Raw genomic sequence first — 72,089 nt, 5'->3', positions numbered from 1 at the left:
CCTCTGCACCGTTGCTCAGGGCAGGATGCGCATCTGAACCCAGCAGGGCGGTTAGCAGCTGGGAAGGGGCAGTGGGAGGGATGCTGCACAGGGGACTGCTGGCCTGCTGTCACTGACACCATCACAGTCACTATCCTCAGCAAATTGCTATTCATTTCCCATACTTTTTGCTCATTAACTTTATCCTCTGGCTCCTTTCAGCCCAGAGAAAATTCTTTGCAAGTTCCAGTCCTTAATCCTATAACTGCAGTTACTTTATCAGTGTTTCCAAACTGTAGAAAGGATCTGCTGAAAAGCGTACAGCCTGCAGATTACAATGTCGTGTCTCATTTGGAGAGGAAGATGATATTCTACTGAAGAAATCTCATCCAGGTACATTGTGGTGATAGGCATATGAAAAGAGAACCAACCAGATCCAATTCTCCCAATGAAATAATGATGCTTAATGATGCTAGAACTTACTAGGAACATTCCTAAACACAAGCTAAAAGTTCTCCACAAAATAACTGTGTTAGCTGGAGACTTTTTGTTAATGGAAATTTATTCTTTTATTTTGGATCCCAACTCTTTAAGACTGGATCATTTCTTCTTGGTATTCACTTAAACTTAACTATTATGTTGCTAGAAGAGCATTTCTAAAGGTGTTTGAAATTCAGATCAGGTGGCTTGTTTTTCATATTACAGCTTTTTAGAAAATATCTAAAAAAAGCCAAAGGCTATTCATGTATAGAGATGTTCTGACTTGCTGTAAAGAGGCTCTCAAAGTTTGTTGTTGAGTATTATTTCACTTTTTGATAAGAAAATGAGATTAGATGGCAGAGTCTGTGCTTCTTGGGACTTTTTCATCCTTCCAAGAGTGAAGCAGAACTGAGAAGTAAGTGTGCATTTGAAACAGTGATGCTGCTTAGGAGCCACAACTTTAACCCTTTCATCTCCTCTGGTAAAATAGTTTGAAATGCTAGACCTGCTCATGCACTTCTGCCATTTTCCTCCTACAACACAACAGTATATCTGTTCATCTAGCTTTGTAGGGTGTGTTCAGAGTTTTCAGTAGTGCTAAATGGCAATGAAGTGTACTGGATTGTGTAACAGTTGTCTGGTGTAAATGGATGTCCTGTATTAGCAAATCTGTAAGGGAGAAACCATGTTCAGTTGGCTGTTTCCATTAGTGAACCCTGCTGTCTGTCTAGGTTGAATATTACATTTGAAAGTAAGTGTAAATGCAGAGGGTGGTGTCTGCTTCATTATCAGCTGCACATTTACCTGTCCTACGTGTGACACATATATTGAAACATGAGAAATTCAGAGTGGTTAAAAATTACTCTCATTTGAAGCCTGTAACTTGATATATTTGTCCTTGGACATGTGCCATCATAGTCTGCTAAGCTGAAGGGCCATTGACAGTTTTAAGGCCCAGTGTCTCAAAACTCTAGGCTTAGAAATGGATGATTTATATCAACTAGAAAGTTAGAAATCTCAGCTTTCCAATAATAAGGTGGCATTTGTTTTGAACTGTGACAGTTTGAGCTACTGGGCTTTAAAATTATGCTCTGATTTACCAACATACACTTTCTCAGACTTAATTTCTGGTGTGAATTTAGCACACCTGTCTCGAAGACTGATCTCTGTTATCAAAACCAGTGGTTATAGACTACAGAAATCTGAAACTGCTGTAAAATGTAATAGTTACCGATAGTAGTTTTAAGGAAGTCATTGATGTAATATTACAGAAAAATCATTGTTACCGAAGTAGGAAGCTAAAGAAGATAGCAATCAGAGTGAATTAAGTTAATGAGTAAATATTTTGTCATCACCCAGACTCAGAAATAAGCAAATCTATTGCAAGCAATTGTAGGACTAGGAACTGGTAAGTTCTGGACAGGAAACATTGTAACTTGAGCTCAAGAGCTGAAAAATAAGGGATGTGTACATATCACTTAGGAGTTTATAAGACATAATTTAATTCATTAAACTGCTTGATATCGAAGTGGACTTGCTGTCCATGGTTTCTATTGGTTTTGTGTAGGAGTTTATTAGAAATTGATGGTGATCTTACTACTGTTACAGCATTTTACAGCCTTGTATTATTAGACAGACTGTATAGACATAATAAGTGATGCTCTCTGCCACAAAAAGCTTACAACTGCTGTTATTAGCTGTTCAAAAATGTTCTGTGGGTAGTAAAGAGAAAAAAGAAGGAAGAGGGCAATTATTTGAGGAACGGAACTGCCAGAAAGAAGGAAAATGAACAACCCCAAGAGACAATCCTGAGCGGTCTCAGTTTCCACAGAGCTCTGGGATTTATACAAGTGTGAAACTTCCCCTAACTCAGTGCTTACCGTCCACTGATGCATTTGACCCTCTGTCCAATCGGAGCTGAAGTTAAATGCCTTCCACATGTGGGAAAAGTTAAAAACCAGGCATTCTTCCAGTTAGTGAAGTCTCTCAACGTGTGATGTAACTAAACTGTGTGGAATGGGCAGACTGGGGAGGAGGAGTCAGAATGGGATTCTGCCTGACAAGGGTTGTCTCTTGATCCAGCAGAAAGTGTTCAGGCATTGAAAGAAGGAAGATAACAGGGATCCTTCAGCTAAAAGGACAAAGTTCTAATTACTTAGTGCCTCTTTTTAACGTTCGCTGGAATGATATACATGCCGTTATACCTAGATGTGGCCTTGATGTAATATTTTACTGGATTTCTATATGCGTCATTTATCTCTCTCTCTCTCTCTCTCTCCCCCCCCCCCCTTACACTGCCTACCCTATCACTGACAAAACAACAACAACAAAACCTTATAGCTTCAGTATATCTGGATGTGTACTTTAAAGAACACTAGGTAATATACATTACATCCCATAAAGTACGCCTCATAAACAAATGCGAAATTTTGCTACTCAGGTTGTGGAGTCAATGAGAATAACTTTCTATTTATGTTTTTCTGTGGCTTATGCATGAGTCAATCACCAAAGACAAATTCATCCTGAGTTGATCTTGCTGCAAGAAATTTCTCCAAATTCTCATCCCTAATTGTCTTGCCACTGTAGTTTCAATTAAACTAAGGTGGGATGTTGCCAAGTTTTCAGAACTTCCAGCTAGAGGGTCCCTGTGTACGAATAGCCTGTGGCATTTTGTATTCTTTGGGTAGCGAAGAACAACGTTGCCAAGTTTGCATTCAGTCATCCATCACATATTAGCCTACTGGAGGTCCATTCTTTCCTAGCAATAGGGGAGCTCTGCTTCCTACTTGGAAAGATTACTCACACAGAAAGCTCTTTCCCCATAACCAGAACCGCACAGGGAAGAGAAAGGAAGCTTTCTTCAATTCATATAAGTGCTTGGTTTCCAAACTCTTGACAAAAATGATATTGTTTCATGCTTAGAAAACATATTCTTTTTAGTAATTGAGTAGAAAGTACAGGGTGGTGGAACAGAAATCTTTAATACAGATTTTAAAAACAATTACTTGAATCATAAGCACAACAAAGGTCTTTTGTAGTAGTCTGCCTCTTCCCCATGCCAGGCTGTAGCATTGACTTATATGTGTGTAGATATTGGCCAAGATACTCAAAGGAGTCTGATATTGGGTGCCTGGGGAAATTCCACTGTAATGATTTTGCTTCAATTAAGTACTTGAACATTTGTCTGTGCCTTATCCCAAGATGGACCAGAACATGGTAAGTTCATAAACCTAAAATTACAAATGCTATTTTTATTATGGGGTTAGGATATTAACCATACTATTAATCTAAACTATCTTGATTCTTCTTTAAACTTATGCTGTTTTACACATTCTGTCAGCACAAAGCTAAAAGGGGATACAAATATCTTCTTCTGAGTATACGTGAAAATTAAACTGCGAGATTGTTTCCCTGTGTGCCCATCAGAACTGGCTAAACAGTTACTTCCACCATTAAGGAACTTCTGCTGGAAAGGGATTAAAAAAAAAAATAAATATTTCCCAGAAAAGAGTTTGCTTTTCATTTCCAAGAAATTAAAAGAGCTGGAAAGAGATAGATTTTGTCAATCAATTAGGCTTGTCTCAAAGACAGGATGCAGGATTAGCAGGTGAGAGAGCCAACTGTGAGCTGAACACTCTTGTGACTGTGGTTTTCTGCCTCTTTGGTTTGATGAAAAGCCTTTATTGGGACAGGAAAGGTTCACATTCAGTATGTGTTGTACACTTCAGTACAAGACCTTAGTGGTTATCTTCCTTCTTGCCCCAGCATGATCTCATTTTGTCACAAGTCAGTTTGTTAGGCTTTCAAAAGGAGCTCAGTGTCCACTTTGCACTGGTTCTTTGTTTTTACTGGTTCTTTTGGAAAGCCAGCCTCTTTTGGTTACGCTGAATCCTCCTAAATAGTTTCTCTGTGCTGTGTGACAAAGGTCTATGCCAAGAAAGATATAAAGGTAGCTTGTGATGTGTAGGCAATCCATTCCTCTTAGTGAGACACAGTGTAATGCATATTTTTCCCTTACTTGTGGCTTGTACTTCCCTTCTGCATTGCTTGTACTACAGTAATTCAAGTCTGACTCAGAATGAATGCTGCACACTGTAGACTACAAGTCAAATGAGAACAGGATGCATATTAAGGGGAAGGTCTCAGATCATTTTTCTTATTGAAGCATTTTGGCAATGTAAATATTTTCCAGGAAAAAATGCCAGCATTTCCCATGGTGAGCACTCCTTATGAATGTCCTATCTATTTTTCCAGTTTGGTGGCCACGTGAAGTGTTTATAGGAGGATATGCCATCTACAAGCCAGGGAATTTATATTTCCACTGCCAAGCATTAATTATGATGTAGACTTATACGCTTTACAGGTTAGCAAGTCAATTACAGTGATCCCGCACTTCAAGTGCTGCAGTTCCAGGTTTGATGGAAAGAATGCAGGACGTAGAGAGAGTGCCATTCTCAAATGCATTAACATTATTTGTACTTTATTTATCATTCTCAGGCTGTTATGTCATACACTGTTTATTTGCCTTAGTAGTGGTACACTGGGATTTGACAGGGTTGCTGGCAGGTGCAAGGAAGTATGGTTTACTGCCAGCCAGCCGCCTGTGCCTGTCCGTGCTTTCCCCACCACTGGACATGCTGCCCAGGCTCTTTCCTCTCTGGGAACTCGGTGTCACTGCCCCATCTGCGTTCTCAAAAGCCCTGTGCTTTTGGTATTGTAATGCCATGTCAATGCTGAGGAAGGTCATTTTGGACACCGAGTTCATTTGCTTTGGTTTAGTTGGGATTCCTCTAGATTTGGGGTGTGATTACATTCCCACTTTACTAATGGTCCCACTGGCACTATTCAAATGGGTGAAGTCTCATCTGTAAGAAAAGGGAACTGATCCTGAATTAATACAGTGCTTTCCACGTTGTGGCTTGACTCTATTTTGTACTATTTACGTTTCTATGTTTCTCAGAACATGTGCAGGAACCCTTAAACTCTGTTAGTTTCTGTGTATATACATAAAGCTCACACTTGATGTAAGAAAAGTGCAATTCCTATAAATAGAAATATGCACTATATATCCTATAAACCTGTATCCTAATATCCTATTAATAGGCACTACTACACTGACAGGAAGGGTGCCTTAGTGTAAATAGAATTTGAGTCTATACTGTCTAACTTCAGTGGTTTCACCTTGGGAGAGAGCTTTTTCTGCTAACACGAGCAATTATTATTTCATTTTGATACAGGGTGTTGAATATGCATATAGGAGATCTGCTTGACATTGTCTTAATTACATAGTAGAGAAATTCCTTTTTGCAGAGGATGCCTTGGCCTGATCTGATTCGGTTTGTGCTCATATAGGTCAAGAGTACAGAGAGGAAATTAGAATCCACTGAGCACTTTTCATGCATAGAGTGGCACTTCATTGTCTGCATTATTCCTTGTCCGCTTCACTTCAGCTTGCATTTCTGAGGGGATGGTTTTCCCCTATGCAGATTTTGGAGGCTGCCAGCCAAATTCTCATGTGACACAATTGCATTGATTTCACTGGAGATCTGTTGCTGGATAATTGAGCTCCACATCCCTTCTTTTATTCCACAGCTCAAATTGCAGTCAGCTAAGACTAGCACACACAGGTCTCAAGTCACTGTGGGTTAAGAGAATGAGGTCAGAGCATTATTGGTGGAGGTCTCTCATGTCTCCCGTTAGTGTAACACTGCCTAATTTGTTGACATCTGAAGGAGCAGCACAGATTTTTGTCCAGGTTCAGTCACCATTGTGACTAATCACTTGCTCAGGGCTGTGTATATGGCTGTATTTTCCATTAGATGACATAAGTGCTTCTGCTTTACATCAGAGCACTGAGAAACATCCTCAGACTGGACTTTTTAGAAACAGTCTCCTCTCTTTTTCCAAATGCCTTGCACTCAGTTTGTTTCATATTTTGTGAATCCCTTCTATATATTATTTTGTCTTGCCAAGCCATGATTGGTTTCACTCAATCTTTACTCTTCCTTATGTATTTTGTTCTACTAAGGTTTTGCTACCCTACCCTAGGTTGCCAAAGATGCAAATTCTTGATGCTACCACATCTGACAGAACTAGGCCAAGCAGTTATCTTGCCTGGGGGCTATTATTTCAAGGAACTCCTTCTGTGGTCTTACGAGTTAGAAAAATGTGCTCATTCCTGCACATTTCAGATGCTAGTACCAAGGACAGAGGAGCTCTGGCGGGGAGGAAAAGCCGCCCAAGTAAACTAATCATTGATTTAAAAGCCAAGACTTGTCTGGGGAGGGGTTACCCATATATTTCTACAGCTTCTTTTAAGACGACCAAAGTCTGCTAATGACAGGAGACAAGTAATAATATTTCTGGTCACCAAAAATAGTACAAGCTTTTATGTCTGAGTTGAGACATTTCTAAAAATGTCATTTTCAGTGCTTAAATAAATATAGGTTTAAATCAAATTAAAGTTACAAACTGTATGCAAATAACCACAATGAATTCTGAAAGTATCCTGCTAACTGTTATCATCTGTAGTAACTCATATCACTAAAACGCTTTTTGTTATTCCAGACCAATATACATGAAAATTAGTTGTGCTCTTAGTTACGGCAAAGTCATTAAAACGGAAGAATTCCACATTGCTTGCCTCTGTACGTGACATTCCTTCAGCTAAAATCACTTTAAATATGGAAAAGTGTGATGCTGGCTGTATGGAGTAGAATTTTGGCTAGCCTCTTCTGTCTGACCTCCAGGAAAAATTTAAAAAACAGCTCCATCAGAAATGCTGTACAAAGCAATGTTGTCTCAGTGTGCTTAGCCTATTCACATGTACACTATGTGAGTATTTGTTTAATATGTCATGCTCTTATAAATGCAAAGATCCTATTTTATACTGCATAATTTTCATCAATATTTTTGGTAAATTTATTAATTTGGCATCTGCTTTTTAGAGCAGATCACCTATTTATATTATATTTATCAAGAGTATTGATGATTCATTTCTTACCTCTCATTATCTGTAGAAAAGGTGATATATGATACCTCAGTTGTGAATTTTAGAGACAGACGAGACCGTCCAAACTCCTATCTCCAGAACTGGCTGCTGCTTTGTTCTCAGAAACTCTTGCTCATCGTGAAAGGAGCGGGAAGAAAATTCAGAAGTCCTCAATTTCTTCTCTTCCCATCTCATCACAAAACCATCTAGAACTTTGTGAAATGGGCTCTGGAAAACCTATAGGTGGTTTTGGAATAAACACTGTGGAGAAGGGTCTGGAAATGAAGCAGAGCTTTGTATGTGGAATGAACGTAAGTTGCTGTGATTCACACAAAAAAGCACACAAACCTCATAGTTTAAAACTGCATCAGCAAAGCCCTCAAAATAATTCAAAGTGAAGTCTCTAGTGTCTACCCAGAAAATAATGAGCTCCTGACAAAGTGTAACTTGGCAAAGAAAGTTTCCAAAGACAAGTTTAGAAAACCATAGATCTTTTCCAGCTCTGTGTCTTTGCTATAAGGAGGAAAAAGTCAAGAGACCAAGCGAATGCTTTTGCTATTAGGAAAGGCTTTATTAAAAGGTACAGTATATACTTAGGAGGCAAAAGTGATTCTGCTGTGAGATTATGCACAGAAGTTGCTTTTGCTGTGAAAGGGGTTTTTTATACTGGAAAAGGCACTAATCTAGGCTTCAGTGTCTGTGGCAACTCTGCCATGGACCTGATTCAATTCCACATTTAACAGTCTAGAGTTCTACATGAGCCTTCAAAGGCTAATGGGTAAAACTCACCTCTGTGCTGTAAATGCAAATGCAGTTTCAGTGGGAAACTAAGCAAAAGGAAGGTGCAAACGCATTCCTTCTGCTCTCCATGGAGTCATTTTGAGATGACCCATTTCTATAGTTCTGCTTCTGTTTTTAGAACAGTTGCAGGTTTTTTTGAATCTATTGTCTTTGTTGCTGTTGACATCACTGATGTGTCCTGCCGTTTCTAATCCACAGTTTTTGTCTAGGCTGTATCTGCTAGCGGCTTTTTTCTTCCAGCTCTGAAAGCTACAGTAAGAACAGAGATTGCTTTGCAGATGGGAGAAAAAAGACTATTTAGCAGATTCATAGTCCTTTCTTCCCCCCCCCCCCCACATTTGTAGCAAATTGGTCTACTTGGCTGATTGCTGTTGCACCCTGCCATGAGTCTGAATGCAGCTCAAAAGCACCCCACCGACCTGCTTGTTTTGTTTCCCCTTTCTGAGTTCCCATTTCCAGAAATCGATGCTCAAATGTCTAAGCTCATAACAAAAAAACAAGCTCCCAAGGATACACTAAATTCCCCGTTAACTTGTGCCTCATCTCAGTCACTGGGAGCTAGACCAGATGGGGTTGGTGTTAGTTCTCGCACAGTTACCCCTTCTAATTCTGTTTCTCTTTTAGTTTATATGCAATACATTTGAATAATCTGCCCCATAAAATAACTAGTTTGTTTCTTGTGGCTTGTATAAAAATCCTTCTGTGGTTTGAGCTGGATGTAGTATTCTTTACTTCCCGTCTGAAAGCATGAATCACTTCAGTTGTGTAATAGCAGAAGACGTTGCTGCACAACGGTGGATACAGCTCCTCATGGAGGAATGTTGTGTGTATGAATGATTCCTCTGATTTCATAAAACGTCTGGAGACTGTTATAGCTACAGAATGCCCTTTCATCTATAAGATAATTATCTGTACCCATGTATTTTGTTTCAGTTGCAGATTTTTCTCAAATTTTCTTCTGTGTTTCTCCGTGGGTTTTGTCAACCTTATCATTTATTTCCATGGATTCATCTTCTTATTCTGGTAATTGGCTTGGCACATCCTACGTTTTGGTTTCAGAATAACTCTTCAATTTTCTATTGTTACCCTAGAATTTCAAGCAGTCATGTAGCTATCTGCATATTTGCTACACATCTCTGGTCAGGCTTTCTTCTTCAGTGCAAAGGACGTTTCCCTATCTGTGATTTTTTTTCTCCCTTACATTGCAGGGGATAACACTCCAGTTCTTTGCTTTTTACTTATGTATTTGCTGGCAATTTATAGCACTCTTCAGGAAGATGTTTAATTATGGAAATGAGGATTTGACAATACCTTTCCTGTGAGGTCCTCGGAATGCTTAATTCACTGAGACATACATTCTCCCTGTGAGGTTTTACCAGTGGGTAAACGGAGACACAGCAGATGATTTATGAAATAATTTCAGTGAAGGATGCTTGAATTTCGGTCCTCAGTCCTAACCATGAGACCACACTATTAGCCCAAGGTAGCGAGCATTTTCTGGAGGGTCTGCTGAGAGCACATGGTTCTGTGGGAACTCCACATATCCAGTCCTAACAAACCAACTCTCTTTAGCTTCATCTCTCCTGTTAATGGCTCAGAAGACTCAGAGATGGCAGACCCTTGGCTGGGAAGCTTTTGTCTCAACTACTGTTGAGATGTTGTTTTTCTGGGCCTGGGGAATCGATTCAGTGGGAGACCTGTTCATTTCTCACTTTGCAATGATACTATAAGGTAACACTCTATGCCTCACCATTCCATTGAACTCCCAGATGAACATATTCTTTGGCTGCCCTGTATATTGATTCATCTCAAACTTTATTTCCATTTTGATTTTCCCATCAGTCAGCAGTAGACTCCCTAGTAAGTCCATCTGGCAGTTTGTATTCCCAATTTTCATAAAGGAGAGTCTCTACTCTCCAGAAGGACTCTGTGGCAGAGCAGAAGTGAGCTGCGGGCTCCCTTGCCTGCCATTGTCTTCCACACATCTCTGCAGGGCAAATCCAGAAGATACTTGCCCCTTTTTTTATGCTGCCTGAGTAGCAGGACCCAAATCACACAAACATAAAAGCAACTGTTGTAAATGTCAGCTGATATAGATTTAAAAAAATAATAATAAAAAAAATACTCTAAATGAACGTTTGGCTTTTTCAGCTCAGCATTCAGAGTTTCACCTCTTCACATAATAAAGGGAATAAACATAATTTGCAAAAAAACCTGTGCATTTTGTAGATGCAGCATCTTAATTTCCTGGGCTCTGCACCTCTAAGGCAGAAAGAAACAGCAACATAAACCCATGTAAGGCATTACTTCAGTCAACCTACTGCAGTTTGCATTATTCCCTTGAACTCATTCAGCGGCAGCCTTTTTACATGATCTTATCCTTATTTTGCCTCAAACAAAAACTGTATTTTAAAAAAAGTAATACAGAGACATTTTTAGCTGCTGTGAATCACTGGAGTGCCACAGGTCAAATTCACCAGCTGGCCTAACATGCTTTGAGGAAGAGAGAAAGTGGAGTTGGCTAATACATCAGAACAGTACAATGGAATTAGAAAACTGAGAAATCTTGGTGTTTGTTTCCTCTGCTCCCTCTCCCTGCCCCTTCCCAGCTCTCCTTTCTTCTGTTTTCCCAGTCTTTCAAGCCATTTGTTTCACATCTTGAGCCAAGGTGGTTTCCAGCCAAACATGCTGGGGGTGCAGGAGGAGTGTTATTTATCTGTAGTTACGATACCTTTTTGTATAATAAGCAGAACTTGCCTTGCAAACAGAAGAATCAGTGTCCTCAAAGATGGTAAGAAACAGGAAGGTGACTGGAAAATGAGTTGGCCATCAATAAAAATCTTTTTGTTTCTTGTAGTAATATTTTTGAAGTATTTTGCTACCTGAAAATTCAGTTTGGTGTCTAACAGTGCTTTAAAATGTGCTGATGTTTCTTACTTCCCCATGGGCACGTCTCTGCAGTTTTAGAGGTGTAAATGAACATTCTCTTTCTCCTCCTGTCCTGGGATGAAGGAGAGCATGAGCAATGTAGTTTCACGTTAATAATGCTTTTCACTTAGTAATTGAAGTCCTGCTCTGTGTTTTTTATTAGAAAAAGGAGGTTGAAGAAATGATTGGGGTGGTTATTCTTTCAAAAAGGCCATTTTGTTCAAAGCAAACCATAGCAGAAAAATTACTGGTTTCAAAGAAGATTTCCTCAGAAAGGTTTTTCAGGGTAGGATGGAATTTTTTCTTGAGAAAGGGAACTCCTGAAATGCTGCTGACTATATTTTAGTTTTCTTCTTGCTGAGTTTCCAGAATTGAATGAAAAATGGCATCTTCAATAGTAAAATGTGTTGTGAAAAAACTTTCAACCAGTTGTACCTGTTACTTTATCATAATTTGGTCACAGTTCTTTTATAGTGCTCTTCTTACAGAGCCAACTTATATAGATCTGTTTGATTTCTCAGACATCCAGTGGAGAGGACAGGGAAATACTGAGTGAAATAATCCAGAATGAGAGTAACTGAGTTAATTTTTTTTTCTAATATAGGGGATCACTGATGTCACCAAATAACTAATCTGAAATAATGTAATTCTAATAAGTGCAGGTATTTAACAGCAGATATCTTACCATTTATATGCATCTTTGAGTGCTTACAGATAAATCAGTGCAAAACAACTCAAGCTTTGCTCTTCTTAGGCTTCACAATCTAAGCAGACCTTGAGTGTGTGTCCTGCAAGGGACATTAGTAATGATTTAGTTATAACTCACTCTTTCCCTGCTGTGAGAGCTGAACTGGTGTTCGTGCTACATGCTAAATTCTGTAACGCTTTGTAGTACCCCTTGTCTGCACTGCAGGACGAAAAATATTCTCATCCAAAGGGCTAAGTCTTTTTTTCAAGTCAAACAAAAATCGGGGGCACATTTTAGTTTACATCCTCCATAATGGAACAAAAGCCCAGTGTTTGGTAAGTGATTTCACTACTACAGAATGTAGGCACTGTGTCACTCCAGCAGTGGGAGGCATAGGATGGCTTCTAGGAGGCTTGTGCTGTTTGGATAGTGCCCTGTGATCCTTCAAGGTGAAATTTGCCGCATGGATGTGTATAACTAGTATCTGCCACAGAGTTGGGCTCTGTAGAAAATTTGAAAATGGATTAAGACCTTTGTTCTGCCATCTGAGAACAGTGGATCCCTTTCTCGTGCCCCTTTCCATATTACTCCTCTGTCCTTTTCCTGTCAGATAAAATGAAAAGAAAAAAAACGCAACAATTTATTTATTCACTTCTCAATTCTGCCTGAGACTGTTTTTTAAAGACCCTTCTTTTGTGAGTTTAATCAGATGCTTGATAACAGAAAAAGGGTTGCTAACTAACCCGGGGTACAAAGAAGCCCCTTCAGAGGAACACATGACCTCATCGACAGGATTGCTCTATCACATGAATCCAGACTCCATTGCACACCCAAAATAAATGTTAGGCTCCATTTGCAGCAAGGTGCTTTATTCGTCTCCATTCAGCAGGGCATATGCTTTGCCAATGTCTTCCTCAGTCACTGGAATTAAACATGTATGGGAATTCAGCACAAGAGGCAGCTTTTCCTGGTCACAAATAGCCTGCCGTGCACCCAAAAGCTGCTGGCTGGACCGTGCCTTTGGGCCATTGCCCTCCTGGAAGCAGTGAGCTCTGGCACAGGTTTGCAGTCATGGAGCAAGTCTGGTTTTCGCTCACAGCTCCCGTTGTCTGTCTTGGTTTTGTTGGGTGCTCAGACAGAGCCTTGGCAGCCAGGAGCTGACTCTGGGAATGCTGGTGGGGTCACACACAGCGCTTCCAAAACTAACCCTTTGCCAGAAGGTGCCACGCATCCCTCCCTAATATATAAGAAGTGACGCCATTGCATTGCCTCAATGCTCTCAGGGTTTCTGACACCTAATACTGGACAGCATCAATAACCTTAGGATGTCCTTTTTATAGGCACTTCTCAAGAAGTATGTGGATTTCTAGCCAGGTGCTTTGAAATCTCAGTTTGGGTGTAAAGACATTGCTTGTATGGCCCCTGTGAACGAAAAGGAGGACACGGAGAGCAGTGCAGTCTCCCACCCTGACATGCTTTTGCTGGACAAAGCGTGTATAGCAGCAGAGACCTTAGGGTCTCCAAGAAAAGGCAGGAAAGGCTTCTGCAGTTGTTGAAGTACAATTAAATAAAAAGGCAAGATCCTGCCAAGTCACAAGCTGGGGGCATACACATTATCCATAGTCAGGAGCCCATGAGCATGCTGGAAGGCAGCACATCTGCAACTTGGAGTGAGATGTATAATTTATTTGTTTCTAATTATGGACACTTAACAGTAAGTTACATGAGAGATTAAACACCGAGTTATGAGCACGGTCTGATTAATTCTGCATTATGCACTTAAGTCACTCAACTATTATCTTCATTCATTTTGAACTCGGATAATTTTATTCATTCTGGTGGTACTGAAACAGAGTTACTAAGAGCTTTTGATTCCTGTGTATAGTATGGGTCTCTTCCTGAGTCTGGTTGGCTATATGTAACCATTATGTAATGCCACGTTGGATGCTTCTCATATAAACAACTGTGTTTAAATAGCCATAAGACTCCGACACAAGCCAAGAGAAGCTGGAATATTCCAGGGTTCAGTGGATACCATTTCCTTAGGGTCTGATCCTGTAAATGTGAACTCTGCATAGCACTCATGATACCTGTTGGTGGGACAACAGACGTTGCAAAACCTTGTTCCTGAGGTTTTCCAGTTGACATTCATGATTGGTTTGATTAAGTGAGGGCTCAAGCCGTTATGAGAGCATCATGTTACAATACATGCTGTGCCTCTACATTTCTTTAAGGGACAGCAGGCTGCTTTTTAGCATGACAGCCCAAACGTACAACTTTGAAATTATCTGCAGGAGGCAACGTTGAGGGGTAGTGGCCCCTCACGCACCCTGCAGGAGTTGTGCAAGGGCAGTGAGCAGAGCAGAAGGTGAGCAGGTTCTGTTGCGTTGTTGGCTGCCCTGCACTGCTGGCTGTGTGAGCTGCAGCAGGGGCCATTGCCGCTCACCACCCCCGCACACTTGACATGGAAATCTCCTTATTGTAATACAAAGCATTTCCATAAGACTAATCTTTTAATAATGTTAAGCACAGGTTTGTTATTTAATTTCCTCCAATGGTGGCTGGCCTCTGGAATGCCTCCAAAGGAAGCATTGAGTTTGTTCTATAAATAATTGCATAGGCATGGCCTTAACAAGAGTATCTTATACCCGGCAGCCCTAAACGACATGGTAGTTGTTTCAGAGCAGCCCTGCTCTAGACAGACTGTATAATTTCCAAAGGCATCTCATTTGCCCTTTTCACCATCAGTCTTGTCTACTGTCTATCTGTGGCCTATTTAGAAGGTGACTGTGATTAACCTTTATTAAGAACTGTAGCCACTTGGCTACTATTGTTTAACACACTTGGATTCCTCTGATGTAGGTAGTCTACAAATGCATTAAGAGACAACTTCTGGTATGAAGATCATAGAATTTAGGCAGAAAAACTGAGAGCAGGGAAGTCTTTTCATAGAGGGTAAACTGAAGATTGTCTGTAGAGGAACAATTGGAAACGTATAAAGAATTAATTTAGTTTAGTTATTTGCACTTTGTTTAGGGTACAAATCTGCCATAGGCTTATTAGAAATCAGGATGATAATTGACTTGGCTAAACTCATGCCAGAAATTAGGAATGACCTCAGATCTCACAAGTCCCAGCACGGTGCCATTTCCACACACCTGGCTCTCCTGAGTTCTTGCTCCTTTGCTCTTAATGGAGTAACAATAGCAGCAGTAGTACGTTCAGGCAGAATTTCTTTGCTTTTCTCATGATCAGCCAGGTAATTCTTAAGAAGCATAAATCAAAGAAGTCTTTAGAACTATGAAACTGGAAGGCACCTCTTGGTTGTTGAATTCAATATCCTGTTATTGCAGGCACCTCAGCACATAATCTGTTTTTCACTTCTCTTTAATTATTGCATATTTTCAGCAGTCATTTTCTCCCAGCTGCATCTCTGCAAGCTGATTTAATTTTTCATTTAATTAATGAGATTTGCTCATTATATTTAATACTTTATTGATCAAAGCTGTTACTGATAGTGGAAGAAGACCACCTCTGATCTCTGAACTTTTGCTCAGCTTTGAAAAACAGCCAAACTCATTGTTTAGTTTGGAAAGGTCTGTTGTCTCTCTGAGATCCTGAAAAAGGATAGACCTAGAGAGATTTTCCATGGCTAAGAGTACAAAACTTTTGAAACAAACTAGTTTATAATGGAATAATCATGCTAATTTAACTCAAAATAGTCACTGGACAACAGAAGGTTTAGTCTCTCATGGGGCTCCTTTTATGCTTATCATTCAGAATTTACCGTAGCTCTTTCACATTTTTATGGATGTTGGCTTCAGTGGGTTATTTTTCCTTCCTCTTTTGTGGCACTGTCACACTGACGGCTTTGAAATATGAGCCTTTGCTAAATTCTAAATTGTACACAAAGCAATTAATTAAAATTCCTTCTAAAACAGCCTTGGCAAAGCCCTGTCTATATTCTGCTTTTCAGCCAAGGTAGAACGGGCAGAGGCTAAAATGAATCCAAATGGTTTTATTTAAAGATGATGTACAGTATGATCTGTGGACCAGAAACTATACAGCTTCCCCAAAGTAGAAACGCCACCTAAGAGCTAAAGCCAAAGATGAAAAATTAACTGGAATGAAGAGTTCACGCTTAGCTGAGTGATGTTTAATGCAGGACCTCAAGGGTTGGGTGGGGCAAAAAAACCCTATGTACTCTTTTTAATTGCTGCTCTTTGAAGCATCCTGAGGCATAAATCTGATCGTAACTCTAGTGATCACCAGGATCTGCCGTAGTGTTCATTTATGGTAATCTAAAATTTGTTTTGTTTTTACTAGTAATTCCAGTAGCATGGGCAAGGTCCTCAGAATGTATGATGGATGCGTTCTGCACTTGAAAACATCTGTGAGAGCTCAGAAATCAATCATGAATTAACTGTGCAAATCATTTCCCACCTCTGCATTCGAAGGACCCATATTTGTAAGCGTTCTCCGTCCCATGAAGGGGACCACTCTTAAATGTGCCGTGCCAGTACTAGGTGAAACACAGGTGGCTTCAGAGTGTGTCCAGAGGTCTGTGTTGTGGATGGTTACCCACATCAAACACAAACTGCCAGTTTGCCCTTAAATAAAAAGGTTTTAAGTCCTAAAGGCAGACTGATGAAAAGGAAAGTATGGTATTAGGGTCTGGTGCTGTAAGGTGCTATAAATGCCTTCTGGGAGGTGCTTGTGTTTGAACTGCTGCAATGGGACTCGGCAAAGCTGGATCGGCTTGCAGTGGGTAAAATACTTGGGCCTAAATGCAGAGGCTTCTAGAAGCTTGGGGTTTCCATATTTAAACTGGAGGAGTGACGCTTTGTTTGTCCTCTATAATTGCGAAGCGTTTTAGAGAAAAGACTTTCTGCCTCACCTACAGCACACATGGATGCCGCGGAGCCCTTGTTCTGGGGCTATGGACATCACTGAATCACTTCTGTAACAGAAAGTGGATTTTAGTGCCTATGCCACCTTGTACCGTTAGACTTCATGCTTCTCTAGTTAAACAAATGTGTTTTAACACTTCCTTCCCAGTTGTTTCCTCTCTGCCTCTTTCTCCATGCAGTTGTTCCAGAGAGTGTTTTCTCTCTCTTCTTCACTGTTGCTGGAAATACACAGACAGCAAGATCTCTTTGGTTAATGCTTTTCTTTCCTTTTAACTTCCAGGAATAGGCTCAATCTGCAAATCTGGGGGGCGAAGGCTTTCAAATTGGTGCCTTTGAATTTTGCTGTTTATAAAAGGGGGAGTCGCTGAGTCTGGATCCATAGTTGTTTGCAGGTTTCCCAGCTGTGGGATTTCTTACACAGACAACTATAGAGTATACGCAGGACATTTTTTTTTCTCCATGAACTGGCCATGGAGGTTGACGTGAAGTTGTCTGAATATAGATTAGAGGTAAATCTTCACAGTGCAACTTGGAAACTGGATGGATTACAGTTTATCACACTGCATTTTATATGTTAGAACTCTTGAGAATGGGGGAATCGGCTTCTTTCTTCTTTGATAGTTATGATCCTCTTTCCTCTATTCAGGCAGCTGATTTAAGACTTTGAAGAAAAATTCTGAATTATGAGTATTTCCCTTTGGAGCTTCACATCCTAAGGACCTTTTAATATCTGTGGTGTCTAATTGGTCTTGAAACAATTGCAGAAATTCATTGCACACACGTTCCCTGTGAGCCTTGGGGAACACAATGGATTTTCTGAATTACTCTAGATTTGTCTGCCTTTAAATTCTTCTCCTTAGAATGAATACAATGTAAATAAAGAAGGGAGGCGAAAAAAAAAAAAGCAACAATTTGGCTTTGATTATTTCTGCTGGAAAGATTCATTACTGATGGTTTAGGACTGTTATGAATTTCTGCTCTCTGCTGTGATTTGATGTAGTTTGACCTACACTGAATATCCCTGCTGATTCCTTTGTCCTGGTGGAATTGGGAATGGAAAGAAAATTATTTTCTGTAGTTATGAATGTATGGAAACAGCAGTGAAAGATGATGAAGTCAGAACTGTTCGTGTTTTGGCCTGCCATGTAAAAGCTTTCAGGCCCCCCCTTCCCCAGTCTCTTCCTTTAAGAACATTTCAATTCACTTCAGACTTAATCCATTTGTGTTTGAGAAGATGCCTGGAGCCTCAAGAGTCACATGCTCTTGGCAAAGCTACATTAACACTTTTTCTTTAAAAGGTTACATCTTTTGAAGCCTTGCCTTGTAAAAATGCACTCTGCAGACAGTTTCAATTTATTAATCCTCTGTAATAGCACTCCTTGTATTCCTTGTACAAAATGCACAAGTTCCCCGTGTCTGCAAAGAGGGAGTATTCCAGGTCAGATCAAATTCCTAACCTGGCTCTTTTGTCTGTAAGGCAAAAAAAAAAAAAAAGAAGCTAGAGAAGAGCACCATGATATCATGATGCCAGTGCCTACACATGTGCACTGCTGGATACTCCAGCCTTGAGGGAACAGATGGCCAGATCATGCTGTGGTGGAAATTTTTGAAACATGAAGTTCCTTCAGTTAACAGATCACAGAAAACTATTTCGAGGTTAGTAATTAAGAAACCTCAAAGTGCGCCATTTTGTGTTTTCTGTAGAGGGCTATAGCTCTTCTCCAACTGAGTCTTCCTCTCTGTCAGAATCCAGCCCATTGTTACTTTTATGCAGATATTAACTAGATGTGCTTGAATCCAATATATGCTGACAATATTTGATCCCCTCCTGCTGTAATGTTGGAAGTATCTGTTTAGAGAGGAATTGTTTCCTTTTTTCCCTTTTTTCCCTGCCTTTTTAAAGTCTAATTTCCAAGTCATGACATGTAAAGGATGTCTGAGCAAATCTAATCAGCCTTCTTCTTCCTTTAAGGGCAGCTGAGATAGATCGTTTTTAGCACCTCCATTTCTTCATTGCTGTAATCTGTTTTGATTAAAATTGCACAGGGTTCTCATTTGCATATTTATCGTTCTACATACCCACAAATCATCTCACTTCTCTGCCACTCCTGAATTTGCAAGAGAGACCGGAGTGGTACACTAGAATTTTAAACTATGCAAACATTAATTTAGTTTCTCACACCTGCTGTTTTTCAGCAAATATGTCTTTGGGGAAGGAAAATATTCATACACTACCTTTGCTTAATATTCCCCAGGAGTCAGGATTCCTGGTTTCTTTTTCAAGATAGATTGAAAGTTTCCTGTTAAGATACAAATTTCTAATTAAATGGAAAGGTCCTGAAGAAGTTCTGATGTTGGGAGTGGGGTGGGGAATGTCTAAACAAAAAAATAACCCCAACACTTTTTTTAGCTTTTGACAGCCAGACTCTGTGCTTTCAGATCCTCAGATGAAAGGACTGCAGTGGAAATGAAAATTATTCCTTTCCTTTGTGCTATTGACAGTCCATCTTACTTCTACCACATATTATCAAGAGTATTACTAGCTAGTAATCAGGTTTTTAAGGAATGTTTTTCTAGGAATGGTCTTTTTTTTCTATTTGGATAACATGTAACTTTTACAGTTAGTGTTTATACAAGACAAGGAAAATTTCTAATCCTGTATCTCTTTCTGTATCAGCTGGTACTGCATAGATGCTATGATTAGCTTCTCAATTCATAGCCTCTATTTTTTTAATAGGCCAAAGAAACTCTAAAGTGAATAGTAACATGCTCTGAGCCAGCCAAGACCAAGGAGTAGAGAGGAGACAGCAAGTTTGGCCTATGGCCGGGATGAAAAAATATGTATTATCTTCATATTCTTCTGACTTGAACTGGAACCCAACTCTCCTTGAAGAGATTCCAAACTTTGAACACCACTCCTGCCTCGGTGGCTGAGCCGTTTCCAAATGCCCTCTTCCCAGTGTCACATTGGTACGGACAGCACATTTATCAGAGGGAGACTGACATCTCTATCCTGGACACCTAGACCAACAATTTCGGATATATCACTTGTTAAGTTTGTGCTCTACAGATCTTGCATGATTTAAAAACAAAATGCAACAAAGGTACTCTTATGATGATAGCTGGTGTACCTAGTGTTAGCGATCCAAGGTTTCATCGCTCAGCCTGTACCTGCACAAGATGCACTCAGGTGGGTAGGCTACCTAAGTGTTCTTGGAAGCAAAGATGTACGCAGCAGGCCTCAGATGACTCTGAGATACAGACTCTTGGATCTACTTTTTATCTGGTGCTGGTACACAACTCATGACATGACAGGACATGACTGCAAAATTCAGTCCTGTAGGAAGTCATTCCTGACCAAGGAAATTTAAGATATGTGTGAGAGGCCACAGCACCTCTTGTAATTATTTATATTGTGGCTGCGCCCAAGGGAACAGGAGAGAAGTAAAAGATAACTCTTGCCCAATAAGGGTGGTGGCTCTGGGAAGATGCCAGTGATCAGACTGGGAGAACACAAGCTCTAGACTTCATTGTTCTGCGTGACAAGCAGAATATTTTTCAGACCAACCATGTAATCATTGCCAAGATTTCTGAAGCAGTTGTGTTGTAGTCAGGATGGCAGGAAGACATGAGGGGCACAGTTCATTAGGATGAGTAATATTCTGTGTTAGACAAACTGCTTGTAAAAAAGTGGACACATTCTTGGTCATACAAGCCTCTCAGCATATCTGAGAGATGTTACAAACATCATCCGGCTCCTTTTATATGTATTGCAGCAAGGCCAAATTCATGATGAGAAGGGTCATCTTCTTTTGCAAACTCTTGCTGCAAGACATTTAGATGCCTGTAAATAATCCAGCAGCTAAGATTTCCAGAGAGGAAGTCTCCAAGAGGCAGGTTTAAAACACAATCTACATGAACCATTTGGAAGGGAAGAAGATGGGGGAAAAATGAAGGAACCACAGATCCTGACAGTTGCTGTGGCTTCCATTTCTCTCTAGAACAGCCTGCTCCTGGGTGGTCTGTTTTGGTCTGAGCTGTTGTTTACATATGTTTGAGGAATGGGAGTTGGAGAGAAGGATGTCATCTTTGTTCTTGCAGCCAAAAATATGGCTAACGTATAAATAATTGTATGAAGGTGTCTTGTTTTGTAGATCTCAGATCTAGGAGTGGAGCTCAGCTAATCATACTGGGTCCTTGGCAGATCAGATGAGAAACACCCGATCTGAACTAGCTCAGACACCACACTAGGTGTCAAAACACAGAGGTCACAGATCAGACACTGGGGAGTGCTTCTTTTAGACCACCAAAATGCTTCTTCTAGACCACCACAATGCTTCTTCAGAAACTTCAAAAGGATGTCAGCTAAGCTACATTAACTCTTCCTATATGATCTGTAGGCTGAGAGGTTTGGCTGACTCTAGTGCAATGAGTATCCATTAAAAGTAATGGTGTTCATGTGGCTTTCATCAATAGTGAAGGTAATAGTGACAGTGGCTCTTGTCAGAAGCAGGTCTTTCATTTTCCAGGCATATTAAAAAAATCATAGTTTGTACTGTCATAACATAATACGTAAACTCATGTCAGTCAGCAGAAAAACTGCAATAATTTTTTTTTGTTTGGGCAAGGCCCATATTCTTGTAGGTTGAGATTTGCAAAAGCCGTAAGGAAATTGATGCTCGACTTTCACTAAAATTCAGTGAGAATTAGATGCAGAGCTGCTTCCAGTTTGTTCCATTTTCCGTTGATGATACATCTGTCAAGCAGCCTGTCACTTAAATAACTACTTGAGGATTACGCACTCATTTTAGCCATATGACCTTGTCTCAGGGCAAAAGGTGTATAACACATGGAATTTCATTCCATGGAAAGCAACTTGCAAACCCCAAGTGGGAGTGCTTGAGAGTAAAATCCCACTTCAAATACTGTCCTGAACGCGTTTCATGAACTGGTGACCCAATCTAGGGGTTGACCTGAGTCACGAATGAGACCTGGACCATTTCTGTCTCTGTTATTCTTCACTAGGTACCTTGTGTTCTCTTCTGGTGCAGGCAAGTGTTACAGACATATTTGAACAAATGGGTAAAGTGTTAGAAATGGCTTAAAGCTGAATGCTTTTCCATGACAATAAAAAAGCAGGCACTGCTGCTTGTTTACGTACGATTTATTCCACGATAAAAAGGGGTGAAGTTCACTCTTTGTGAACTCAATGTTGTCTACAAAAGAATTAACTTCAGTGAAGTGTCTGATGTATTACTGTCATTCTTTCACAAAAGCAACTGGGATAGCATGAGAAAAAAAAAGGTCTCTACATTTCAAGGGAAGCAGAAGGGTGGAAGAAGCTAGTCTCTAATCTGACAAATGAATTATCATCAAAACTGTGGTGTTTAGAGAATAAATTGCTGTTTCGTCCATTATTAGCATTTCACTAGCTTACAGTTAGTGAAAGCACCGTCACTGACCTAACTGTTTAACCAAGCTTTTCTAGGAGTAGAAAGAAAAACAAATGCTAAGATGACATTTATTAGGTGCACTTGTTTAGTCAGTCCATTAGCTGCTTTTGGTTCTCTACATGCTGAAGGGTTGATACTGCATGGAGTCAACAGATGTCTGTAAGCTTCCCTGGCTCATATCACTTGAAGGTACAGACTGAGGAGGAAGAGGAAATATTGAAGCTAATTTAAAAGACTGAGTTTCAGGAAGAGCTAGTACAGCCCAGCCAGGTGCTTGTAACCATAAGCGAGCTCTTGTATTATAACTGACGAAAGATCAGACAGTGGGAAAAGTTGCCTAGTAAAGGTGTACTGGTTGCTAAAAAGACATTTTTATACCTGTATTGATGAAAAGCTTTCTCCCTCTCTTAAAGGGCTTAGATGATCAAAGAATTCCTTTTCCTTCTCTTCCTCTTCCTTTCCTGTGTGCGTGTGTGCCTGTGTATTTCTATTGCTGTTTCTTACAGTGTGTCTCCCTTATCGGTGTCTCATCTTCTGTTGTGTCTCACTACTTCTATGCTAAAATATTGCTAGCTATCATATGAGCACTGACACCAGAACCCTCAGCCTGCAGTGTTCTCCAGAGAGCTCTGTTTATTTCATGCTGTAGACAAATCATGACTATAGTGAGACTTACTATTGAGCTACAAGCCCTGGGATTCAGATTCCCAAGCAATTGGAGTAATTTAAAGCATATGGAAAAGGGCTGCAAGGAACTTACTAGTATTGATATACCTTTTGACAATGTTGTGAGTTTCTTACATGATCCAGCCCTCAGTAGCCTTCAAGCAGTGGACTTTTAATGTTAGTTGAATCATAGCAGAACATAAATTTATTTTACCTACCTCTGTCTGAAAGTAGCGTTTTCACTTGAGATGAGACTCAACAGGATTCTCTGCCCTGGTCTTGGGCCTGAGGCAGTTAAACCTTCCATACTCCACTATACTTGCTCTAAATTGGAAAGAATAGTAGCTTCCTTCAAGATTCATGTCTTGTGACATTTTGCTCAAGCACACTGAGATCCTGGGAAACAAGGTAATGCACTGTTGTTATATATAAGAGCAAGCTCAGCAACTTGGGTGCAGTGAGATCGTACACTGAGTAGCACCCCGTCCGAGCTTTAAGGATGCCAGCACACATTCAGTGTCACAGGCCTTTTGTTGGGTGATGTAGCTGCAGTTCATCCCTTACACTGCTCCTTCTCCTTTTAGGGAACAAGTGTGCCAGGAAAGGAAAGGATATCCAACTTGGTTTGAACTGGCTCTCCAATTTCTGCTCCAGACTACAAAGACCAAATATATATAAGACTTCATCAGCTTTGAAAAGGAACTGAACACCACAATGGGACCCCCCACCCAGGTTTTGGCCTGTGCAATCTTAGCTTTGCTGTACCAGCATGTCAATGGTGGACTCATCAAAAGAATTATCCGGCAGAAGCGGGAGACTGGGCTAAACGTGACCTTGCCAGAGGATAATCAGCCTGTGGTTTTTAACCATATCTACAACATTAAGTTGCCTGTTGGCTCCCTTTGCTCTGTGGACCTGGAGACAGCGAGTGGTGATGCAGACCTGAAGGCGGAAATTGAGCCTGTCAAGAATTACGAGGAGCACACGGTGAATGAGGAGAACCAGATTGTCTTCACGCATCGTATTAACATTCCCCGCCGGGCTTGTGGCTGTGCAGCTGCCCCTGACATTAAGGATCTGCTGGGCAGACTAGAGGAGCTGGAGGGGCTGGTATCCTCCCTGCGGGAGCAGTGTGCCAGCGGGGCTGGATGCTGTCCTAATTCACAGGCAGTAGAAGGTAAGGCAGACTGGGGAGCTGCCCTTGGGGAAATTCTTGTGCTGGCTGTAGATCTTATTTAGTGTAGATACTCAAATCTGTTTCAAGAATGAGCAAAAGTCAACCTGTTCAATTTGAAACGTAATCAAAACTGGGGATGTATTAGGCCAGCTTGCCAGATACATTTGTTCACAGTTTTGCAGTTTTATGAATCTGTGGGTCAGAAGTCTGCCTGCGATGCTTTGTAGCCGTGGCATTGAACATGCACAGCACTTGGGCATGGTGACAATCTATGTCGGAGTTAAGATTAAAACTCATGCAGTCCAAGCTCTTGGCTCCACATTTTGTCCCCTTGAGTAAGCTGCCAATGTAACCATTTTCGTGTCCAAATTTTCTTTAAAAGAGACCAATAAAAATACAGCAGGACATAAGTCAACAGACAAGCACAAATAGTTAGAGAAGGAGGGAAAAAAAGGTATTATTCTGGCTGGTTTTTAAACTTAGGTAAGAGATTGGTCATACAAGAGAGAAAACACAGGTCTTCCCAGTAATAATCTGTCCCTCCAAGCACACAGCCGGTCTCACAGTTGATGATACAGCATGCTGCTGGGCTTTTTATGTTCCAGAGTGAATTGGTGAATAATGCTTCATGGTGCATGCCCTAATGAAGCAGTCAGGAAAGCTGCTCAGTCACTGGAAGAGGGATTTTGAGCAGGGCAGAGGAACCCAGTATGCTCATTTACCCAGTAATTGGCAGGGACTCTTCCCTGGCATTAGTGAGAATTAAAGCATTCCTGGTAAGGTAAATCTTGCTAGAGAAAGGAGGAATCCTCATTCAAAAGCTTTGTCAGTTCTGGAAATTATGTCCTTCAGGGAGATGGGAAAATCAGACCTCTTTCAGGTCATGTGTGCTACACTGGTTTAAAGCATCCCAGAGCCAAGGGGAGTAATGAGTTTTCCGGGTTGTTGGTACAGGTCGCCTGGACACAACACCCTATTGCAGCGGACATGGCAACTACAGCATTGAGATCTGCGGCTGCGTTTGTGAGCCTGGCTGGAAAGGCCCCAACTGCTCTGAACCAGACTGCCCACGCAACTGCTTCAACCGAGGCCTCTGTGTCCAGGGCAAATGCATCTGCAATGAAGGCTTCACTGGTGAGGACTGCAGCCAGGCCACCTGCCCGTCTGACTGTAACGACCAAGGCAAGTGCGTGGATGGGGTTTGTGTGTGCTTTGAGGGTTACACAGGCACAGACTGCAGCGAAGAGGTCTGCTCCCAGGGGTGCAGTGTGCACGGGAGGTGCGTGAGCGGGCAGTGTGTGTGCCACGAGGGCTTCACCGGCAAGGACTGCAGCGAGCCCCTCTGCCTCAACAACTGCCACAACCGTGGGCGCTGTGTGGACAATGAGTGCATCTGTGATGAGGGCTACACTGGCGAGGACTGCAGCGAGCTCATCTGCCCCAATGACTGCTTCGACCGTGGGCGCTGCATCAATGGGACCTGCTTCTGCGAGGAAGGCTTCACTGGGGAGGACTGCGGGGAGCTGACCTGCCCTAACAACTGCAATGGCAACGGGCGCTGCGAGAATGGGCTGTGCATCTGCTTTGTGGACTTTATAGGGGATGACTGCAGTGAGAAGAGGTGCCCAAAGGACTGCCACAACCGTGGGCGCTGCATGGGAGGGCACTGCATCTGCCATGAGGAGTACCAGGGCGAGGACTGTGGGGAGCTGCGGTGCCCCAACGACTGTCACAACCGTGGACGCTGTGTCAATGGGCAGTGCGTGTGCCACGAAGGATTCATTGGGGAGGACTGCGGGGAGCTGCGGTGCCCCGGTGACTGCAACAACCGCGGGCGCTGTGTCAATGGGCAGTGTGTGTGCCACCAAGGATTCATCGGGGATGACTGTGGCGATCTGCGGTGCCCCAACGATTGCAACAGCCACGGACTCTGTGTCAATGGACAGTGTGTGTGTGAGGAGGGGTACACAGGGGAGGACTGCGGGGAGCTGCGGTGCCCTGAAGACTGCCACAATCGTGGGCGCTGTGTGGAGGGGCGCTGTGAGTGTGACAATGGGTACACGGGGGAGGACTGCGGTGAACTGTCCTGCCCCAACGACTGCCACCGACGTGGGCGCTGCATCAATGGGCGCTGTGTATGCCATGAGGGCTTCATAGGGGAGGACTGCCGTGAACGGTCTTGCCCCAACGACTGCAACAATGCAGGCCGCTGTATCGACGGACAGTGTGTCTGTGAAGATGGTTACATGGGGGATGACTGCTCCGATGGTAGGTTGCAATGTCCCTTTTGAATCACTTCCCCTGGGTAATTCCCTGTGTCCATCCAGCAGCCTCGGAGGCTCTCCGAACCTTTTCCATATAGTTGGTCCCTGTTGCCACTCCTTTTTATCATAGTCTAAACAGATGAATCAGAGAAGTAACACCATCAGTAGGAAGCTCTTAGTTTCCCTTACTTTTCAGGGCTATATCATATAGCTGGTGACTCTTGGTGGTCAGCAAGCCAACAGGCTGATAATGATCATGCAGTCCATCTGTTATCTCCAAGTTTGCTCCCACCACAATGTCACTGGAGCTGTAGCTAGCACTGACTGGGATTTGTCACCATGATCTTTCAGTTTCTCATCGTACCTCTTGATGCTAAAAAAAACCCCACATCTGAAAGAAACTGTTCTAGCTATGGAGAAGGGAAGATATACCCAGAGTCTTCTTACTAGGTGTTCAGCAGGATTAGCCAAAAGAATATGGACTGAATTTTGACTAAAGAAAAAGGCTTTGCAGGAATTAGATAATGTAGATAATGAATGTCAGTGAATAAAGGTCCTGGGTATCAAACATTTCTTACAGCCAGGTTCTGATTCCCAGTCTCATGCTGGATGAGTAAGAAAAGGGGTTTACATTTGTAATGCCACCACTACTGTAGGAGCTGAAAATGAAACACACAGCACTGACAATACACACTGGCAAGACCCCAAGGGCTCAGCCACTTTGCTTTGAAGACAGACCTCTGAACTGGAGCCCTGGTGGAGACAGAGGGTGAAATGGGGGCAAGGCACACACAGAAAATAACGTTGTCCTATCTGAGTGATCTCTATGAGACAACTGTCACAATGGGATTGCCAGATGTTGCAAATATTGCTGTGCAAACTTTCAGGATTATTACAGGGGCCTTGACTATCTCTCAATCGGCCAAACAGTTTTTTCTAACTAAAGTAAAACTTGATTTTATATATATGTGTGTGTATATGTATGTGTGTATATATATGTGTGCGTGTATGTTAGAACTGACAAAATCTTAGAATAAAATCATGGAATCAGCTGGAGTGGAAACTTAGCTATAAAGCCACATGCTTAGTTTCCCAGTACTACTGACTGTATGGAAATTGATAGAAATTTTTGGCAGCTAGATAATGACAGGCATTATACTATAAACGAGGTGGTTTTCTTTAGTAGATCCCAGGGGACAAATTTTGGAACTAAGATCTTTGTAGAGTAATCAAAGAGTACTTTGGGGTTGGGAACATTATAAAAGACAATGAATACCCTTGAAAAGAAATTCCCATTTTTCATCTCCTCCTTCTGGAAGACTCCTAAGCCACATTCTCTGCTCTTGCATGTGTAAATGTGGAGTAATCTATTGAAAGTACTGACAAAAATAATGTTTTATTTTACTTTGGAAAATCTGTGCAAACCCTAGGACTTCCAGCTATAAAATCATGTGTTGCTGGCTGTTGAATTAAATGTCTGAATCCCTAGGGATCCAGCTATACTAGTCTTGTGCTGTAGCCATGAGAGGAGGAACTGGAATACAATCAGCCATAGGTTGTGTGCAAGTGTGAGAGTACAAATTGACCTGTAACTTTTGGAAATGTCTGTAGTCTTCATCAGCTGAACATTCCTTTCTTCAAGTGGCTAATTCATGTGATGTGGCTTCCCCATTCCTTGTTTGTTAGATGATTCTTATAAATTGCTCCTGGGAAAATGTGAAACTGGGTAAATCATTATTTTCTGAGCCTTGAAAACTTCTTATAAGATTGTTTTGTTTTTTCCCCTTCCTAGTGTCTCCTCCAACAGAGCTGACTGTCACAAATGTAACAGATAAAACCGTAAATCTGGAATGGAAGCATGAGAATCTAGTCAATGAGTACCTCATCACCTATGTCCCTACCAGCAGTGGTGGCTTAGATATGCAGTTCACCGTGCCAGGAAATCAGACAGCTGCCACTATTCATGAACTGGAGCCAGGTGTAGAATACTTTATCCGTGTCTTTGCAATCCTTAAAAACAAGAAGAGCATTCCAGTCAGTGCCAGGGTAGCAACATGTGAGTTTAAATATTCCCTGTATTCATTCTTTTGTCTGCTCTGTAGTATGTATTTATCTATTTTGGGGTATTATTTCTTTTGTATTTTCTATTTTCAATTCATCTTATGTTCTGGACAAAAACACCCTTTTGCACTTTCATTTTCTATTCTTTTCTAATACCAATGGCTGTGTTAAAAGTACAGCTCACTAGCTTTTCTGCTCTCTGCAGTGCCTCCCAATAGACATTGTGGGGTCTTTGTAAATTAAGACCCATGGCTGCTTCATAATAAGGTGCATTTCTAAAATCTGGTAATGCTTCCTGGAAAAAATATAAAAATGTAGCAGCATGTAAAAGAGCAATATGAAATCACTTGGATTCAAACTGTGTTGATTAAAATGGAGGTTATATTAATCTTGTATCTTCAGTGTGTTTTACCACAACTTACTTTCTGTCTGCCTGTCTGTTCATTTGTTGTTCATCTGCCTTTTTGTGTTGGGCACACCACTGGCATATCTAAACCTCCCAGCATCAAAAGATGCTCTTTGACTTCTGTCACTGTGCTCACTTTTAGAGACCTAGGGCAGGATTCATCTCACTTAACTTCAAAAGTCCACACTAGGCTTCTTTCAAGAGGGGGTGGGGGGGAGGAAGAGATTTCTAGGGCAAAATTCATTTTGCTCTAAGGTGATATCTAAACCAGGTCAGAGCAGTGTCTCTCCAAAGACACAGTAACTGGCTGTGAAGAGGGTTTAAACATCTCAGATGCAGATACCTACATAACAGATATTTATAGTGGTGGAAAGATCTCCCACCCCCAATGCCCTATTTATGGGACCTTGTTGCTCATGTAATGATAACCCTTTTTTCTGTCACAGATCTGCCTGCTCCAGAAGGTCTGAAATTCAAATCTGTTAGAGAAACGTCCGTCCAGGTGGAGTGGGATCCTCTGAACTTTTCATTTGATGGCTGGGAGCTGGTCTTCCGCAATATGGTAAAACAGCAGCGTTTCTTGTGTAGAGGTCATATATAAATGAAAGATCCTGGATGTTTTGTGTTTATACTAACTGGTTGTTCCATGTGTTACAGAAAAAGGATGATAATGGAGGTATAACCAGCAGCTTGAAAAGGCCAGAGACATCTTACATGCAGCCAGGTTTGGCACCAGGGCAACAGTATAATGTATCCCTTCATATAGTGAAAAACAATACCAGAGGACCAGGACTATCCAGAGTGATAACCACAAGTAAGCAGAATCTGTATTTCGTGTAGTACCACAAAACAACTGCTGTTTGGTGTAGCCTAGGGAGTTTTTAAACAACAAGAAAGCCACGCTCTATACTGTGAATTGATAGGGGAGGAAAAGGAAGTAGTGGAGCTGCTAATGAAGAATCCATGAGGAGAAATTAATTCCTTTCCAAATTACTCATTTGAAGATGAAAGGAAATTTATGTTTAACTAGAAGGTAGCAAGCAGTATACACTTTTATTCTTTTCCAAAATGTACATCAACAGGAACTAGAATTTCTTTCATCCTGGTGATATTTGCATGAAGAAATTATTTAAAGGAGAGTTTCTATTGTGCAGATGGAGAACCTTGTAGGGTTCCTGCTTGTCTTTCCTTTGTCAGCTTCTGATGTTAATGAATTTTGATCAATTTGCTTCTGATTAATTGACTCCATTTGGCACATTCTTCTACAACTACAGAAAGTAAAGGAAGAAAGTAAATGAAGATAAGCTTCAATTGGTAGAAGCCACTCATTTTAATTTTGCTCTGAGTCAGCATTTAAAAGCACAGGAATGTGTATGATTTTTCTGGCAAGACTTCTTTAAAAAATCACATCTTTCTCTTTTTATAACAGAGCTTGATGCCCCTAGTCAGATTGAGGCAAAAGATGTCACAGACACCACAGCTCTTATCACGTGGTTCAAACCCTTGGCTGAAATTGAAGGCATAGAGCTCACTTATGGCCCCAAGAATGTTCCAGGGGACAGGACAACCATTGACCTCTCTGAAGATGAAAACCAATATTCTATTGGAAACCTGAGGCCTCACACAGAGTATGAAGTGATGCTCATCTCTCGTCGAGGGGACATGGAAAGTGACCCCATTAAAGAAGTCTTTGTCACAGGTAAGAGGCTTGGATACCAATCCAAGCTTCTGGGAAGGTAATGCTATCACCATCAATCTTCCTGTGCTATTTGCGCCATGTTGCTAGAGTTGATAGTTACTGCATCAACACAGAATCGGCACTGTTATAGAGGTATATGAAAGTGGAGAATGTTTTTCTGTACCTTATATACCTTACTGGTTCAACAAAATGTTTAGACTCCCAAGTACCTAAATATATTTTGAAAATGGGAATTACATTAATCTCTTAGAAGCTTTTGCTCATCATACCCTAAATCTGTACTTCAGGAAACAAACTCCTCTGGATTACTTCCCTGTCTGCTGAGCTAAATATCTTCCATGGCTCCTATTCCATCTAAGACCTTATTTCTGCTTGTCTGAATATGTAACATAATAGCAGAGTATTGCTGTTTTTTCCTTCTTCAGTTCTACAAAGGTTTTCTGTCATGCTTTTATAAATTTACTTTGCTTCTTAGTGATCCTGTGAATACTTCATGAAACTGTGAGTCCTTTAGCATGTTATCAAGGCTTGATGCATTAAGGGAGCTGAGTAAATGGTACATAGAGACTTACCTCCCTTTTAATCCTAAAATGTAGTTGTTCATTCAGAGCAGGATTTGAGTCTACTATAGGTGTGAATAGTGAAAGCCCATTGAATTTCTACATAATATTCATCTTTTGTTTTGAGACTTAGAGTTCCTTTCAGCCATGAATGCAAGATATTTACTGAACAGAAATCCTAAAGATAATAATTTTTTTTTCTTAGCAGCTTTTTTCCTTTTGAAAGCTGAGGTATTTTAAAAAGGAAAAATAGTATTTTCATACAAATATGTTTTTCCACATGCTTATCTTGTAATAAAAAATAATTACTAAAATTGAAAATGTTATTTTTGTCTCAGGAGTTAAAAGTTGAATTTCTTCCACTGATGTTTTCCTCAAAGCTAGTGAACTTTCCATTTCGTGCTAAAAGAAATCTGCTTGATGCAGTTAAGAACATAGTGGTATCATGTGATAGGAAACTTAACTTCACCTTTATGGATCATTTCACCTTCTAAAAAGTACTGTTAAAAGAGACTGCTGTCATAAGAGAATTATTCCTATTTATTTATTTATTTATTTATGAATTGGTTGATTGACTACAGACTTGGATGCTCCAAGAAACCTGAAGCGGGTGTCACAGACAGACAATAGCATTACTTTGGAGTGGAAGAACAGCCATGCAGATATTGATAACTATCGAATTAAGTTTGCTCCCATCTCTGGTGGAGACCATTCTGAGATCACAGTGCCAAAGAGCAACCAAGCAACAACCAGAGCTACGCTCACAGGTAGGGGAACGAAGAGATTGTCGTTAAAGTCATGCCGCTGCCATGAGCACGGTAGCGTAGAGAAAAAAATTACTATACGTAAGAGGTACAAGCAGAGATTATGCATTTTGAGTACAAGCAATTAAATTAAAATACATGTGATATATATTTACACACCTGCAGATGGATAAGTAGCCAACAGAAGGTATGTAGCCATTTCACTTTCATGTACGTCTCTGAACCCCACTAGTCAGTTCCCTGAGTTCTAGGTAGCTATATGTCTTTCTGGAGACAGCTTCTCATTCCTGAGTTCAGCAGGGTTTTGCATGTTCTAGGGATGGTATTTATTGACGTCAGTCTGCAAATTTTCTGTGTACCTGCAAGTTGCCTTACCAACCTGCAAGGCTAGAGAATGGTACTTTCTCCATGTCATATGGATGTCTACCTGGTTTTCTTATGCAGAAGTACCTATACTGCAAGCCCTTGAAAGTAGAAGCTATCTCTGATTATGCATTTGCGTAGTGTCCAAAATGTAATCTCAGTCAGCCATGATCTTTATCCTTTGGCATGTACATGGAAAAATATTTATTAACATCAAGTCGGCTAGAGGGTCAACTGAAACCGCGATTCTCTGCGTACACAGGAAAGCATATATCTTATCTTGCATACATTCAGACTTCCTTATTTAAACAAATGCCTGTAGGCACATTTCATAGACAGGAACTCATACTTCTATTCCTCATCTCTTAGGTTTGAGACCTGGAACTGAATATGGCATTGGAGTGACAGCAGTAAGACAGGACAGGGAAAGTGCTCCTGCTACCATTAATGCTGGCACTGGTGAGTAGCTGGATCCCCCTTTTTGCTCTGGAGGAAGCAGCAAGTCAGGTGGAGCCACTCTGATGTTTCTTTCATTTCCAAGTAATGCTATATGAAATATTTTAGAAAGTTCTTGATTTCATTTTGCTACCAACAGGATATTTCCCTTGAGGGGGAAAAAAAAGCATTTCCCCAAAGATCTTGACCTCTGAATCTGGCTTCCTTTTTCTGTACCAGGATCTCTTAATATTCTGGGAGTTTCACCTCCAGGTGAGCTCCTTAATGGTAAATATGCTTACACTGATTACTCTGGCCATCTTCTAATTGTGAGAGCTTCTGGCAGGGATGGTAGTTATGGCCAAAAGGTTGATCTGACAAAGAGTGCAGCCTCAGTGGTTGCAATAGTCCTGACTGCCCTTCAAAACCAGGATTTTTCTCATAATATCTCCCTTTTCCCAGGGAAATTCTCTGAATGCTTAAATTCTGCTTCTCCTCCATGCAGTGCCTGCTGAAGTGAGTGTAATCTGTTGTAGTGTGGTTTGTCTGTAAAAAAAGAATTTCATCATCCTCTACCTGGAGCAACAGGGGGCCAAAAGGTGGATAAGACACCTAGTATAGTTGTTACCCTGTCTACAGATCCCTGAAAAACTGTCCCAGGGCAGTTCAGAGACACCTGAACTTTGCTTCTTTAACCTGTAGATCTTGATAATCCCAAGGACTTGGAAGTCAGTGACCCTACTGAAACCACCTTATCCCTTCGCTGGAGAAGACCGGTGGCCAAGTTTGATCGTTATCGCCTCATTTACGTTAGCCCCTCTGGAAGGAAGAATGAAGTGGAGATCCCCGTGGACAGCACCTCTTTTATCTTGCGAGGGTTGGATGCAGGGACAGAATATACCATTAGTCTGGTGGCAGAGAAAGGCAGACACAAAAGCAAACCCACAACTGTCAAGGGTTCCACTGGTGAGTAACAGCTTTTGATGAGTGCCATGCACCAGGTCATTGGGCAATGACTAGCCCAAGTACAACTTCACCTGATTTTTTCATCTGTGTCTGGGGATCTGCTTAAAAACATCAACTGCCTGCAGAGCAGACTTAGCTCTGTCCAGCATGATAGACTTAACTGAGGATAGCTGAGCATTTCCCTACCTATTGTGTTTAGCTCCATGTTCTCACTGATTTCTTGCTTATTCTTTGAGAAGACTCACAAAGAATGCAGCTATTTGTTCTGCAGGAAATGCAGACCTCATCCTTTGTTTTAAACAAAGCTGCTTTTTTGTGCGTTATGTCTTAACTTGATTTGTTTTCTACAGCCAAAATCTAAGAGGAAGACCAACCAGAATGTATTTAACATTGTTTGTTCCTGCCTAATGAATTCTCTTCACAGCATGCCTCCACCCATCATGCTTCAGCAGGGTTAACAGGGCTCTGATATTGCCCTTTTTCAGTTTTCTCATCCAAAATCTAGAAGGGCTACTGCCACAAATCTGGTCACAGTCACCATTTCCATTGGATAGCATGACTCTTATATTTGTCTGCAAAGAAGGGGTCCATTTCTGCCATATCCATTTGTACAAACCACTCCAATCAACCCATATCAGTAGACGACTTATTGAACAAGGTTTTATTCTTTGTGAAACATTTTGATCCAAGGTTTGTTGCATACAAAATTATATCTCAGTATAGACCACAAATAAGTCCTGAATCTTTATGTGCCTTCAGGTTAAATTTTGTTGAGGCAAAGCCTTAACTGCTGTAGATAAGCAGAGACAGTTAAATCAGAATCAGTTGGGCTACAATTATTGTCCTTAGCAGATATCAAAGTGTTTATGCTTTTCTCCCCAAAGACCACCTGTGAGGTAAATATATGCCAGAAGTTGTGGATTTTACAAATTAATAACTATATAGTTTAACTGATCAAAACTGGTTCCATATTCTCTGGTAGTGTTCATGCCAGCAGAACCTCCGAACGCTTTATAGAGTCAAGTAATCCAGTACAGCACAGAGTTATACGGTATGGTGTAAACTACAGAAAACCATCAGTACTGAATTACTTGTTTGATGCATAAGGCAGGCCTGTGTCAAATGCAGAGAAAAATCGGGAAGCCTTGAGGCACACACATACAAAAGGAAGCCGAAGGTTTATGTAGCAGGAGTGAGCAGGCTTCGATTTTTTCCAAAGTTATTTGTTTCCCCATCTGTCTGAAGACTAAGTGGTCTCAAAAGAAGTATGCATGGACGGTGAAAAGGCAGAAACAACATGCTGTGGAATTTCACAGTCTGGTCTTTCCAGCAAGCTTCCTTGTGAGCTTCCAAAGTCTCACAAGGTGGCTTCTTTTTCCTGGCTTGTTTTTGTTTGTGTGGTTTTTTTGTTGTGGTTTTGTTTTTGTTTTTGTTTTTTTTAAATTCATATGGCCAGTGTGTTTGTTTTAAGTCTTTACTCAGAGCAGCCAGTAAACAAAGTTCTCCACGGTGGGGTCCTGAGAAGCAGTAGTTGACATAACCTGTCTCTGTGACCTTCTTCCTGCGTAGGAATGGACACATCCAAACACATGAGCATGGGGAGTCAGAAATGCTCTGTAAGTCTGTGGGGCATAAGACAAGAGGTCTCTTCTTCAGTTTACTTTTTGTCCACCCTCAAGCCAGTCCTCTTTATCCATGTTCCCAGTACTTGGGAGGTCCTGAAGGCCTCAGGCTAAGCCAAACAAACTTGTTTAATCTTCTCTTGCAGAGCTATGGGGGACCTCAAGTCCTTTGCGCTGCTGGGGAGAGTACTTGGAGCAACCAGGGAGAGAGGAATGATTGAAGTGGAAAATTGGAAAATGCCAGTAGCACAGCTAGGACTGGACTAGCTCTCCTCAGTGGGTGGAGGAGACAGTCCTGCTGTTTAGAGGCAAATGTGCCACCCCCACTGAACAAGGGAACCAGGGACTGTGGAAGGGCTGAGAGTTTTTCTTTTCAGAATTTCCTTTGCTCCTCCAGATTGCCAGTTTTTCATCTTGTATTCTTCCCATCCTCTTGATGGTTCAGTCAGGCTTCTCTGCTGGCAGGTATTCAGGAGTTCCCCACACATTATTTTTGTTTGCATAGTGAATTTTCTATCGTTGAAGGCTTCTTTCAGCCCCAGAGCTGAGGATCTTCAGTTGCTGCCTTCTCTCCTCTCTCACATTCTTCCTGTTACCCTTTTATGTATATCAACTCTCCACACACAGACAGCTGAAACATTCAGAGCTCGTGAATCTCTAGCAAAGGACATGTCACAACATCTTCCATAGGATAAAATGGCAGCCTTCTGTTGTTTCTGTCTCTTCATATGGATGAAGTGCAGCTCAAATGACAAAGTTTTTTTTTTAAAAACCAATGTCCATGATTCTGCATTCAAGGGATGGTAAAAATTATAAAGTGAACAGTTTGCTAAATGTTAGTTTTGCTGAAAAGGAAAGACTAAGTATTTCACACTGCCATTTGCTTGTTTCTTTCTTCATAGCTCTATATAGTCTTACCCTAATGCAGGAAATGACTCCTGACCCGGAGGAGCTGTCTGGCTCTGAGAGCTTTCTTGCTCCAGAGGCTTCAGGGATGCAGGAAGATACACTGAGGGACCTTGTGGTCTCGAGGGTAACAGACCACAGCTTTAGTGTCTCATGGTATGCAAATACAGGAGTCTACAGTAGTTTTGTGGTGGAGTACAAGGAAGTGCCATTGGCAGCTGGGCCCTCTGCAGAAACCTTCCTGCCCAGAGAATCCCTAGGTGCTGTGATTGATGGCCTCCAAGCTAACACTTCCTATAAAATCAAGGTGTATGGATTGGCTGGAGGACAGCGCTCTTCTCCTCTGGAAGCTGTGGCTACAACAGGTACCTGCTTTCTGTTATTAACGAAAGTATCACAAACTAAGGTACTGCTTATTTGGTAGAGGTCCCACCCAGCATCGCACTAAGGTTTTGGTTTAGAACTACTTCAGAGATCAAAGAAAATGAGCCATTTCATTAGTTGGAGGGACCTTTCTGTCAGCATGTCTTGAGAATGTTACATCAGATTAACAACTAATCTGCAGGGTAAGCACGTAACCCAGCTCTGAGGAAGTTGAGCAGTCAGACTGCAGCTTTGTTCTTTCTTGCTCTGGTTCTGGAACCCTGCCTGCATAGCACAATGTGGGTCCTGGAGGAGGAGGGATGGTAATACATCAGGCATGAGAGGCCTGTGGAGATAAATGAGCAGACATTAAAGAAACCAAGTGCCAGCTTCAAATTCCTCTGTTGAAGGACCCAGATTGTGCAGCAACTGCTGATGAATCGTGGATGTGATACTGTCTTGCCTCTGGAATTGAGTTGCACATAGGAGCATGGCTTGGAGAAGTAACTTTTCCATTCTGTTGAATGTTTTTAAGAAGATTTATGCTATTTACCGAAGACCCTTGTCTGTGTTGTGCGTCAGTCCCTCTTCCTCTCCTGGCTTCTATGAGTCTTAGATTGCACCACCCTTTTTTATACAAACTCAAAGAAACATTAGGAAGAATGATTAGGTGAGCCGGTTCAATGGGAAACTGCAGTGCTGACCACTGGGAAACTAAATTTGCCACTAAAGATTGTCTATTGCTCCAGCTGATTCCTCTGCTGAGAGTACCTGGAACCTGACTTTAATATGAGTTTTAGTGGTAGCTACTGTAGTATTTCTGGCTTGTGATACAGTGCAATGCTTTCTTTATGAAATTCAGAGTTGCACAGGCACTGTAAGCGCAGTTTAATCAGCTGGTTGAGAGAGGGGAAAGCTGTTTAGCCAAAGGGGTCTGAAAAGAATGCAAATAGCTCGGTAGGCTGTCATGTCTTACAGTGTGCTTGAGCTGATGAGAGACTCTGCAGTGAAACTGGCTGATCACCCCTCTTGGCAAATAATATAAAATCCAAGAGACAGAAGCAAGAAATAATACAGAATACTGTTTGCTCCATCCCAAGGAACTGGGGAAATGTCCTGGCAGGACATTAACATTCTTTTTAGTAAAATCGCCAGTGAAGCATTACAATTAAATTCCTCAAAAGGCTAGCAGCAGCAGCGAAGACATATTTAGGCCATATTCAGACTGAAGATTTTACTAAGAGAATGATATTGAGAAGTATTCCAGTCTGAGAAAGAGCATATGTTTGTTGTCCTTCCAGTTTCCCTTCTACATAGCTTTCAGCTCTTTGGCATCTATTATTCATTCATCTTGCCACCATGAATCATTCTATCTGGCTGTCATCCACCCACCTAGGGTCCTAGAGCTCTCTTTCTCTTCTCCCCATCTATTCCCCTAGTTGCTAAGTCAAGTGTTTGAACTCCATTGGTCTTGTTATCCTATTTGGTGTTTTCCAAATTTCCTGTTATAGTATTCTATCTGCTAAACTATGAACACTGATACTCTCTGTGGTATCAAAGTATTTTCCATGCATTCATATAATTTTCATTTTTCTATCTGTTTGTTTGTACACAAACCTACATATTCCTCTATTCCACATTAACTTAATGTGGGGTATATGTGTGTTTATATGTATGTGTAGACGGTAGACCACTCTTTCTCATCCACAGATTTGTTTGTGGAGTCAAGTCCTTAAACCCAAGGTAATAATCAGAATTAGGTCTGAAAAAAAATCAGAGGTACTGTAACTACATATAATTACATATGCTCCATGAGACAATCTGTACATGGCAACCTCCCATGTAGTTGTTAAAGTTTGTATGATAAAATTAATCAACTTGTGACAGCAAAATTGTGAATTAAAATGCCACTTAGGTGGATAGTCCCTCAGTTTTTATGTAATACAGTTGAACTGCTGCTGTATTTCCCATTCGGATTAGAGTAACCAAGTCCTTGTGTGATTATACTATAACTGGCAGGAATCTGGGAGAAATGTCAGTAGGGATGGTCAAGTAAAATGAGGGGAAAATGAGAAGCCAGTTTTGACTAATGTTACACAAGGTTTTCTCTGAGATCCTCAGTATATCAGGAGCATAATGCCAGCCTTATTTTTTTTAAAATTTTTCCCTTGTATTTTCGGATGTTTTGTCCTCGGTTTCCAATTCAGGGTGCATGGCAGTTTCCCAGTGGGACCATCCACAGCATGGAGCTGTACCTGTGTAATGTGCTGCTGCCCTGTTCTCCCCATGGGTCTGTTCAGTCTGTCTATGTATGTTTTCTGCAGAAATACTCCACAGTAAAGCCTGGCTACCACTCTGCATATTAAGTAGACAGCCTTAAGGCTGAACAAGTACCAGTGCGCTGCTTGATGCTATAGTTTTTTGCCTGTTCCCGGAATAGGAAGGAGCTGGTTGGCATCTAATGGTGCACAAGCGGCTGAGAGTCGCAGAAGGCTAACGGTTCCGTACTGCATGGCTTCCTCCTTTGTTACATGAGCTCAGTAACCCTGGTGCAGTCAGATACTCGTTCTGACGGTCGGTTTACTGAGAAAGAGAGAATTATGCCAGTGGTTACCATTGCAGATATGCTGGTGTGATGACAATGTGGCTGTCTTCAGGTTGCAGCATGTGCAGGGCCTGGTTCAGAGCATGTAATGATCGGGGTAATTTAAGGAGGGCCCTTACCTAAGCCAAGAATATCAATGATATATGTAAATATAAATCACTGTTTGCCTCACAGGCTTCTCTCCTTCCTGGAGGTGAGCAGAAAATAATATTTTTACATCTGTGTTTGTCCTGAGAGTATGTTTTCAAGATAACATTTCTGCATTTATTTGAAAACATTTTTAATTTATCTTTCTCCTCTGAAAACTTCTTTTTTCTGATCCATGTATGAATTTGGAGACAGATACTGAAACCTGAGTACGTATTTGTGCTGATCTGATTGATGGTGGTAGATGACTTGCTCTCTCTTAATTGAATGCAAGTGGAGCATGAAAGCAAGGAAGTCATTAAGATGTGAAATGATGTGGTTTTCCACTAATTAGGAGATAATTCTGCATGTCAGAAAAATCACCTGCTTGTTGCCTTGCAGCTGTGATCAGAAACACCTTCTGTGTGATCTCCAGAGTTCTCAGTTTTCAAAATCTGTCTGTGCTACAGGATATACTCACAGATCATTCAGCATGTTGAAGGCCAAGTCTTTTTCCCTTCCATTCCTTTAGATCTCTTTAAAGAAAGATTGCTGAGGTTCTTTCTGTCCTAATTTTTAGGTGAGGATGTGTGTCCCCTCTGCCTTTTTTGAAAATTCTGCATGTATCCAGATGGATAATTCCTTCAAGCCTGTTTTTGATCAGATAGGATGAGATTTAGCATGTTTCTGCTGTGGCTGATTTCTCAGTCTGGATTTGGATATGTTTGCAGTATTTGGCATGCATTCCACTTACGGTTTGTATCAGAAGCAGTAACTGATGTGCTGTAGTAAAGATAAAAGGCATGTTTGAGAGGCTTAGGATTCAAATCCTCACCAATATAAATTATCAAAGTTATTTGGAGGTAACCAAAGTGTGCTGATTTACATCAGTTGAAGATGTACCTCTTTCTCTGGAAGCATTTCAGTTCATCTCTGTGTTTAATGGTTGTTGCTCTGGATCTGCTAGTTACTGTGGTTGTGTGAGAACCATGTTGTGCTTGGTGATGCTACCTTTGCTTGTGGCCTGGATTCAGTCTCCAAAAAAGATGTACCTGTCTGTTTTCTCTGTTCTTAGAGCTCTTTAATGCAAAGCACACAAACTGTTTCGTAGCAGGTTAGCTGTCTTTTGGTATATTTGGGGGTTTATTATCAGGAAATTTTAACTTGTAATTTACCTCTGTTTAGCACATCTAATCCCAACACCTGGAGAATCAATCAATGAAACATCATTTAATTCTACCAGTCCTGCACCTACAGAGCTAAATTATTTTACGAACCCCAGCACTGATTCTCATGCTCTACTTTCGGTGCCCACTGACCTTCCCATCTCAGAAGCCACTGGTGCTCTTCATGACCTTAATATAACAGACAGGACTTTCAGTAGTTTCATCTTGTCTTGGGCAGCACAGGATGAGGTATTTGATCAGTTCTTTATCACTCTGAAAGACCTGTCCAGTTTAAACAGAACACAAGAAATGTTTTTGCCAGCAAACTGTCGAGAAACAGAAATTACCAATCTCACAGCTGGCACACAATACCAGATTAACCTCCATGGAAGCACTCAAGGTCAGCTCTCTTGGTCCCTGGAAGCCCTAGCTACTACAGGTATTTTTTAATGGATCTATTAGCCATATGTTCCTTTTCTGCTTTGAAATACAGAACTTCATTTCCGTACCGCTGTTCCACTACAGAAATGCTAGGCTTTGTGAGTGATGCATTTCTTCTTCGTTGTTTTTTTTTCTTCCTTTTGCACGGGATAAAACTCTTATTGCTATGGAATGAGAGCCTTGAGTGGTGCAGCATGGACAATGCCCCATGCAGCTTTTAAGGTGATGTAGCATCAATTCTCTCTTTTCAAATTGCATGCGAAGAGAGAGATTGATGCATCTGCTATTTACAAGGCACATGAAAATAGCAAGATGCTACAGGTATTTATCTGGATTGTGGTTCAAACACAAGAAAGATTGCAAGGAGACTGCAGTTTGCAGCATTGGCATGGAAGTGGTGATGTCAGAGGAAAAAAAAGATTGTAACACATTGGGAGTATACCTTTCTGAAAACTTCCACCTCTTATCCCTGTTGCATGAATTTCATGAGGAAACAGGCCTATAGCCACAGGGCTCAGTTCAATAATGGTCGAAGTACCAGTGCAGAAATTCATGTCTGGACAACCTACTAGAGACTAAGGACTGTACCTGTCCATCACCGAAAACCAAATTCATAGTATGAGAGAAAATATCTACTTAGAAACACAGAGTATTTCACACCTACTACAAGGCTAGAGCAGTCTCATCTCTCAATGGTTTGTTCTCTCTTTTTTTTTTTTTTAAAGTAAGAAACATCATCCCTTGATATCATTTGCCATGACACTGTCATTTTTTTGTCCTATATGTTGGATGCTTTATGGATGGATGGATGGATGCTTTTGGAGGTCTCCAACAGTCCAGGCTGGTGCATGATTTTGTATGAGAAATCTCTCGGTCCCTAGAGAGCATGATGGGGTTGCGTGCGCTTCCATTTCAGACATGCATGAGAAAGAAACGGGAGGAAAAGGGACTCTGCATCTTGGAGGCGAACGAAACTGAGCACTCTTCAGAGAAATCTGAATTGCTTTTAAGTGGTGATGATTACTGCATTACTTATTATAATCAAGCTTTTACTTAAAAGATTTTACCTTAGTGTAACTTTTGGTTTAGTTTCATTTTAAGGAAATGTGTTTGTTTTGTTTGTTTCTGTTGCCACCAAAAGATCATTATTTCTGATACCAGTTCCTTTTCTGTCCTGCTTTCTCTTTTTCAGCTAAACAGTGCTATTTTGACAAGATTCATATTTTGCTTCAATGAGTCTCATTTCTGTTCCTGATAAAGCAAAACAGCTCTGGATTAATGCATTTTTTTATTGAACATCTTTGTGTTATTTCATAAACAGTCTCTTCTAACAGGATGGGAAAAGCTTGTCAAAACGTTTGTGTTCCCGAGTAGTAGCAATTTACTATACATTAGTGAACCTATGAGTGCTCAACCTCTGAAAATACAACCCCAGCTACCTCTATGAGACTATGCATCAGTCTTACAATAAGCACACTGTTTTTACAGGGGGAAAATTTATATATGAGTAATGTTGCTAAGCCTAATTTTAATGTATTCCAGGGCCCCTTTATCTTCTGCCTTAAAATACGCATAAAGCTTAAAGTTGAAGTTTACAACTGAGAAATCTGATCCATTTCCCTTCATGCGTAATTGCATAAATTCTTAGTTGTGCAGATTGGGATTATTCAGATAGATTCTGTTCTTATTATAATGCTTACATGTCAACAATGCAATTAAATAAGAAAATTGTTAGAAAGTCATCACAGTTCACAGGTCAGTGATCATACAGCAAGATTTTTCCATGTAGAAAAAAACGAGGTATTATTTTGTCATTTTCTCATATGACTGCTAATTTTAAGGAATCAGTTGTGTTTCCTCTGTAACAGAGGACTTTCTATTCTTGCTGAGAAAATGACCTAAACTTTCAGATTTAACAGCATCAGAAGGTTAGCTCTGTTAGAAGGTTCCAAACTTCCTTGGCTGCCCCTGTGATGGCTTATGGGAATGTTAATTTCTGTGAATGCAGATTTCAATTTTAGATTAATATCACTACCTCTGAAACTCCAAGATTCTCTCCCCCAGGAAGGTTGTGTGGACAGAATAATGTAAGGAAGACAATCCATTAAAATAGACATGCTGACAGGGAGGAATTTTCCCCTTCTTTATTGTTTTGGATTAGAAATAGTTTGGAAGAATAAATAACACCCTTCATGTGGACAAAACTAAAAGCATAAACATTTGAATCCCAACTACTCTAAAATCAGTGTCTTCCTACTCTTACAACAGGCATTATTGCAGTATTCACAGTCACTTCATAGTGGCAAACACTGAGTTGTTAATAGTGCAGGAAAGTGGTTATAGTAATACTTACTTCTCTCATAGGGAGTTGTAATTAAGGTTGGCAAAATACTTGCAGCTGTAAAATGGTTTATAAGCTGCTTTCTGTAAGCAGTCTTTTAGCATTAATGTGGTTATTATTTATTATTACAGTTCTTTTCTTACTGTTCTGTTTTGTCATGTCTCTGAAGAGACTTTACAAGTTACCTGGGGCAGCTGAGAATGTAAATATGTGTATGTGGGTGCATCTCCGTGTCACAGATTACAAATGAAATTCATTAACACGGAACATCGTTAAATAATACATCATCACCACTAGTCTGTAATCTGAGTAACTGATTGACTCTCTGTCCTTATTCAGAGGAGGAACCTGAGCTTGGAAAATTAACAGTATCAGAGACTGGCTGGGATGGTTTCCAGCTCACCTGGACAGCAGCTGATGGGGCCTATGAGAACTTTATCATTCAGGTGCAGGAGTCTGACAATCCCGAAGAAACCTGGAATATCACAGTCCCAGGCGGACTGCAGTTTATGAATGTTACAGGCCTCAAGGCCAACACATCTTATAACATCACACTTCGTGGTGTGATTCAAGGCTACAGGACCAAACCCCTTTCTGTTGAAACCATGACAGGTATCTTTTCAAGTCACTCATCCACTCTTACGGCTCCCTTTCTTTGCAGACAGTGATGTGAAGCCAGAGCTATTGCAACTGCTCAGCAAAGCTTGCTCACTTGGTCAGCTTTGCATGGGATGCACTGAACTCATTAAAGCTTGGCTGAACATCTCTGGCATGGAAATGTCTCATGATCTCCAATATGTCTTATGACTTTCCAATAAGAGTCTCAGTGCCCCCATGGAGCCCTTCACTTTTGAGAAATGCTTTTTTTCCCCCACCTCAGAATGGCTTGTTTTGTTCCCTTGTTTTTCTGCTGGTTGACACTAACAGCAAAACCCAACTGGCTGTTGTACATGCTCGTAAAAGGCTAGGTTGCCTTGTAAAATTATAAAAATGCATTCTTTATAACCCAGCTAATCAAAGCCCGAGAGTATGTTTAGTTTTTACTCTTCAGAATCTACCTCTGAAATTATAGAATCACAGACTCTCTGGGTTGGAAGGGACCTTTAAGGTCATCTAGTTATGTACTAATGCACATTATGCACTAGCTTCTGTGTAAATACAAACTCAGGGGTATACTCTGTGCATCTGACTCAAAGACAAGGACAGACACCTTCTATATGTTCTCATGTAGAAAAGAACAGGAATAAATTCCTATCAAAAGTAGTACCATATATTAAGCCACATAAGGTTAAACAATCTGATTGGTCTGAGAATGATATAATGCAAGACGACCAAATTCAGCAGAACTATCCTGGCATAAAACTGACTTGAAAGAAGGAAGGTAAGCCCTGTATTACCAGAAGGTTGCATGAAACTCACCAAGAGGCACAAAAATAATTTTCTGGCTGATCTTGTGAAAGACGGCAGTTTTAAATGAGAGCTTATTATGAGCTTTGACTCTGAGAGTTAAATACATACTCATGTCTATCCTGTATGGCTCAGTGATTCTTCCAGGTGTTATGATCATTACTAATGAACAGGGTATGAATTAATTGGAAATAAAGGGTCACCAGTGGCTCTTCCTTCAGATAATTTCTTGTGGACAGTATCTGCTGCGTCTGGGCTTTCTTACAGACCTTTGCAACCTCGTGTGATTGTGAGATAGCTAGAGCTTGCTCAAGTTTGATTTCCCCAAGCACATATTAGTCAGCACAGAAGGGGACAAAATACGCTTAAGAACTAAAGAGAATTAAAATGTGAAACGCAGTAGAGCTTGCTTGTTTCAATAATGCTTTAAGCAGCTTGGCTTAGGTAGAAATGTGTCTGGCACAAGGTACTTGCTTTGGGCTGCGTCCCGCTGCAGGCTAGAAGTCCTGTGCTTTGAGAGTCCTGAGTGTGAGCTGGTAGCAGATTGCCCATTGAAAACAGACAAATATGGCTAGACAAAGGAGGCTGTACAGGGACTGACAAGAAAACAGACATCATGGGTGTCCTGCCTAAATATGCAGTTTGCCCTCTTTTTATTAACTTAATGAAAACAACAGAAGATGCCCCGCTGCGGTTTTCCCTTCCCTTTCTGGGTCATGCTCAGCACCCGGCTTTTCAAAAATTTCCCTTGTGGGGACTTCCAATTGTCAGAATTTTCTGAGCCTTCCTGTAACACATCAGGGATGTCTACAGAGAGGAAGAAACCCCAAGGCAGCTATCACTGTTTTGCATTTTGGCTCCAGCTCCAAAATTACATGCCAGCTTTCATAGGCTTAAGCTGAAAGAGAAAGCAGAAGAGCAAACAAAACACAACCTTTTCCTTTGGATAAAGCAATAGCTCTAGTTTTAGCTTCTCCTAAAGCTGGAAGCTGACTTTTCCAAATGCCCCAGGGTCATTCAGAAAAGTTCTTTTGCATCTGCTTTCACGCTCAGATCTCAAAGATGCATGGCTGCCCCTGGGAGCTAAAGGGAAATAGCCATTGCGCTAAAGCTTCTTTTTCTTTTTTCCCCCTCTTTTTTTCTTATTTAACATTTTTAGGTGCTTTCATTTGATTTCTTCCCCTTAGTCCCTGTCTGCTTGTAGCAAGCTTTTACTCAAACCCTTTTCTCCAACGGCAGCTTGGAGTGCTGCCAGCATGAGCGGAGAGAAGCACGGCATTTCTGAGCAGGAAGAGGTACAGGGCTGTCTCCTTCTGACCAATGTTGTTTCCTTCCTCAGGAGTGCACCCAGAAGTTGGTGAGCTAACCGTTTTCAACATTACTCCTGAAAGCTTCAACCTTTCTTGGACAACCACCAGTGCGGACTTCGACGTCTTTACTATTGAAATTATTGATTCTAACAGGTTGCTGGAGCCCATGGAGTTCAACATCTCAGGCAATTCAAGAACTGCTCATATCTCAGGGCTTTCCCCCAGCACTGATTTTATTGTCTACCTCTGTGGGATCTCTCATGGTTTCCGCACACAGGCAATAAGTGCTGCAGCTACAACAGGTACATAAAACCTACCTCAGTGCTAACTCTCCTTTCTCCTAACTCTTCCTTACAGGTTGTGCCCCTTTCTTCTAACTCTTCCTTACAGGTTGTGCCCCTTTCCCTGCCCTCAGCTACCCCATCAGTCTACCTGTCACCAAATATTCTACCTCATTGTTTGACACCTTCTAAAGAAGACCTGGCGGAGACATTTTGAACAGTGAATGTTAATCCACCATCCCATCCAGCAAAGTCAGTCAATCACATTGTGATGTGATTTCATTCGCACAATAAGTTTACTCTTGTTCAAACATTAAGGTTGTGGCAACCACTGACACAGATGAGAAGCAAAACAGATTTCCCAAAAACCAAGTGGGAGATGATTCATTATGTTAACCTTGCAGCATGTGTTTGCATCTGTCACACAGTGAAGAGAGGACACTATTTCTCTCAGACAAGCTGATTTCTAGATACACAATTTCTGTAAAATTTTCTCCAGATTCTCTAAATATATTTCAGGCACATTTCAGTTTGTGACAGCAGACTCCTACAAGGCAGATGTATTGACTGAATTCAACTTCAGAATTCAGTGTACATTGGATGAGAGTTTGAAAGAGTCCATAAGACTTGATGTTGGTGAATGAAATAGGTAGGCATTTAGTTATTGGCACATTGCACATCTTGAGATTTTACAACTGACAGTTTTTCCAGAAAAGACGGGGAACTCAAATGTTCAATGTGCTCTAGCCAATTACAGTATGAAAGTGGGAGGAGAGGGCTAGACTATGGAAGCAGAAGGTGCATTCTTGTAGTGGGCAGATAATAGGTCACATAATGATAATTTAATATCTCTACCAAATTTTGCCTGCTGACATTGTCTTAGGAAAAGTTTCCATAGCAATTTGTCATAGCAGTAGGTTAGTGTGGTCAATGACATTAAGCAGAATATAAAACTTCAGTGATCAGATAACACAGTTGCAGCTTCTAGGATCAGCAGATTGTGATGATCCTCACTGAATCACGGGTAACATGGGCAGGGTGACTGCAGGGGCAGTGGTATGAAAAACATTGAGAAGCTTGAAAGGCTAGATGATCTTTGTGACCTGTGGTTCATGTGAATTCAAACTTCTCTATTATTTTATTTTGTTGCCTTGGGTTTTAATAATTGCAATATATTTCCATTTGTTTTTCTTCCCATAGTAGAGGAACCTCTCCTTAGAAAATTCACTGTATCAAATGCTACCTCAGACAGCATGTCACTCACGTGGGAAGCACAGGACAATGCCTTTGACCATTTTATTCTAGAAGTCAGAAACTCTGACTTCCCTTTGGACTCCCTGGTGCACACAGTGCCAGGGGTCTCCCGGCGCTATGTAGTCACCAGCCTCAAAGCTGCCACTAATTACACTGTCCAACTCCATGGTGTAATTGATGGGCAAGGTGGTCAGACCTTGACAGCACTGGCAACCACAGGTATTTCACTGTTTCACCTTCCAGGTTTGCTTTCTTCTCTTTTTTCTTCTGCTGTCCACCGAACTGCTCTAAAACATGGCTCCAACTCATCATCGTTCCTTTGGTAAATTATAGGGAGATCATTATGAGGGGAGGCTGAAATACACTGAGCTTGAGAGCGCTTGGAAAAAATACAGATCCGAGACAGTGGAAGAGGCTGAAAAAGTGCCCCCAGCATTAAGGGAGCCAGTAGTAAACCATGATTGGTTTCCTTATATATACACTTATTTGCAAGTTCTGTGTATATATAATTGACTTGCTCCAGATAGTTAATGTTTTTCACAGAGTATCTTTGCACTTGATCTGGAATAAAGTTCTTGTTTATCCCATCCTCACTTGCTTTGTTGTGGGTGGGAGGCCTTCATGTCTTTATCAGCCTGGAGAGGCACCTGCATGCTGTTTTTGTTCTTTTTTCTTAAAACCAAATGTCTTCAAGACATTTCCATCTCTTGAGGGAGTTTCATGCAGCATGCTAAATGACCAAACAAAACTGCATGGAGTGGTCTGGCCGCCTTGTGCTAGTTCTGATGTTCTTCTCTGCCTACTATTTTTATGTTCCCAGCAGAGAGCAGGGCTCAAAAAGCAAGTTCATCCATTCTTGACAGTCAGCCCACTACTGTCACTCGCATTTCTACCTTTGAGTCTCTAAGACCTGTCTTGTTTCACTGGGTGTCAGAGCTTTTCCTAGGATGATAGTGATTCCAGGATGGCAGGAGATCACTAAGACTTGCCTGAACACATAATTTCAACTTATTTTGCATGTAGTGTTCTTTGGAGTCTGGGTGTTATGATGTGAACATGCCTGACTGGATGCAAGTGGCATGTGAAGGAATGTGGCCATTTCAAGATGAGATTGGAAAGGATCAGTTTGTCCTCTCTGGCCTGCATGCAGGGCTGATGGCTCCATGCTCTGTTTCATTGGGTTCTCCACCCAAGCCTGTTTGCTTTGTGGATATTTTCTCATCTCCTCCGCTTGATTCGGAAGTACCATGCTTACATGGTGACATCTTCACTGTCAGCATGTGTCCTTAATTGGGGCCACTTGGATTCACCTGTTCCTAAGTAATTCCAGAGAAGAAGGTGGACTATTATTTAAAATTCTTGCAATGAGGGACGAGCGTAAATGTTGGAACATCTTGCAGCAGTTCATATTTTAGTTAAGAAAAGGATTTCATTCTTTCACTGTTCTCGTTGTTGGTGGGATACTTTCTTACTTTTCTCCCAGCATGAATCACTCAGTTATTCTCCTGTATCTCACTGGCTGCATTTCCCAAGGTGTTCTTGGTTTATACTCAATTGGCAAGAGAAGAAAATAGAAAATGAGCCCTGAGAGCAGACACAGCATTCTCTGACGACCTGACTGCCAAGTCATGTTTATGCTCTCGTGAATCTTTGATGTTTTTATGCTAAATGGAATAGCTTTAAAACAGGACGGGTGAGGAGCTCTCCCCCTCCTATAACCTGAAGGCCAGGTTTCTCCCCTGGCAAGGGAGAGATGTGATTTTGAATTTCCTCCAGCAGAAAAGGGAAGTCTCTACTTCTTTAAGTGCCCTGACCACTGAACAGTCAAAAAGCAGAGCAACAGCAGTGTTATGGGGTTTTTTGTTCAGTCTATTAGATATTCTCTGATTGTGCCTAATGAGAGGATGAGGAACACCTTACCTGTGGAGTCCAGGGAGGTTTTGGCCTGAGATTAGTGCTGAGATAATCACTATTAGGACTGAAACCTCTCATAAACTTGAGGGTCCAAAAATAAAAGTATCTACAACTCCAGGCAACAGAAACATGAAACAGAAGCTGAACTGGGATTTCAAGGATGTCTGTTTTGGACTCACCTAATTCCTGCCTGAATCCTACTTTATCTGGTTTGGAATTGCTGTGGGTTTGCATTCCCATCAAATTCCCAGTGAGGAGTTCCTGCAGTTTTTATGGTTTTACTAAAGGGCTACATACTGTTGGTGCTTCTGTAAATCAGGCCCACATTTCATTAGGAAAATTGAGGCTTTTTAAGAAAATTGCATGAAACAATAAATTAAGAGTCAGCACTAATTTCAGTGGCTTCTTTCCAAAACCTTACAAAATAGCTGTTGAAATGCTCATTTTTTTTTTTCCTTTAATCACTGCGAAACAAAGCTAAACCATTCAGCCTTACCTTTAAGCATCTATAAACCTCCCCTGCACATTTCCCCCAGCTCCCCAGAGTAATGCTGTCTCTTCACCTGTGTTCCTTTCTTCTTCAGAGGCTGAGCCACAGCTGGGCACGCTCACACTCACAAACGTTACCCCCGACAGCTTCAACCTCTCATGGACCACAAGAGATGGGCCTTTTGCCAAGTTTGTTATACACATTAGAGATTCCTATGCAGCACACGAACCCCAGGAGCTTACAGTGTCGGGAGGTGCTCGCAGCGCTCACATCTCAGGCCTGCTAGATTACACTGGCTATGACATTAACATTAAGGGGACCACCAATGCAGGTGTTCACACAGAGCCCCTCACTGCTTTTGTCATGACAGGTATCTGCTTAAAGGTTTACGGTCTATTTATTGGCTTATAAAAATATATATTCCAGCATGGATAAAAAGGAAAGACTCTCTACAGCACTGAATATCTTGTCCAGCAACAATGGTTTTGTTTGCAGGCTTAGTGCAAGGATGGGTCAGACCAGTCATGTTGACCTTAAAAATTTTTCAAGGAATACTAGTTTAAAGTGAGTTAAGAGCCCTCTGGAGTCTTTCTGCCATGTGTAATAATCTTTTTTAACTCCTGAAGTTTGAGGGGAAAATCTGCATAATACTCAGTAGTTGTATCTGAAGGATGCAGAGAGGATTGGATTTTAGAACACCTTCTGTCCCGTGATGTCCCCTAAACACATCCCTTATGCCTGTGTATTTTGGCCAGATTTTGACTGGGATTGGTTGCACGTCACACGCCTCCTAGATGATCAAATAAATGTCACAGAGTTCACCATCTATGTATTATGTGGCCAATATGTGCTGCTAGGGCTTGTCACCTAGACTTCTCGACACCCTGAATAGGATTAATGGAGAAACTGAGACCTTTTCCTTTTTCTCCTCGCTTCAGTAACATGCAGTGGGATCACCAGTTGCAGCAGCAGCACCCCTCACAGCATCTGGGCTGCCAGTTTCTGTGCGAGGCAATGCCCACGATCATTCTCCTCAGGACGAATGGACGCATTTTGCATCGGCTCTGACCTGCCCCAATGACGTATATCACATAGTTAGAAGCGAGCAGCTGTTTGCTTTCACCAACCCTGCTCTTTTGCTCTACCAGAGCACAAATGCTTCCTTTTTGAAAGTTCACCATGGGCATGGGTATTTGAGAGGAAGCTACCCACAACTAGGTAAATATGTGGCCCTCACTACACAGCAGAAGGATGTGCTAGCAGTTCACACCCGCCTGCTGGGTTTAGAGTGTTGGTGTCACTCAACACCTATGCTAGGAAAATAATTTCAGCATTTGGGCTCACTATTTGTTTTGTCACATTTGCCACATTCCCAGACACGAAACCAAGACGTGAATCTTTGAGATTGCTTGATTAGAAGCAAGTAAAATGTCTCCAAACTGAGTAAATTTGAGCTGAATCTCTGGCACCCAAATGTGTAAACATCAAAACATAAGGACTTCCAAATTCTAAAACTTTAGGAAGGAATTTTTATGCCAAATTCTTAGAGAACATCGATTTCAGCAGGTGTGAAATGTCAAAACCAAACCCTTTCAGAGAGAAAGTTCTGTGTTTAAGTAACTGGTATTTTCTGAAGCAAGTGGAATTTGAATGATTGGAAGATCAGATGAGCTGGTTCCTGAGCCAACAAAGCAAAGTTTGACAAATAGTTTAGAGAAATACTAGCAATGCTTGGGATCCAGGATCAAGGCCATGGCTTAGCAGAGCCAGCTGATCTTCCGATGTGACTTGTCAGCTTTTGAGTGAGCAAAATACACTGAGAAACTATCCTGTGAAAATTTGGCCCTTTTTTTTTTCCAGAGACTTGGTGGAAAGTTTTGAGGATTTGATCTACAGCTTCTAAACTTTGACAAATGTCATGTTGAGGTGGAAAAAAAGACCCCTCACTGGAATTTCCTTAAGTTGTCAACATACCACACTAGCAGCTGCCTGTGAAGCTCTTTGGACAGATTACTGCTCTGTTCTGCAGTCATTAGCCCCTGCCCTTAGCCAGTGCAAAATCTGGCTTCTCTCCTATCCCCCACAAAAAAGAATCTTGCAAGCATTTAGTACTTGCACTGGCTATGACCCTGACTGATTACTGTCCTGCTTCTGGCAGTCCTTCTGGCATCTCTGACCCCTCCACCATTGAAAAGAAAAGCTGGAGATATTCACGTGAAGTAGAGAGGTAAAGAAGCAAAATACGGGAATTGTGAATGCCAAAGTTGAGGCTTGTCCCTAAGAGCACCGGTGGTGGAGACAAGTGGAAGGAAATGAAAGCTTTATGCATAGCATTTCTAAAACAGTTTTGGTTATAACTGTCTTACAGTGCATGTATAACAGAAGAAATGTCCTTACACAGTGAGCTTGGAAGGAATTTCAATGGAGCATGTGAGATGAGGTGCTGAAACACCCTTGATGAAAATTAAGAATTGAGCATCTACTTCTGGAAGCTCCATTGAAAATCCTAGTCTTGTGGTCCTGGCTATGCACTTCTATTAAATCCATACTTTGGGGAAAAATGTGATTTATGTTTGGTGGAATCTGTGACACTTTCTAATTTGCAATGTTTTTCGCTTCTTTTTTTGTGTGTTTTTGCACCTTCCCTTCTTTTAGAGGCCATGCCCCCACTGGAAAACCTAACTGTCTCTGATATTAACCCTTATGGGTTCACAGTGTCGTGGATGGCATTGGAGAATGCCTTTGACAACTTTCTAGTAGTCGTGGTGGACTCTGGCAAGCTGCTGGACCCACAGGAGTTCCTCCTTACAGGAGCCCAGCGGCAACTGAAGCTTAAAGGCCTTATTACTGGCATTGGCTATGAGGTTATGCTTTATGGTTTTGCCAAGGGGCACCAAACAAAGCCCCTAAGCACTGTGGCTGTTACAGGTATTTCAATGTGAACAAATTGTTCTCTTCCACCCTTTCTTTCTTGCTTTTCTTCTCACATGGAAGATGTTTCATGCAATCCATTTGCCAAAGCAATCCTTGGCTTTTGCATTCTTTTCTGCATCGTGGCTACACATAACTCCTCATGATTGAAAGGTTCACCAAAGAAATTCCGTTCCTTTTAACTTGATGTTTCCCTTTTGTCTTTATGAGGGATCCCATAGAGGCGCATGACGTGGGTTGAGGGGTGAAAGTTTCTGGTATGGTCATGCAGGTACTTCTAACCGAATTCTTTAAAGAAAAATGGCTGCATGCAGTAGCTCGTCTTGTTAACAGCTGCTGGGCACATCAACATTCTCCAACTTGCCAAATGTCAGGACCTTCAGGAAGAGTCATCGATTTCTTGCCCATGGCCTCCGTTCTTTCACTCTCTGTGTGGGTTCCACCCAAAGACCATTGAGTGTGATATTGCCACGCATAAAATTGACATCTCTCTCCAGAAAACATTAGCTCATGTTTTCAACTTCATCACAGCTGCTGTTTTCCAGCAGCAGCTGAGCTTTCTTGAATGATCATTGCAGACTGATTCTCTGGCCCCATAACCATCAAGTCTCATCTGCATGTTGCTGTCTGCCCCCAGCAGTAAAGCCGGGGGTTACCTGATTGGAGGTTCATGAAAAAATAGATAGGAATGTCTTTCTGTGGAAGAAAGAAGTGCACTGGAGATGCTGTAAGACAGTAACCACTCCAGTAGCATTTCTCTGGGTAATGATGCCTGACCATACTGAGCTAAAGATATTTTGCAGGTAATTAATAACTTACAGCTCCTGGGATCCTCTTTCGTGGGTTCTTTCACTAAAGACAGGAGGCCTTGCATTTGGATTTAAGTGTGCTCTTTAAGGGATACGAATTTTCATGATTCCCCTTTGCTGCTTCAGCATTTGTTTAATATCAGAGTAAAGGATTCATCTGATCAGAAGCACCACAGATGCCCAAAGTGCATGAAATAAGGGTTTTGCATGAAGAAAAAGACTCTTTCAAGTGGCTTCTATGTTGTCCTCCTAACAGAGAGGGACTCGACAATATTACAGGCATGCTTGCAGTTCTATAACCAGAGCTTGTTTTTATCATACATAAAGATTTTACATAGGTAGCGAGGGAGAAATGCACATCAAACTCACTGTTAGCATGTATAACTTTGCATGTCAGAGGCAAATGGTGTATGTCCATGCAGTGGGTTTGCTATTAAAGAGTGAAAGTTTGAATGGGCCTGCACACACTACTGTATCTCCAGTATGTGTTTAATGCTAATAGTTTTTTGGGGTTTTTTTTGGTTTTTTTTTCCCCCCCAGTAGCTGGCAGATTGTTTCCCTTTCTTTGAACTGTGGTTGGATTCTTGAGGTGTGCTATGTCCAGACCTCAGGCAGGTGTCTAATGAACTGATTAAAAAAAATGATTTCTTTTCCCTACTGCTATCTTCTCCTTTTTTAGAAGCAGAACCCGAGGTCGACAACCTTCTGGTTTCAGATGCTACTCCAGATGGCTTCCGTCTGTCCTGGACTGCAGATGATGGGGTTTTCGACAGTTTTGTTCTAAAAATCAGGGATACCAAAAGGAAATCTGATCCACTGGAACTAATAGTACCAGGCCATGAGCGCACCCAGGATATAACAGGGCTGAAAGAGGGTACTGAATATGAAATTGAGCTCTATGGAGTTAGCAGTGGACGACGTTCCCAACCCGTAAATGCAGTAGCAACCACAGGTATTGTCTTTGCAGTAGGAAAAGTATAACATGTTGATGCCTATTTTATTTTCATAGCCAGCTTGAGCTGTTACTGAGGTGTTTGAACTGTCTCCTGCATGTCCCCTATCCAAGTTATTTGTTCAATGTGGTGTAGTTATTTATAACCCCTCATCTCAGACTCCTTAGCTTCATCACTGTCTCTTTAATATGGTTTTATTTAATTACTTTCATGATCTGGAATTAGGCATCAGAGCCTAGTGATTAAAGCACTGCCTTTGAGGGTCAAGCAATATTGTCTCCATATCAGCCTTTTTCAATGATTTCCTGTGACTAATTATGTATCACCATTGCACAACAACTTACCTCCTTAGAAAAGAGGTATGACAAAATGAATTTACCAGAGCTATTGAGAAGTCTATTTATGCCTTGATCAGCAATGGACTAACCACTGTTAACTTAGACTGATCTTACCAGGAGTAACATAGGCTCAATAGTTCAAAATAAACTTGAGTTTCTTGCAAAATCCAAGCTTTGAACTCCCTCAGCAGAAGTTGCGATATATTCCCATTTTTGTGTGTCAAAAGTCCTGATGTAAATTAGCTTAGTGATTTACCCAGGTAAAATCATTCAGAAGAAAAGATGCTGATATGACTGCCAATTCACGCCATTTTGGTTTAAAAATACCAAGGCCTTAATCCTCAACTGCAGCACGCCAATAACACAAAGCTGGAGTTCTTGCCTTTCACAGTCTCACATTAATGAAAAAACATTGTAAACATAACTGCAAATGTCTTTCTCTGAAGTTAGCCTACACCTATACATGTTTCTGAAAAATCTCCATATTTTTCATTTTCTCAGTGCCAGGGAGAAGAAGGAAGTTTTTGCCATTTGTATCTGGACTATTATTTCTTCTATTATTTTTCTATGAAAATATGTAGATACTAGTCAAGTAAAAAGTTCTTGAGGCTTAGGTTGAATTCCTTAGGTTAATTTAAACAAAAAACAGTTCATAATTTGAAGCAGCTAATGTTGGCTTTTCAATTTTTTTTCCACCAAAATCATGGTTTCATTTTGAAAAACATTTAAATCTAAAGAAAATGAAGCAATGTCCTGTGACCCAAAATCACTCTTTTAAAGATTTTGAGCTTGCTGATATGAAAACATAGTAATTTCAAATCAACCTAATTCTGAGAGGAAGGGAACAAGAAGGGGACAGGTAAGTTCAGTGTATGAGGAAGCAAACAGAAATGCAGAAGAGTGGCCTTTGCCCAGCTGTAGCAGTGTACTCCATACAATGCCCAGAAAAGGGACAACAATAACTCAGTATTGAACAGCTTTTCCTGAAATAGCATGGCCTCATGATTCACCTTAATGTCTGTGGTGCCACTTGTTAGCATGGCAAGGCACGTTTCTGACCAGCTCCACTGATTGCTGTCACATCCCTTGAATAAACAGCAAGGGCATATATATACTCACCCAGACATTTACATGAAGCAGAACATGCATCCATCACAAGCCACCGTTCTCCAGGCTCATGCAGATTGACTCATAATGGAGAGGGATGTTTAAAGTCAACTGCACTTGTTAGCACCATGTCCCCATTTTCACTGACTTCTAGGATATTTATGGTAAACCACTAAGAGTTATCATTTTCCTCATGACTACATTCTTATTCAGTTCTTTCAAGCAGATTTAGCACATGTCACCTACTGAAGCCAATAGCCCAAAAGATGTTTGTCAGATGTAAATAGCCCATGGATAATTGATAATAGAGCTGGAGCCACAAAAATCCAGCTAAATAATTTGGACTGCAGATTTCACCACATTGGGTAGCTGGGCCGCCAAGGCATCTAACTGATTTCTTTTTTAGGAGTTGATTATTAGACAAACATATGTACATTTATAGCATCTTCAGTCTGGTTGCAAAGAAATATTTCTCTCCCTGAAGGGCGTAGCTCAGACAGGCTTATATTCAGCTTTACTTTATGCTGGCCTGTGTACAAGTTACAAGTGAGCAAGGAATAAATTAGCTAGAAAGTCTTTAGCTTTAGTAGAGGAGATAGATAGTAAAATAACAGTTGGAACAAAGCTAGCAAACAGACCAGAAAACGTAAACCAAACACTACCATGGAAATGAAGGCAGGAAAATAACCTAGGTAGAAAATCCTCGTCTGTATTTATCACTCACATCTTCCCCCTTCTTCCCTACCTGGGCACATACCTTGTATACAAAAATAGTCTTCAGGGATCAGGTCCTCAGCTGGTGTAATTCATGTAGTTGAGGGAGTGTGGTTTGAGCATTCCTCTCTGAGGGTCTGACCTCTTACCGCGTTGTACAGCAAACCACCGGCCCGCCATGGGGAAGGAGGGGGAGGAAGCATCTTGCAGTGTTCACCTTTTGATTCCTTGTCCTCTTCTGTGGTTTTCTTTCCTTCTTCCTCTTTTAAGAGATCAGCCGTGCGCTTTGGATGTGGAAAGGATGAGTAGGGCAGGACTGGCATTTGGCATTTTCTCCATGTAGCTTGTGTTGGTCCTGCAGCTGGTAACTTGCCTGGAGGCTGAGATGATCTCCCTTGCTTCCATCCCACCAGGGATGTGGTGTGAAACCGTTGGGCATGGGAGTTGACAATAAAGTCATATCTTCCCACACCCATCACCAGTAGTTTTTCCTCCATTATTTACTCGTATGTATGAATGAACAGCAATAGTTTTCCCCCAGAACTGCTGATGATAAAGTTATTAAAAGGTTATCCTCTTTGGGGTGATGATGGTACCCACTCTCGCTACCCTCTGCATTTGTCTGTCATTTTGCCCTCATCAATTCTGCTGCGATAGAAAACATTAATTATAAAATCACTGTAGTGCAAGGCAGCAGCATACAAATCTGCGGTGTCTGATCAAGTTGGCACAAGGGAGTTTGTCCACTGCTGCTCTCAGAGGGACAGTCAGTGTCTTTTGGAAATTCATCTGTATAATGTCTGTTAAGGCGCAATTCAGCCCTCACCAGGGGACCACAACACAGCTATGTGCCACTTAGTACCCTTGGTAGGAAGTGTGGGTCTCATGCTGTTACTTTCCTCTTCTTCTAATGGTGTTTTGACACACTGTGAGAGCATTTTTCATCTGAGAGGATCACAAAACACTTCACATGCTCTTTATACATGATAAATGTAACCTGGTGCTTCCTGTTGCTTTGGAGAAGACAGTCAGTGAACATAGTACTATGTCTGTCAGTAATGAAAGAACAATTTTTTAGCAAGAAAATTCCCAAAGAATAGCGTCTACTCAGGTATCATGGGTGCTTGAACAACCTCACAGGAAAGTTCTCCATCTCTCATACAGCTAATGGGGAATGATGCTGGAGGATAATGCTAATTACCTGTATCTGTCCAGCAGATGAACTGAGGTTTTTAATAAGTGACAAGACAAAGCACACTGGTCATTTTTTATACCTGCTTAATTTTGGCTTCCAGGTGGCTCAAGAAGATGGTTTCATTTGCTCCTTTTTAACTTCCTTGTGCTCAAAGGTACCACTCTATTACATCTCTGGGACTCATTCCAGGACTGATGCTTGCTCTGACGGTCTGTTATATTTTCTTTGCCAGGTTTGCGCCCAGGAAAGTAGCTGCAGTTGGGGTACTTGGGGATGTGGAACTCTCACATAGCCAAGGCTCTTCTTACTACTGTTTGTTATGCAGTTCACCTGGTACAGAAAACAAGCAGGAAGCCCATGGAAGTGTGCACAGCAGAGTCCAAGTGGGATGGACCGGGTACTTTATTTTCTGGGAAAGGTTGGAATTCCCCATGTGTATGAAAATGGAGTATTGGTCCATCTCTTTGGTCTCCAGAGTTGTCACTAGCACTTTTTACCAGGGCACCTGGCACTAAGGGCACCTACAATGCAAAGCAAAATCAATGTGATTTTCACCTCTCTCTCTTTCCCAGGTTTTCTTTATGGTCTTCTGTTTCCTCAGACTGTACCTAAATCTTAATTAAAATCTTTAAATATTTTCTTTTTTTTCTTTGGCTTTTCCATGTTTCCACAAACGCAACATGTCTAGTGAGCTCCAGAGAAATTATTTACATTTCTCTTAAGAGCTCGGTTGTTTTTCTTTCCCTGCCTTTCAGCTGATTTAGTGCGTTGCTGCTAGAGCTTTGGGGACACATGGGACAAACAGCTCTCTGACTTCTTTCCCACAGGCACGTTCTTTCCAAGCTATTTCAAGCACAGTCACTTTTTTTCTCCTCTTGCCCCCCTTCCCCTGCCCTCAGCCTGTCTCCACCACTCTTAATGTGTCTGATGTTTGGTACCTCTCCTCTTTGTGCTAATGGCCTACTCTGTGTGGGCTGTTTATTTTTTTAACACATCAGGGTTGTTTTGGTTACTGTCAAAAAAGCAAATTGGAAGTGAGGTACTCAGTGTAAACTTTGAAGTGGCAGGTCTCTTCACCATGTCCTTCCAGAAGCCCTTTCCATCTTGTTTTGCAGTAGCTTAATTAAGCTTTGAACTGGAATGTTTCAGATATGTGTTGGCTTGCATCTTGAGATTGGGTCATTTTGGCAAAACTGGTTTGCCCAGCTTACTGAGGTAATTTATACAGGCAAATGTAGTGCTCAGGTTTATACTGGGAAAGGTTGGGTTGTATGACAGAGAGCTGCAGTGGTACCACAAGTGCCTTCCTCATGATGGTTGTACTTGGACGTCCTCTGGGTGGGTGTGCTTGAATGTACCTAAGGAAAATCATGGTCTCAGATAAAGATTCCAAGAAGAAAATGTTGTCACTTCTAGTTTGAAGCCAACAGAAGTTACAGGCAGTCAGTGCTTGAGAGGATGGACCCGTGATGAACTCACACAACTGAGTCCAGGCATCCTATAGTAGAAACTTCATGCTCAGGAAGAGACATCTCTCCAGGGCTAAGGGCGGCTGTTGGTGTGTGTCACAGATAGGGCTCTGAGACTCAATGGAAAGTCTAAAAATCATCCAAGTGAAACTGGGGTGGAAATATTATAAATACAATGGCTCCTGGGTAATAGAATCTCATTCCTGTAAGTATCCCTCCATAATTTTCTATAACACTGAAATCTCTGTTACTTCTGTGTACATGATATGTAAATACATGTTTGGGGTATTTTTAAGCTATGCACTACTGTAATGTTACTGAAAAAGGAAAATTTAGACCAAATAGATTGTTGCTGTCAGTATGTAATAAATCCATTAACTGTTTGGTACTCCCTGCATTAATGTTGTTTAGGACAGAATTATTGATAGCATCAGCCCTTGGGACAGAAGGAAAAGACAAATCAGTGTTCCAGCACTAAGGACGGATAAACAAATTATTTACCTTTTCTTTCTGTGTGATGTCTTTGTTCTCTGTTATCTACCGACAGTTGTTGGATCTCCCAAGGGAATTTCTTTCTCTGACATCACCGAAAACTCTGCTACAGTCAGCTGGACACCCCCTCGCGCCCGCGTGGAGAGCTTCCGGATTTCCTATGTCCCTGTCACAGGAGGTGAGTGTGAGGATGGGCAGGGAGGAAGATGGTAAAAGGGAGAGCAGAAAAGGTTTGTTGTGCTGATCTCCATCTCTCAGTGCACTCCCCAGGTGATCTTACACAGATCATCTCTTTTTTCCTCAAACTGCTGACCAGGAATGTGGGTGTGCCTACATGGTCCCAGTATCCGACCTCTGAACATAGTGTCCCACATCCCGTGGACAAGGCTTGTAAGGGAGCTCAGAGCTAGATGTTGGAATGGTTTTACCCCTAATAGGGCCACGTTCACAAAAATCTCTGCTCCCGATGACCCTCCTAAGTAAGCATTTATTTCCAAATTGTCTCATTATTTTGTAGGGACATAATGAGTTAAGCATATTTGAAAAGATGGCCCTTGGAAATAATATTCATAATCCATGGTTATAATTGTTTTCCAAGGAAGTGTTTTTTCTTATTACTCCCCCATGTTGTTTCATTCCATCGATTATATCTCTGTTTTAGTGTTCAGCTTAAAAACTTCCTATATTTAAACAGATTTTTAGCATAACTTAGGGACAGCTCTAAAAGCAAATAGCTAAAGAACAAACACTACAGACGTCAGGACCATAAAAGACATATTACTGACTACAACAAGTAAAGATATAGGCCTTTAGACAATATAGTATGTAAGCACACATGCAACTTTAAATATATAGTGATCCCACAGAAGAAAAGGAGCAATCCACAGTCATAAAGTTAGGCATTTGTCTAAGTGCTTTCCTGGAACACACCCAGAATTTGAAACAATTACATGTCCTAAGTCTTCACTCAAACATGCAGCATTTCTTAAAATAATATATACTATATCTTAATTCAAAATGAGATGGGTGAAGGAGAAGCTTCCAGCCCTTACCAGAAACAAAGCAGATCTAAACTACAAGGCCTGTCCTCACAAGTGTATGAACTTCCATATAGAGAGTGCTGTGTTTTCACCTTACGTATCATTTGTTATGTTACATTTTTCTGAATGGAAATGTTGAATTTTTCTTACTGTTGGCATACCACTAGGAATATATACAAACCAATGTCTTAGATTTAGGTGTCATGGCAGCAATATTTTTCCTGAGACTGCCCTTTGACATCGGTGATTGTAACTAACTGGGGAAAATTCACCTCCTCCTGTACAAGTACGTCCATGTTGGTCATAATGTCTTTAACTTGAAACACATCCTTCAAGCATTTACTGGAGTATTTTATCATTAATCCCTTGGCATTTGGCTTCATCCTAGGTATTCCAAATGTTGTTACAGTCGATGGAAGCAAGACTAGGACCAAGTTGGTGAAGTTAGTCCCAGGTGTAGACTACAATGTTAGTATCATCTCTGTGAAAGGCTTTGAAGAAAGTGAACCCATCTCTGGCACTCTGAAAACAGGTAATAATGAGGAAATAGCAGATTTTCAAATGCATTGTCTGTGCTGTAAGAGAGATTCAGGAACTGGAGCTGAAGACCCACTGAGATCCCATTTTTGCTGTCCACACAAACTGTAGGAAGATTTTTGCCCTCTATTTCTTTATGTCTTTGTATTTCAAATGAGTATAGAACTTCTAAGTTTGATCAGGCTCCCATTTACTAACTGCTGAACCAACTTGCAGTGAGACAGAGACAATTAATGTATTTACAGTCCTAATATATCAGAAAAAAACAGAAGTTTAATTAATATCATTTTACAGATGAGGGAGCAAAGGACTAGCTCAGCTGAGCAGTTCAGACCAGTTTCTGTTGTGGACTCAAACTCCACATCTCCCAGGTTCCAGACTGTGTCCCAAGCAGACACAGTCCTGTTTTTTCTTTAATACAGCTTTAAATATCCCTGCAGCAAACGAGGGTCCACTATGCTCCTGCTGACCCCACACTTGCAGTCTCATTCATTCATTCTTTTTTGGGGGGCTAACAAATATTCAGACAACTGAGGCAAGGAACAGCACGATGAGTATCAGATAATAATATGAAATTTATAGCCCATTCCAGATGTACTGGAAGCAGATATCTATCCTAATTCAGGGAGAGAATAAAACTATGTGCAAAGTAGAGTCCCATGAGGAAGCAAGGCAGGACGTGTGGGGATTTTGGATGGTTGACTGGCTGTTTGATTGGTTTATTTTTAAACATGCTGGGCAAGCTGGTGGAAGGTCACAGTGCCTATCAGCTGCTGTCACATTAGTTATTTTTCCCAGCTCTCTCTCCTGAGTTTGGTCCAAAAAGCCGTCCAGATTTGAGGGTATTGAGAGAAATATGTCAGCTCTGACAGAGCTGTTGAGACTGATGATATCAAAACTGATCTGAGAACATAGTTAGTTATGTCAGTTCCCAGTGTTTAATCTTTTCACACGTTGACCTCCCTTTCCAGTGGAGGCATTTGATGCCTTCTGATAGGCACTGACGTCGTTTCTGCAGAGCTCCATTATTCCAAAGGGGATCATAAAAGCTGCACCAAGCAGCAGTGTTTGCGCATTTTATATCGTATATTTACAACAGAGCATTGCACAGAGCCAAGAATGTTTGTCAAATTCCTTCAATCTGTTATCCTCTTTCTTTCAGCTCTGGACAGCCCATCAGGCCTAATAGTGGTGAACATCACAGACTCTGAGGCTCTGGCAACCTGGCAGCCAGCAATTGCTGCTGTGGATAATTATGTTGTCTCCTATGCTTCTGAGGACGGTAAGAAGAGTTAGTGATGGGTCAGAGACCTGACAGTATTACACTTCTCGAGAGATGCTCAGAGATGGGTGCAGCAATGTGACTCCAGGAGGATGGCAGGGGACTCTTATTTGAAGAAGATGCCTCGCTGGAAGCATTTTAAAGAATATCATTTTAGTTAAGCATTCCCAATTCAGACATGAACAGAGATAACTGATATTCTTGAAAAGAAAAGATAGTGTTATAATTCATATGAACACTAGAGAGTGCTAATACTTTTAGATAAAGGACTTTGCTGTTAATTCAGATTCAGCATAGGTGTAAGCAGAGATGTGGGCTCTGGGCTTTTACTATTTTGCGCTTGCTCCCAGCTAGTAAAAAAAATAAAACACTGAGTAGACCATGGAGTTGATTACATTATGACATGTTTGAATTATGCCGGCATGTGTTCTCTTCGTGTTTTCTTCTTAGAGCCAGAAGTTACTCAGATGGTATCGGGAAACACTGTGGAGTATGACCTGAAGGGCCTTCGACCTGCAACTGAGTATACACTGAGTGTCCATGCACTGAAGGACACGCAGAGGAGTGAGACCCTCTCCACTCAATTTACTACAGGTGCTATGTCCCACCTCACTATGGGGGAGCTGCCATCTCTTCTAGTCCCACCTGGATCACCTTTCTCTAATACCATAAAGTCAGCCAGCACATTGTACTTTTTTTACTAGAAACCTGAATTTTGATAGTATTTGCACCAAATTTTCTCCAGTGGAAGGCTAGTGTGACTGATCCAAGAAGGTGGTTTTCTGTCACCAATTCTACAGATTCTTACACAAAGCAGGAGCAGGAGTTCTTCTTTGGGGGTTAATGTTGGGCTACTAATGCTGAAGGTATATAGTTGGTTTCATACTTATGGCTTTCCATGAGCATCAATGAAATCACAGACATTTCTCATTTTCCTGACTGTTACTTGACTTGTCCCAGGGCATTAACTAGAAAGCCAAGAGCTAAGCCATACAAATTCAGTGTCATAATTACAGTGGAGAAGGGAAGCTGTAGCCAAACCAAGTATGAAAAGTTTTTCTGTTCAAAAGAGGCATCATTGGAAGCAAAGTTTTTCTTCCTGGGAATATGTAAATACTAATCTCTCTTCCTGTGTGAAATAATGAAAGGCACAATTTTGTTTCAAAAGTCTTCTTTTGAAAAAACAAAAATTTTGCTTCAATGCAACTGCTTATAAACTAGGTGCCTGAGGCAAGCCAATATTTTAACTTAGGTAAAATAAATACCTTTATTTTAAAACTTCCCATGGGAAAATTACTTTTTAATCACAAAATTAGGTCAAGATATTTTCTAATTTCAAATTTCTGGGGAGAAAAAGTTTGGTTTTTTGGCCCATCTTAATATACTGCACATAAGATGTACTGTGTACTACAGTCCATATAGGTGCGATGGTAACTGATCTGTTGATTCCTGCAGGAATGGATGCTCCAAGAGATTTAAGTGCCACTGAGATCCAGTCGGAAACAGCTGTGATAACTTGGAGGCCTCCACGTGCTCCTGTCACTGGTTATCTTCTGATCTACGAGTCCATTGACGGCAGAGTCAAGGTATAGCACTTGTAACCAAACCCTCAAAAAACTCAAAACTGGACAGTAGAGATGTTCTGAAGTGTCCAGCAATGGAACATAATCATGTGCCTTAAGTTAAACATGGTGAAATAGTAAGTACCTCTTTCAGTGCTAGCTGAATGCATTTAAAATGCATTTAAAACCTGCTTAAGTACTTTCCTATATTATATCCTGAAACAGAAGCTCAATTGCAGCCTGAATTTTGACAGTCATCTCTCCGCAACACACACAAAAGCACAAGCAATCATTTTTCCTCATTCCAAACCTGTACCATGGAATAAGCTCACACACACCAAAGAATGGGATTCCTCTTTCTAAACTCAGGAGAATTCATCCCTGTGCAAGTGAGGTGTTGAAGGCAGGATGAATCACCTTTGAAAGCGCCTCTTGCTCTCCAATAATTTTATTGTGTTGCTACATAACTAGATTACACTAGATGCTTAGATATGAATGAGGTGAATCCCAGCAAAAATGATGTAATAGATAGTTTCGGATGCTGCACAGCCTGGTACATCAGAAAGGGTTCTGATTTTCAAGAAGGCAAATTTCCTAAGCTTACTGAAAATCAAACTTTTACAGTTACAGAAAAACAACCTTTTGAAGACTGGTGTGTGATATTTCCTTGTCCTAAAGTGTGATTCTTCTCAATTTTTATGACTTTCACAGAGACACCTATACAATGTGTACGTTCAAGGCATGTGAACATTTAGGCTGACTTTCTTTTAAACCACACAGCTTATACATTATGATGGTAAACATTCATTTCCAGACAACTTTTCTCAAACTTCTAAAGAAAGTTAGCTTGATAAAAACCTTAGAGGAATAGAAGTTTTGTATTAAATAATTTAGATGGTTAAAAATACCATAAGTAATTACCACAAAAAATAATATGACAAACTAAAATATGTAACAGTTGCAGTCATTAAGATTTTCTCACTGAGATTTCCCTGTATTACTTCTCTTCCCCATAGGAAGTCATCCTAAACCCTGAGACAACTTCCTACAGCCTGACAGAGCTGAGCCCATCTACCCAGTACACGGTAAAACTCCAGGCGCTGAACAGATCCCTGAAGAGCAAAATGATCCAGGCTATTTTCACCACAAGTAAGGACTTTAAAGCACATGCACAGCTGAAATAACATATACATTACTGCTTTCAGGACAGAGCTGAGCTCTGCAATAAGCAGACACAGACCTCATAGAAGATTTTTAATCCAATTTTCAGTATGCATTTCATTTGCTTGTAGTGTCAGTGCAAAAGTTCCTGTTCCCCCTGAGCTGTTGTGTCATCTGCTTTCCCTGGACTGTCAGGATTAAATTCTTTTCTTTATATCCATCCACGTCACCTCTATAGGTCCTCTCTCTGATGAAGCATCCTGCCTTTCCCATGTAAAATATCAAAAGGAACATTACTCTTTAAAATCCAAACTGACACCCTGATTTACCTCTGTATTGATGCGTAGCAAGCTGTTAAAACAAATCAGCATTTTAAGTTGAAATGAAGCAAACCACACACACACACAAACAGATCAGTTCAGTGGTCTGAGGACATGAATTTCTGGGCATGTTTTTTCACTTCTTTCTGAGATCGGTTTTCAGAGAGCCACACGGCATGGCTGTTCCGGCTCTAACAGAACAGCTCTCCAGTGAGCTGAATGCAAAAATAGATTGTGTTCTCTGAAGGTCACTTCACAGCTGACATTAAAAAAAATAGAAGTTGTTCAGTATTAACTGTGGAATCTTCCCTGTCATTTGTCTCACTTTTCACAGTTTCCATCCTTTCAGACCCAGCGGGACCTTCAGCCATGTCCATTCTCCATTCAGCTGCCTGTACTAACTTCAGCCCAAGGACTCACGGAAGCGCTAAGAAAAGTCACACAGCCCCAAGCCTGCTCACAGTCACTCCTTGTGTAGAGCAGGCTGCTCTCCACCAACAGGCGGCAATCCACAACCAGAAATAGGAGAAGAATTAATTCCAGTGTATTTAAGTGACGTTTGGCAAATTGGCCATAAGCAGGGACTGAATGGGGTGCCTTCACCCATACGAACACAGTGTCAGCCTCGTTCAGGCAGACACTTAAGCCCGGCCTTAACACTAAACACACATTTGTGTGCCATTTAGTGAGAGGGAAACACTGAAGTAGCTCCCTGCAAGACAGATGCTTTTCTCCAAATCCCAAAGCTGATGCAAATTCTCTGTAGCTGAGGCACAGGCAGGGATGTGCAACACACTGGAAAGGGAGCAACAGCCACTCTGTGAGCAGCCACAGTTAAAAACTCTAGTATGAACACACCTAAAACATCACTTAATTAGACCATTGGCTGAAAAAGTTAACGGCCTAAGGAATTTCAAAAGAAAAAAAGAAAAGCTTTTTTTGGGGGGTTAGAAATTGTTCTGACTGCAATGATGCCATTAGCTTGTTGTCAGAAAGAAATGTTTAATGACATTTCCCTGTAGTTCCAACTGTTATTGTTTGGTTTTTAAAAGCCTAGTTTTATTACATATTTAATATCGTATTTGCTAACAAAATATTCCCTATTTATTTGTTTATTTATTTATCCTGCCTTTATGTTTTCCCTTCCATTTTCTGTCACATAATCAGAGATTAGTAGATTTGGTCTTACCAAAAAGTTGCTGTAAACACAGCTCATGCCATTTAAATACTTAGTTGGAGGATGCACTCCCATCATAGCAGAGAGTAGTTATCTGGCATTCACAGCGCTTCTAAGAGTGTAGACAGATGTGCAAAAACATATTCAAAAGAAAAATTTACATCAATCTGCCGTTTACTGTGAATCTTTTTATGTAGGATAGCAATTACAAGCCTGTTCCTGGGCTCTGTACCGGGCTGTGCCATTGACCCACAACAGATTTTCATGAGTCATCTATATTCAAGAAGTTCCTGGTAATTGCTGGTTTATTAAGGACTGCTTTCTCTTTTTTTTATGTGCAGCTGGTCTTCTCTATCCTTACCCTAAAGACTGCTCCCAGGCTCTCCTGAATGGAGAAACCACCTCTGGGCTCTACACAGTTTACCTGAATGGGGACAAGGCTCAGCCTCTGCAAGTCTTCTGCGACATGGGCGAGGATGGGGGCGGATGGATTGTGAGTAAGAGGGAGAGGGTCCACACCACCCTCACATGCATCTGCCTGTGCTAGGAGCAGGGGTAGCAGATCCCACCCCTGCTCATCTATGGCATCCCTCATAGTGCTCTATTATCAGAGTAGGGCTGACTTGTCTATAAATTTGGGGAATTTTATCTTGAGTAGGACGCCTTGGTGCCTACAAGGTTACCAGCTCTTTCTGTAGTTGGAGGAGAGAGAAGTGTCTCCAACGGATGGGTCAGACCAGTGGTTTCAGCACCTGGGAAAAGCACTGATCTCTCTCCACTGGCTGTAGGGGGTCCTGGAATGACCATCTTAGATCAGATTCACAGCTTCTAAGTAGGTAATTAGATGAGAAGAGGGCAGACTGACTCTATTTGAATGAGAGAGAGCACAGGCCAGAGAAAGCATTTGTTCAGCAGCCACATGGTTTGGTGGCAGGCTGGGCTTCCCAGGCCATTATACAAGAGACACATCCCACCCAGACAACAAATGAATGGCAATAAAAATGCCAGCTCTCTGTACTGATGTCCTCAAATCTGAACATGTCAGAGGAATCCGGGTGCAGAGAGGAATGAGGAGCTGGAGAAATGCATGGCTAGGAAACTAGAGGATGTAGAAGGTCCTGACTGAGAAATACAGAACTGCAAAGGGCTGTTAAAACAGCAGAGAGCCACAACTAAAAGGCCACATCACCCAGGGGAGCCTGGGAACCCAGTGAATAAACTAGAGAAAAGGAGCGTTCAACAGACTTGGTACAATTCAGTAATTGCAGTGGGATTGCTGCTTTGGGTGGCAAGGGCACGGGAGCAGCAATGTCAGCCTCTGCGTTTGTAAAAGCCACATTGTTAGTTTTCTGTCAAAGACAGTCTGTTGGTAACAATTCTTGCATGTGGTGTTTGCAGGTGTTCCTGAGGCGTCAAAATGGAAAAGAAGATTTCTACAAGAACTGGAGAACTTATGTGGCTGGTTTTGGAGATCCTAAGGATGAATTCTGGATCGGTAAGTGGCAAGAATTTGTCTTTTTTTAAAAAGAAAACACAAAGCCCAGAAGACTAGGAGCCACTCTGAAGCCTCCATTTAGTTGGCAAGAGTATTTGTAAATGGGAACATAATCTGCACAAAGGAGGCTAGAGACAGCATGCTGTGAGGGAGATTGTAATTGCCAGGTCCAAGCCAGTCCCTCCAGTTGCAGTTCATAGATGTCATGCTTCTTGGGTCACCGAAAGTACCAAACCAATGCTCACTGCTGCTCTGTAAGAAGTCAGGAGGTAATAACCTGAGAAGCAATTGCAAACCTTCTTCTTCCTGTACTGCCAGGACACCCCCAGCAACAAAAGCAGAGTGGGGAAAATAGAAGTAAAAAGCAAACTTTCAAAAATTGCGCTACATTCTATTTCATTGTAAATGAAAGACAATGATGATCACAAAACACAACTTTGCTTACTTTTTCCAAAGGGCTGCCTGCTACTTTAAAGGGAAGAGGTCTCTCAGTCAGACTGGTTTTATCTATTTGGTTTTGTGCTAACATCACCCTACAGCTGAAATAGCTCACTTCCCTCATCAGTGTGATACAGCCCTGCTGTATCTGTACTGGCCAGTATGACCTCCTTTATGGGATAACATGATGGTAGACAAATAAACATGAGGAGGCAAATGGATTGTTAATTTATTTCCACAGGTCTGGAGAACCTCCACAAAATCACTTCTCAGGGCCAGTACGAGCTGCGCGTGGATCTGCGGGACAAAGGTGAGACAGCTTATGCTGTCTACGACAGATTCAGCGTTGGAGACGCGAAGAGCAGATACCGGCTAAGAGTGGATGGGTACAGCGGCACAGCAGGTGAGATGAAATTTTTTTTTTTCTTCTGATTTGCAATTTCCTCCCAGTTAGATCAAGGTAACAGTATGTGAACGTTGCAGATCATCACAGCAGGTACCTTTTGTATGTCAGGTGTTTGAAAATATGAACATAACAAATTCTATGTTTCCGTTTTAAATCTTCCAGTCATTTAGATGCCACTTTTTATGGCATGCTTATGACAGAATATAAACAAGTATATTAAACAGCCACATATCTCATTTGGCCAATGCTTGGATGTCATTTATACAGCTAATAATATCTTGGCACAGCCTCATTTCTTGTCAGTGGAATATGCAGCAGTGTCCTGCTATAACATGATTTGTAATTTTGCTGAACAAATCAACTGCCATTTGTAATCATACTGGGGACAACCCTGCAGCCCTTACTGAGTTCTCTTCAGGGCTTCAGAGGATTAAGAGATAAATCCAGCTCCACAGGATGTCTTAAAAGGAGAAATATCTCCTTGGGTTGCTCCTATGCAGCACTTTCATGCTGCAAGGTGCATAAAACAGACTACAGAGATGTGTGTGTACGGTCTCAGCCCTGTGACCATCGCATGAGCTTTATGCACAGCCGATGGGGATACAGACAAAGGATATGCAGCAGTAGCAGAACTAATGTCTATTAAAGGCAAACACACTGATGCAGAGCAGTAGTAGCTGCTACAGCCAGTAGGATTCAATCCGACTACTTCCTCTTCCTAAGCATTCAGATGCAAGATGAATGGATGGAGCAGCACAGATCCTAAGGCATGAATGTGAGCTCTGCTTCAGGTGTACACTGAAGGCTGCTTCTATTGCACCCATCTGTAACTGGGCACCCAGACCCTGGGAGTGAGAAGTGACAGTAGGCAGACATATCTCTGTGTTTTCAGCTAATGAAGATGGGTAGCATTACTACATGGACCAGCTAAGTGCAAAGACTCCTTTGGTCTTGACTCACTCCTTGCAGAGGTCTCTTTGGACTTGGTTTGTCCACATTGCCTTCTGTACAAGGCCAAAATCCAGCTTTCAGCAAGTAGTGCAGAAATTGAGCTGCATGAAAAAACACTTAATAAGTTAGGGATTACAGACCACCTGGAAAAATATTTTGGCTTGCCTCCAACAACAAAGATTGTATACTTCCTTCTGTAGTAAAAGAAGTAAATTTTTAAAAACTTAGATACACAGCAAGGCTTTGTAGACAGTGCGTGGGACAGCACAAACATTTTCTGCAGAATGGTCATTCCCATGTAATCTAAATTAGGCAAACCTCTGACTTTGCTCTTTCGTCTCCCCCATCCAGGTGACTCCATGACGTACCACAACGGAAGGTCATTCTCCACCTTTGACAAGGACAACGATTCTGCCATCACCAACTGTGCTTTGTCATACAAGGGTGCATTCTGGTACAAGAATTGTCACCGAGTCAATCTGATGGGCAGATATGGTGACAACAGCCACAGTCAGGTGAGCTTGGTGTTTGAAGGCTTCCATAATGCATTAGAAGAAGGGGAGTTGCAATTATGGATCTGCCTGGTGGTTCAGCTTGCCAGACATCTGAACACTCTCCAGACCAAAGGATGATAGGGAAAGATATAGGCAGTTGCTCACAAAACAAGAATTTAATGTCAGCTGGTGAAATACTGATGTTTTTGTATGCTTTTCCAAGGGAATATCCCAAGTGTGCAGGGAACAATTGTAGTTTTCAACATGTGAAACAAAATGTTCAGCTCTGGGGGACAGCATGTGGGTTGGTTTGTACAGGTTGGGCACGCTAGTGGCCAGAGCCCCGTGTTTCCCAAAGCCCCTCTACTTTGTTGTGCGTCTGTTCCCAAGTTAGAAAACAGCCAGTAAGCAGAAACGAGAGCAGTAAAGGCTGGCAACAGAAGAAGAAGCGAATGCATGACCTCCCACACTTCATCTTTGTCTTTGCAGGGTGTTAACTGGTTCCACTGGAAGGGCCACGAATATTCCATCCAGTTTGCGGAGATGAAGTTGAGACCCTCCAGCTTCCGAAATCTGGAAGGAAGACGGAAGCGAGCGTAAAGCCCCAGAGGTGGTGAAGGGGCTACGAGCAGGGGGATGGGGGGGAGGGATATAGAGTGGGGGTGTGGGGGGATCTTATGGCATCACTGGGGTGGTGGGGTGTGAGGAGCTGGTAGTCATACCAAAGCATCGGTGACCCTTGGCCCAACAGAGGCTTCTGCAGCAGCCAAAACAACAAGCCTTAAGTGTCCCAGCGTTTTCAGCAGAGCAGCTCCAGCTGCCCGTCAGTAATGTCCTCCACACCAAAGACAACGATCTCAAGGGTTGTGTGTTGTTTTATTAATTTTTATTTTCTCAGAAAGCCTCTGGGATAAAGTTCTTCCATGGTCTGTCTATCTCTTGGGTGGCCCAGGGTAGGGGAGGGAGAACAGTTTTGTACATTGGTAGTTTGTTTTAGAACCGGCCATGTTTTACACATGGAAATGTGTATGATTAATTATCATTATTATTATTATTATTAGTTATAATTGAAAATCTTTGGTCGTTGGAAAGCCTTTTCTTTATATATATCAAGTACCACAGAGAAGGAGGGGATGGGAAGGGGAGAGCAGTATGTTTTTAAACTTAAGCATAAAATTAATATTATTAATATAATGACAAAGTAATAATAATGATAATGATGATAATAATAAGCTACGTTTTGTCATTTTTAAGAGAATCATGCTTTTAGAAACACAGCAGGACAGTGTCTGATTGTAAATTTGTTTTATAAATAAAAGCACAATTACTTTTAAATAAATTTCTACCTTTTTTCATACACGTTGAGTTTGTGCATGTCCAGGGTATAGTTACTTAGATGGG

At 41.4% G+C, this 72,089-nt stretch overlaps 1 protein-coding gene across 1 annotated transcript; it reads left to right on the top strand.

Moving 5' to 3' along the window:
• Nucleotides 1-23,610: 23,610 nt before the first annotated feature.
• TNC (tenascin C) lies at nt 23,611-71,426 on the top strand (the record flags this gene model as incomplete). Its single annotated transcript, XM_082008810.1, has 23 exons — nt 23,611-24,073; nt 25,028-26,341; nt 28,130-28,393; nt 29,251-29,366; nt 29,462-29,618; nt 30,234-30,503; nt 31,645-31,830; nt 32,560-32,649; nt 33,328-33,591; nt 43,501-43,773; nt 45,908-46,180; nt 54,237-54,509; nt 59,881-60,003; nt 61,254-61,397; nt 62,565-62,684; nt 63,135-63,278; nt 64,140-64,270; nt 65,263-65,395; nt 67,246-67,397; nt 68,303-68,399; nt 69,079-69,240; nt 70,546-70,709; nt 71,178-71,426. The coding sequence occupies 23 exons, from the start codon at nt 23,611-23,613 to the stop codon at nt 71,286-71,288; spliced, it is 5,424 nt and encodes a 1,807-aa protein (XP_081864936.1). The 3' UTR covers nt 71,289-71,426.
• Nucleotides 71,427-72,089: the final 663 nt, after the last annotated feature.

Source organism: Phaethon aethereus (genome assembly GCF_964289735.1).
Source record: "Phaethon aethereus genome assembly, chromosome: 20".
NCBI classification, from domain to species: Eukaryota; Metazoa; Chordata; class Aves; order Phaethontiformes; family Phaethontidae; genus Phaethon; species Phaethon aethereus.
Note: the sequence above shows the minus strand (reverse complement) of the source record. Positions and strands in the feature narration are given on the sequence as shown.